This window comes from Chinchilla lanigera, unplaced genomic scaffold, assembly GCF_000276665.1.
Source record: "Chinchilla lanigera isolate Chin_1 unplaced genomic scaffold, ChiLan1.0 scaffold00008, whole genome shotgun sequence".
NCBI classification, from domain to species: domain Eukaryota; kingdom Metazoa; phylum Chordata; class Mammalia; order Rodentia; family Chinchillidae; genus Chinchilla; species Chinchilla lanigera.
The window spans coordinates 35,860,440-35,911,206 of record NW_004955409.1 but is presented as its reverse complement, the minus strand read 5'-3'; the positions used below and the strand labels follow the sequence as shown (position 1 = coordinate 35,911,206).

General features: G+C 49.8%; 5 protein-coding genes across 8 annotated transcripts; 2 read left to right on the top strand and 3 right to left on the bottom strand.

Annotated features, from left to right (window-relative positions):
- Positions 1-347: 347 nt before the first annotated feature.
- Nynrin (NYN domain and retroviral integrase containing) lies at positions 348-21,049 on the top strand (the record flags this gene model as incomplete). The annotated part of the gene is given in 8 exon segments (XM_005377001.2): positions 348-633; positions 9,695-10,353; positions 10,479-12,080; positions 12,827-12,957; positions 13,101-13,197; positions 14,766-14,867; positions 15,072-15,173; positions 16,418-21,049. Coding segments are annotated over 8 exon segments (5,742 nt in total). The 3' UTR covers positions 19,269-21,049.
- Positions 21,050-28,721: 7,672 nt separating this feature from the next.
- Cbln3 (cerebellin 3 precursor) lies at positions 28,722-30,870 on the bottom strand. The gene is made up of 3 exons (XM_005376997.2): positions 29,836-30,870; positions 29,414-29,533; positions 28,722-29,136 (listed from the first exon to the last, which is right to left on the bottom strand). The coding sequence occupies exons 1-3, from the start codon at positions 30,133-30,135 to the stop codon at positions 28,939-28,941; spliced, it is 618 nt and encodes a 205-aa protein (XP_005377054.1). The 5' UTR covers positions 30,136-30,870; the 3' UTR covers positions 28,722-28,938.
- Positions 30,871-30,973: 103 nt separating this feature from the next.
- On the top strand, positions 30,974-39,993 carry Khnyn (KH and NYN domain containing). Of its 3 annotated transcripts, none has more exons than XM_005376999.2 (8): positions 30,976-31,105; positions 31,642-31,859; positions 32,355-33,478; positions 33,630-33,760; positions 33,854-33,950; positions 36,739-36,846; positions 37,051-37,152; positions 37,652-39,993. In XM_005376999.2, the coding sequence occupies exons 2-8, from the start codon at positions 31,659-31,661 to the stop codon at positions 37,899-37,901; spliced, it is 2,013 nt and encodes a 670-aa protein (XP_005377056.1). In that variant the 5' UTR covers positions 30,976-31,105; positions 31,642-31,658; the 3' UTR covers positions 37,902-39,993. The 3 variants fall into 3 exon arrangements, 2 of the variants coding, with proteins under 2 accessions (XP_005377056.1, XP_005377055.1); XM_005376998.2 differs by having other exon boundaries at positions 30,976-31,109; XR_001232667.1 differs by lacking the exon at positions 37,652-39,993 and having other exon boundaries at positions 30,974-31,109; positions 36,739-36,920; positions 37,051-37,137.
- A 366-nt stretch (positions 39,994-40,359) lies between these two features.
- Sdr39u1 (short chain dehydrogenase/reductase family 39U, member 1) lies at positions 40,360-43,263 on the bottom strand. 2 transcript variants are annotated; one of them, XM_005377000.1, is made up of 6 exons: positions 43,222-43,263; positions 42,837-42,943; positions 42,667-42,749; positions 42,205-42,326; positions 41,394-41,537; positions 40,360-41,109 (listed from the first exon to the last, which is right to left on the bottom strand). In XM_005377000.1, the coding sequence occupies exons 1-6, from the start codon at positions 43,235-43,237 to the stop codon at positions 40,697-40,699; spliced, it is 885 nt and encodes a 294-aa protein (XP_005377057.1). In that variant the 5' UTR covers positions 43,238-43,263; the 3' UTR covers positions 40,360-40,696. The 2 variants fall into 2 exon arrangements, with proteins under 2 accessions (XP_005377057.1, XP_013365845.1); XM_013510391.1 differs by lacking the exons at positions 42,837-42,943; positions 43,222-43,263 and adding an exon at positions 42,963-42,981.
- Positions 43,264-48,778: 5,515 nt separating this feature from the next.
- On the bottom strand, positions 48,779-50,072 carry LOC102024769 (KAT8 regulatory NSL complex subunit 2-like). Its single transcript, XM_013510262.1, is given in 3 exon segments — positions 48,779-49,011; positions 49,104-49,175; positions 49,178-50,072. Coding segments are annotated over 3 exon segments (1,200 nt in total).
- Between the last annotated feature and the right edge of the window lie 695 nt (positions 50,073-50,767).

Genomic DNA, 50,767 nt, shown 5'->3' with positions numbered 1-50,767 from the left:
CGCCGGGCCCTCCGCTCCGGCCCCGAGCCGCTCCGCCGCTCCTCCCGGCGGGGAGGCCACGGCCGCGGCTCCTGGCGTTCTCAGGGGCTCGGGACGCCTCCGCTCCACTGTCCTCAAGATGACCGAAGCCCTGCCATCTTCACGTCGGATCCCGAAGGCTTGTCTCGGGGGTGTCTTTCCGCTGGGGTGGGGGCAGCATGTGCAGAAAAGCCCCGACTTGCGACCTGAGCCGCACAGCTCCACTTGCCGACGGCATCGCGGGCGGTTCTCCGGTATTCGCTACGGTCCGTGCTCCACCCAGCGGCCACTGCCTGAACTTCAGCCTCCGGCCCCGCCCGGGCCCGTGTCGGGGCTCAGCGCCGCGGCGCGGGGCGCCTCGCGCGCGGGGACCCCGGGGTCGCCGAGTTTCCCTCTCCGGGGGCGGGCGGGGCAGCCATGCTCCTGTCGCGGGGTGAACCCCCGGCGCTGGAATGGTTCATGGTGCAGACGAAATCGAAGCCTCGGGTGCAGCGGCAGCGCCTACAAGTGCAACGCGTCTTCAGGGTCAAGCTGAACGCCTTTCAGAGCCGTCCCGACACCCCCTACTTCTGGCTGCAGCTCGAGGGGCCCCGGGAGAACACGAGCAAAGCCAAGGTAAACAGCGCCCCCACCCCTTCCATTTTGTTCTCCTCTCCTTTCTCCTCGGGCCGCAGAGGTTCCCAGATGTGCCCGACCTGGATTCGGCAGTTTGGCTTGCAGGTACTGGGACGTCCTGTCGCTCCTCCGGATCTGCAGCCCGGGCTCCTTCTCGGCCGGCGCTTTCTCTCCGGTGGCTCGTTTCTTTTCTGCCCCTCCCCTCTCTGGCATGTCACTTGTGTCTCTCCAGTGCGCTGAGAGAGCCTGCACGGTCTGTTTCCCCACAGGCTTTCCCTGGCCAGGCCCCAGTGTTCACTGCTCTCCTTTTCCATCTGGGGAGCGGTTTAAAGGTCCTGCGTTTCTGTGGCCTCTGAGGTACATCTCTTTGTTCTCCCCCAAGCCTCCGGAAGGCTTGCATCCTTCTGCCTCCTTACATCCTGGACTACCTTACTGAGTGCTAGGACTGGAGACACTCCTAGAGCAACGGTGACATTTTACAGATGAGACATGGAGGGACCTGCCTGAGAACTCGAGTCGGATAGGCATGGGGCCGTGGGGTTGGATCTGAACCAGGCAGCGCTCTGGGCCAGGTGTGGCTGCTCTGGAAGACCCAGCTCTTGGGGATGAGAGATAATCCAGGAGGAAGATGGTCTGTTTTCTGATGAAATGCTGTGCTACTGTGTGGGGCTGGACATTGAATGAGCCAGGTCGCAGCTTGTCTCTCTTGTCTGTCACAAGCTTATCCTGAACTTGGGCCTCTCAGTCCCACCCCCTCTCGGCCAAGGTCGCCCTCTTTGCTCAAATTCCCCTATCTTATCTCTGGGTCGTAGGCATGTACAGGCTCTGTCTGCCCCAGACTGGTTTCCCCAGACACACAGAGAGAGAGACAGACAGACAGAACACACACACACACACACACACACACACACACACACACACACACCCCTTCTGCTAACAGCACCCCTATCCTAATTGGTCAAAGCCCTGGATGGGGGAGGCCCAGAACACAGCCAGCAGGAGGGCAATCATGCTGGGAAGTGCCTCCCTCAGCCCCTTGGAGGCTGTTCATCAGTTTTTCTAATTCTGACCCTGTGTGGGATGGGGGGATGGAGGGTGTAGGAGGTGGAGGTGGAGGGGGTGGGGGTGGGGGGTTGTGCTATAAGAGTAACAAACTTCAGAATCTGGGTTAACAAGAGTCGCCTTTTGGGTTCTCAGTCATTTTGTTACTATGAAAAATCACACTCACTCTAGTATGGAGCAACACTTTCTGGCATGCCCTGCCGCCCTGCTGCCTGCTGGAATGCTGGGTGGGCTTCTCCAGACCTGCCAGCTCCAGCTCCCACTGTTGCTTCCCTTAGGGCTCCTGGAGCCATGGATCCTCACACACTGTAGGCTTCCCACTTGGAGTACTGCAAAATGAACACAGGGGCTCCCTTACTTCCCTTTCCCAGCCCCTACTCCCTTGGGGAGAGACCCTGGTATTACTGAAGTGTGAAGGGATTCTGGGTAACTCCTTCCCTTATCACAGAGATGAACAGAAAAAAAAAATTTGAGGGCAGGAGAACAGGGAAAGTGGGAGGGATAAGGCTTTGTCCCAGATCTGGGATTGATGTGCTGCCACCAAAATATGGCCCAGATAGAGGTGTGTGGTGGTGGAGTGAAGCTGGGATTTTCTACATTGTAATACCCCCCATCGCAGGGGCTTGAACCCAGGGGGTGCTGAGCCACATCCCCAGCCTTCTTTATTTTGAAACAGGATCCCGCTAAATTGCCCAGGCTAGTTTTGAACATTCGATCGTCTTTCCTCAGCCTTCTGAGTTGCTGAGATTACAGGCATGTGCTGCCATGCTCAATGACCTGGGTCAAATAATTTGCCCTCCCCTTGAGCCATTTTCCTTATTTATAAAACAGTACAATAATACTCGTTTCAGAGAGGGGGGGGGAGGTTATGAGAGTCAGCTGAAATAGTGCATACTTAAGTACTTTTGCAAAATGTGGAATAAATGCCAGATACTATTATTAACTAGCTGTATAACTGAACAAGTTCTTTCTCCTCTCTGAGTCTTACTGTCCTTGTTTGTAAAGTGACAGGTTTGGATTAAATGCTATGTGAACATTTCCCCCAAGCATAAAGATGTTTTGTGGTTCCTGCTTGGAGGTGGTGTGGCTGACCCCAGTTGTAGCTGTTGAGGCGTAGAATCTTGCGTTTTGTACACAGGCTCACTGGTAGACTGTAGGGTTTGTGGGGTGGCTTGTTTGGGTGGAGGAGTCAAGAAGGATGCAGGCTCACCTGATAAGCACCTGGGTGTGTATTTATACCCTATGCACTTGGCTTTCCAGGAAAATCTCTACAAAAGTCAAACACCTTTAAATTGTTTTGTAGTGGTGGGATTTAGAAAAGGTGAAAGACATTGCTGTACATCACATTCCTAAGGAGCAAAAACACACTGGGGAGGTGTGACTTCCCTGAGGTGAAATTAGCAAGCCGAGAGGGGAGATTTAATAATGACTGGAGCAGCCCAGGGACCAGCCCTGCTTGTCCCTCTGCCCTGGCTGGCAGTGATGTGAGGACGTGAGGATGCAGTGGGTGGCAGAAAGGGGAGGGGACTCGTTGCCTTCTTTTCTTTCTGGAGGGAATGGAAGGAGGTGATGGGGACCCCAAGACAGAAGCAGTAGAAGAGGTGACTTCTGGGTACTGGGTTCTGAGGGGAGGCTGAGGCTAGCTGACTTTGGCTTGGCTGTCAGGTGGAAGCTGAAGTCCCTGCTCCACAGTAACTAGGAGTGGAACCGTGGGAGTTGGTTGTGGTCAGGCGACCCCTGGACTCGGCTCCTGCTGACCCATTGTTAAGACTTCAGGAACTTTTTAAGCCAGTGAAATGCTGTTTACAGCCAAAGTGGGGTTATTTATACCACCAAAATTTGCAAATACTGCAAGTGGGGGATATCTCCCCACTCTGTGCTGATTGGGAAACATTTACCGGCATACCCAGTAGTGCTGTGAACACCTAGTTCCTCTTTTTTTTTAAAATTTATGTTTTCTTTTTTCAGCTAATATACATTTAAAAAGCCCAATACTTAAAAAAAAAATTTGCTAACGTAATGGCTCCCTGCCCTGTCCTTTTCAACTCCCTTTTTAGTGCTCTTCCCCATGGATTGTTTACTCTGGCATCTTTTGATCAATTTTGGATGTTATCTTTTTTTATTTCCTATTGCATGTGAGGATTTAGCTCCCTTACACTGCCATTACTTTTTTCTTCCCCAAATCTTTATTTAGTAGTTGTCTAGTAATGCCTGTGCTCATATCATGCATTGATGTTCACAAAGTAGACTATGATTTTACTTTTTTGTTTATTTTTTTATTTCAGTGAGGTTAAGAATGTCTTATTCTTCAATTTGCTTGTTTTTCTTTGTACCCTTTGCTAATTCTTACACCTCCTAGTAGCCTCTCAGTACAGTTTTCTGCAGGTCCATATGCTAGTTAGTTTTCTATCACTGTGACAAAATACCTGAGATGAACAACTTATAAAGGGGAAAGGTTTATTTTGGCTCATGGCTTCAGAGATCAGTCCATAGTTGCTTGGTCTTACTTTGGGCCTGTGATGGCGTGGTATATCCTGGTGGAAGCACATGGTGGAGGAGGCTTCTTCATTTCATGGGAACTGGGAAGCAAAGAGAGAGAAAGGAAGGGGCCAGGGCCCAAATATGCCTTCAAGGCCATGTGATCTCACTTCCTTCCAATAGGCCTTACCTCCCAAACATTCCACCACCTCCCATAGTATCAAGCTGAGAACCAGACCTATAACACCCGGGCCTTGGAGGCCCTTCCAGATCCAACTGTAGCAGTTAGTCTGTCCTTTCAAGGTGTTCTTTAGGTTCTAAATTTTTTTCTTGTAGACATCTTCCTTTCTGAGACTTTGGCGTGCTGGCCTCCTTGGCATGCCTTTGCCTTTCTTCTTGCTTAAATTCTTTGTTTCCTGGACTGTTCATCTTTCTCTTTCTTTGGTTGATGGGGTTGCCTCCATCAGTAGTTTTGTCAAGTTAAAAAGATAATACATAGCCAGGTATGGGGTACATACCTGTAGTCCCAGCACTGTGAGACTGAGGCAGGAGCATCTTACGTTTAAACTCAGCCGGGGCAACTTAGTAAGACTCAGTCTCAAAAAAAAAAAAAAGTCAAATATGTTGAAAGTGGCCATCAGCATGCCTTTTGTCACTGACTGCACTCTTTGTTTTTTCTCTTTTTGTGGCACTGGAGATTAAACCTAGGGCCTTTCCACTGAGTTATAGCCCCAACTCTTCTTATTTTTTGTTTTGAAAGAGTCTCACCAGGTCCCTAGCTTCTCCAGGCGGCTCAAACTTGTGATCCATCTGCCTCAGCCTCTCAAAGTGCTGGGAGAGTCTAATTGCCTTCTGTGGTGACAGCTGTCATCCTAAAACAGTGCCTCGCATGTAGTCAGTGGTCAGTAATGATTTTCTGAATAGATGAATAAATTTGGATATTTATCTTTATTGTCATTCTGGGGATTGTCTTTGCTTCTTTCTTGTATTAGCTCTCCTCTCTTGGTTTTCTTCCTTGATTTGCTAGGAAATTGCTCTGCAGTGATGCTGTTGTTTAAAGGTCCCTTCCAAAACTCACGTAAAAATGGAATTGCCATTGTGACAGTATTAAGAACTGGGACCTTTGCGAGGCGATTAGGTCATAAAAACTCTGTGCCGATAAACAGGTTCCTACTGTCCGTAGAGAAGAGGATCAGTTACTACGAGATGGGTGTAAGTTTGCCTCCGTCTTGCCCTTTTGTATGTCAGGCTCACCCCTGTGCCCTTCTGCTATGTTAGAACACAGCACAGGGGCCCTGGCCAGATGCCAGTGCCATGTTCTTGGACTTCCCAGCCTCCACCACGGTGAGCCAAACGGATTTCTGTCCACTCTAAATTGCCTGGTGTGTAATATTCTGTTATGGCAGTAGAAAATGGATTAGGAAAAATGGCTTCCTAAGGAAGGTTTTATGTGGTAGGAAAAAATAGGTTGCATATCTGTATGTCTGGGTTGCATATCTGAGGGCCATGTGATTGACAATTGGCTGTACTGAATTATAAATGGAAATTATTTTCCTTGGGAAATGTGAAGGCATTACTCCATTGATGCCAGGAGCTGATCAGACCCCTGGGTACTTGTGGGGGTTGCGGGGGGGGGGTGGGGAATGGCAGGGAATAAAGACAAAAGACAATATTCAAGGTGCAAGAGGACCAGGAGGAACCTGCCTCTCATGGGCAGGCACAGCAATCTCTGTGGTTAACCTACTTTTATTAGCAAGGGAGAAGCAGAGGGAGTGGGAGGGGTAGTGTACTTTTTATGGAACAGCAACTGCAGTAAATGGGGAGCAGTTTAATGGAAAACAAGTCCTTCTCTGCATCAATATGCATACATTCTTTAGATTGTCCGCAGCAGATGTTATCTTGCCTCAGGAATGCTGTGGTCCTGAGCCTTCTCTGTGCAGCCAGGAAGCACGTGGCCTTCTACATGCTTCTCTGTTCCTAAAGCAGGTTACACTGGCCTCGGCCCCGTGGTGGTCACATTGCCTGGTCTTCAACACACTGACATCTTGCCTTTGAGAGGTGTGAAGCTATTTTGGTCTCTGGTCCTTTGTCTGAGATGTTTTTCTGCTTGAAAGTCTTTAGTTTCCTTCAGTATTCTGAGGTCTCCCAGGGAGACTCCTTTATGGGAGACTCTGTTTTGTCATTTGCTTTAATACTCAGTGGGTCCTTCTGTCTGGGCTTCATGGTCCTCAGAGCTAGGAAATTTTGGAGGAGCTACTTTGTTAATGGTTCTTCCCCGTGCCTTCCTCATCTCCTGTTCAGACACCGAGTTTTCTAGAGGTCCTCTACTTTCCTTATTTTTTCTCTCCTGCTTCCCAACTCTGACTCTACTTTCTAGGATTTTTTCAGCTTTGTTTTCCAAACTTTTCTTGGATCTTTCATTTCTGCTATATTCGTAATGTCTTAAGAGTCACTTGTGTTCTCTGCTTTTAAAAGCAGCATCCTATTGTGTGGTAGGTACTACATGCTTTACATTCACTGTAAAGGAGTAATGATAATGAACTTCTTGAAGTTTTCTCCTCCCTACCTAGTTTCTCTTCTTTCATTTTTTTTCCCTGTAAGTTTCAGCCTCTGTGTTTTACATTAGAAGTTTCCCTCATATGCCTGTGCGTAATTAGTGGTGAAGGACAAAAAGCTGATTGGGAGTTGGAGCTATGGATGAGGCTTGTTGATTTTGAATTTGGTTGTACAGAGATTTGGGACCATTTTCTGTTAAGCAACCTCTTTCATGATCATTGGGCCTTTGCTCTTGGGCTGGCCAGGTTTTCCAGAATGTACCCCTCTGGAGGGTCAGGGCCTGACTGTTACATCTCTGAATGACAAGAATGAGTTTCTCTGCATTCAGCTTCCACTGTGCACAAAATCATTTGGCCTCCTCCTTTCGTATGGTACCTACCCACACCTTCACGTACTGTATGCTGGTTAACCTCTCATCCTAAGGCCTTGTTTTCTACTTAGAGAACAAACTTCTAGCAGATGGGGAGAGACTTGCCCAGCCTGTGTTGGCGGCATGGGGTGGGGGCAGTAGCTGGGTTTCCGGATCTATCTGCTCATCCTAGAACGTGGCTTTGTTTCTTGTTTCCTCCCAATTCCAGAGTTCTTGGTGTGGTCATTTTCTGAGCTGGAATGTACATTGAGGTGGCTTTGGAAAGAAGACCATGAATAATAACTGACTTATGAGAAAGTTGAATCCTAAGTCGGTTATTAAGTAATAAAGTAGCTTGTCAAGTATAAAGCAGTATCATAACATTTAATGTTTTTTAACTTATAAGTGGATGAACGATCTGTGGAACATTAAACAGTGTATTTTTACAAGTGCATTGCTTTTTTTCTGTGCTTTTAAAATTCATCTGTATTATTTATCTATCCAGTTACTCCTACCTTTTCTCTGCTTTTTCTTCTTTTGTGAGAAAAAGGGCGGTGAGCTCTAGATAGTACAATTGTTCCAGATATTTCTGGGTTGTAAATGTCTGTTATTTCCTCATCTCTTTTCCCTTTTCATGATAGATACATCATGGTTAAAACCCTAGACCTTGGGGTCAGAGTTCTGAGTACCCCAGCCTACCTATGCTATCTTGGACATGTAGCCTTTCTTTGTCATCTAAAATGGGGATGGTGGTAATTTCCTTGTACAGATGAGAGAAGAGTAAGTGTGATAACATGTATAAAGTGCCTGGTGCTTGATAAGTGATAAATGTTATTTCAGATTTATTATTTTGAAAATTATATCAGTTTCTGTATTTTTGCAATTAAAAATGTTGAATAGTTGATGGAACAATAAATATTCTAAGCTCTTTTTAAAAAGAGAAAGAGCTAGGTATGGTGGTTTACATTTGTAATCTCAGTACTTGGGGAGGCTGAGGCAGGAGGACTGCAGCAAGTTCAAGGCCAGTCTGTCTATGTAGTGAGTTCAAACCTAGCCTGAACTACAGATCCTGTCTCAAAAACCAAAATCCAAAAAAAGCAAAACAAGAGAAACCACCAATTTTCTTCCCCAACACACGTCTTCATTTTTATATACTGTTTTCATGTTGTTGGGATGTGGGGTACATGGGGTGGGGACGTTTCTTCAGGTGAGTGTTTTCTGCACCTGGTCAGATTTACCCTTGCAAAACCCTTGCAAAGCTGAGGTTCAGGTGGCAGGAGCTGGCTTAGGATGGCCATCCGATTTTGTGCTGTTTTGGACTGGTTGACAAGAGGTTACACTTGTGTATATTTCAGGTCCTTTGGGGAGAAGATAAACCTCCCCAAGCTAAGTCCATGGCCTAAGTTGAGTGGAAGAGGCCTGCATAATCCTGAGCGGTGAGGGTGCCTGGGTACTGAGCAGAGGTGTGGTGAGATCTTCAGGATGGCTCTTGGAGGTCTAAAATAGAGCATTGGTTCCCTAGTGGAACTGTGAGGAGAGGGATGGTTGTCATAGACACTAGGAGGTGGAGGGACACAAGGGCAGGTGCAGTCTGCATGGGCCGGTGGGTGAAGAGGGAGTGCTCCTGTTCCCTTGGAGACTCTGGGGCTATGCTCAGCTAGAGAGTGAAGGAGCCCAACCTCTCCCAGGAAAGTTGCTTATTCAGGGAGCCAGAGGCCTTTTTATGGTTAGATCTTGGGTGTTTCTGTGAGGTGTTTTCCTGGACACAAGCCTAGCACCTTATCTCCTCCTCTGTCTATTCTGGGCAACAGAGTTACCATAGTTACAGGTTATGCTAGAGAATTTGTGGAGGAGATTAAGGCAGAATCGCACAGGATTACCAGGTAGTCACTGTGCAGTCAGCCAGAGGAGTTGAAAGGTGTCTGGTTTTAGGGTCAGACAGATGTGGGCTGTGACTCTGGCCCACTCACCCTCAGCCTGTGTGTGCCCTTGGGCAAGCTACACAGCCCTTCTGAGCTGCAAAACAGAAACAAGCTGTGTCGGGGACCACCCTAAACACTTCTTAGGTTTTAGCTTGCTGCAGCTTTCAGTAGCCTAATGAGGCAGGAGCCATTATTATCTCCATTTTACAGATAGGGAAACCCCCAGAGGAGCTGAGGAGAAATAATTTGCCCCAAGGGTAGGCTGCCCAAGTTCCTTCTCCTGAAGAGTGCTCAATCGTGTGCGGCTCCTGTCCCTCCAGCTGTTGCACAGTTTCTGAATCTCAAAGCAGGACTGAGCCCGCAAGTGTCCAGTTTAACTTGCCATTTTATATGTGAAGAGACAGAGGCCCTGAGAAGATTTCCCACAATCCTAATAATGTTGGCCAGGCTGGAACTAAAATTAGGTCTCCTTGACTTCAAGCTTGGTTTTTTCCCCTCCTCTTCCTCAGACTTCTGTCAACATTCCCCGGAAAGAAATGAGTGCATAAGGGACAGGATCAGGAGTGGGTGGCTGCCCTGGGAGAGTGAACAGGGGAGGCGCATGCTGAGTAAGGGCTGGGAGGGTGGGGTGCGGGACAGAGCCAGTGGCACTTTATGACAGATTGTCTTCCTTTGACTCTTCCTGTGTGCTCAGGAGTATCTCAAGGGCCTGTGCAGCCCAGAGCTGTGGAAGGAGGTCCGCTACCCGCCGATGCTACATTGTGCCTTCCTCGGCGCCCAGGGCCTCTTTTTGGATTGCCTCTGCTGGAGTACCCTGGCCTATCTGGTGCCTGGTCCTCCTGGCTCTCTGATGGTAGGCGGGCTCACCGAGTCTTTCACCATGACCCAGAACTGGCTGGAGGAGTTAGTGGCACGGCTGCGCTGGGGCCCTGCCCCTCTGCTGACCCCCCGGGGAATCTGGGAGGCTGAGGTGTCCCGGGCCTTTGGGGCCCTGGTGTGGATCCGTAGTGACCAGTACGCAGGGGACCTGTTGCAGTTACCCCCAGCCGTTCAGGAGCTGCTGCTGAGCCTGGTGCGGGATGCTGCAGGCAAGGAGGACATCATTGAGTGGCTCAGCCACTTCGGCATCTCCAACACCCGCTCTGGCCCAGAGGTCCTGATCAGCCCTCCCCAGCAGCAAAAGGAAGACTCGGCTGTTGTGTCCATGGGAGGGAGTCCTGGGTCCATCCTTGAGATGGGGACCCTCCAGATTGGAGGCCCAGAAAATCCAAAGAGAGTAAGCAGCCTGAGAGCCACCAAGTCCCTGATCCCAGTCCAGAACACTCAGCAGAAGACAGCAAACCAGCTGGTACGGTAAGTTGTGGACAATGAGTCTGGCTTCTCTGACCCCTACCCCTGCCCCTCTACCCCAAGGAAATGATAGTAGTTTGGGAAAAATGGGCCTTCCTGCCTTTTCAACAAACTTGGGCTTCCTCTAGGGTTGGTGACAACAACCAAGGTGGTACGAACAGTGTTCAAGAGGAAGGGCTGATACAAGCCACCAGCAGCCAGGACTCTGTGAACCGCATGCCAGCCTTGTTGCATCAAAAGCAGGTCCACAAGGTAGAAGAGAAATTCCTCTTCCAGCCTTCGGTATCAGCTCTGGGTATGTGTCCGTCCTGGAAGGGCTGGGCCCCGGGGCCAGCCTTTGGGCCCTTGCGGCCAGGGACTATTGCTGCAGCCTTTTGGAGGATCAATGAACTGCATTCTCTGCACCTGGCCTGGCTTTTGTCTCAGGCGTGCTTCAGTCTCCCATTCTGGCAGAGGCCACTGGGCCCCATTCAGCTGAAGCTGCCAGGGCAGAGTGCTTTGCCCTTAAATCTAGAATGGAAGCAAAAGGAGCTGTCTCCTTTGCCTTGTGCAGAAGGCCCAGCTTGTAGACCAGATGGGGAACTGGGAGGAGAGACAAGTCTACAGAATTGCCCAAGACCAGAGACACCCCCAAAAGTCGTGAGTTTATTGGTGGTCCCGGGAGGCTCCGGTGCAAAGGACAAGGTTAGCCCAGGACTTCCACGTATAGGCCTACCTTTGGCCTCAACAGCCCAAGCTGGAGATAAGCGAGGGAACCAAGGGGGCATGCGGCCGGATTATGAGTGGCTAGAAAAAGGGCCCTCTCCAGCGCCACCCACAGAACAGGAGGCACCTACAGCTCAAGGAAGGCCCATGGCTCAAGAGGGGCTGACAGCCCAGTCAGCACCTGAAGTTCGGACAGTGCCTGAAACTCTCAAAGTGCCCATGGCTGCAGCAGTGCCCAAGGCTGAAAACCCACCCATAACTCAAAGGCAGCCTGCAGCTCCCAAAGTGCCTACATCCCAAATGATGCTGGCAATGAGCACAGAGCCTGCAGCAACCCAAGTGCCTGCTGCCACAAAGCCTGCTGCCCAGGTAGTGTCCACAGCTCGAAAAGCCACAGTGGATCAACCAGCATCAGCATCAGCAGCTCAAGAGACGTCTGCAACTCCAAAAACTGTCATGGCTCAGAAGATGCCCGCAGCCACAACATCGCCTGCAAATCCCCAAATACTCCAAGCTCACGCTGGGCCTGTGACTAAAATGGGATGTGCAGCTCCTAAAATATCTGCAGCCCCCAAAGAATCTGCAGCTCCTAAAACGTCTGCAGTGCCCAAAGCACCTGGAGCTTCTAAAGCCTCCAGACCTCCCAAAACATCTGCAGCCCAGAAGGTACCCCCAGGTGAAGGGCCGACCTTGGATGTAGCCAGACTTCTGAGTGAGGTTCAGCCTTTGTCAAGAGGTGATGGCTCCTTACCAAAGGGCCAGGGGGAGCCTGGAAGGCAGGGTGCCCAGCCCAGCAGCACCTTGGCCCTCAGCAATCAGCACCAGTTCCGGGTGGAGGGACTCCTGGGGGATTGGAAGGGGGGCCCAAGGCAGTCACCTCGCCACCCACAGGCAAATAGCACGGTGACCAGCTTCCAGAGGTACCACGAGGCCCTGAACACACCCTTTGAGCTGAACTTGTCAGGAGAACCTGGGAACCAGGAATTGCGCAGAGTGGTCATCGATGGCAGCAGCGTGGCCATGGTGTGAGTAGCCACGGGCTTGGGCTGGGCTGGGGATGCTAGGAGCTGGGGCGGGCAATTCATGGGCAGTGAAGTGTGGGATCCCATCTCGACCCGCATAAAAGGCATAGGGTTCAAATGGGGAAAGGATGGAAGGGAAATGGCACATTGAGTGGCCACACTGTGCTAAACAGTATGCACCAAATTGACCCAGCAGCCCTGGGATGAAAGGTGTCTGTTCTTCCTCTTGCAGACAAGCAAGGAGGTGAGGAATCTCACCTAACATCCCTGAGTCAGCCTTTGGGTTCAGGTCTGTTCACTGCCAAGGCCCATGCTCCTCCCAGGCTGGCTTCTAGACATACAGCCCAAACATCATGGCCCACTAAGATTTACTCTGAAGCCATGCCAGCCCCTAGCTATTGCCCTTCTTGCGCAGTGCTTACTGCTGTAGAGGTCTTAGCATGAATGCATGCTAGGCTGCTTCATTTGCCGTGTAGCAGTGTAGTTACTCATGCTGAGCACATTCTCAGCACACAGGAGGCAGGCAGAGAATTTTTGTTTGCTGTAAGCTCTTGAGTACAGGGCCTCTCTCTTTCTCGTGTCCTCAGTGCGCACGTGCATGTGTGTGCGCACACACACACACAGGCAGTGTCTGGAATTTCTGTGTATCCAGTCGCTGCTCACAGAATGTTTGAGGACGGAGGGCAGGGAGAAGGGCGTTGTGGTGTCTGGTGCTGATGCTGCTGTCTCACTCCCCCCGCACCCCCCAGGCATGGCCTCCAGCATTTCTTCTCCTGCCGAGGCATTGCCATGGCGGTGCAGTATTTCTGGAACCGGGGACACCGAGAGGTCACTGTGTTTGTACCCACCTGGCAGCTGAAGAAGAACCGAAGGGTGAGAGGTGAGATGTGCTCTGTCCGCCCTGCCCCCCTGGCATCACCGTGGTTTCCTGTGCCTTTCTGCTCTGCCTCCCACCATTTCACTGTGGCCTTTCCCATTTAGTCCTTCCTCTGACCGTTTTTGTCTTCTGCGTTTTACCCTCAGAGAGCCACTTTCTGACGAAGCTCCACTCGCTCAAGATGCTTTCGATTACCCCCTCCCAGCTGGAGAACGGCAAGAAGATTGCCACTTATGATTATAGGTGCGCCGCTCCCCAGGCCTCTCCGTAGGGCTCAGGTTGGCCTTGGATGAGGTATGTGGCAGGCGTGGTCCTGCCACATCTTCTCTGCAGAATTGGTGGCGAATGTGTCAGGGGGATCATTCCTAGAGGATGGGGTGAGGCACAAGTGAGGAGGGGCTTGAGGTTGGCTCTACCCAAGCCCAGGGGTTGCTCCTAACTTGGGGACTCTGGTGTTCCATTTCCCGGGGTTAACTGGCTTTCTTCATCATGGACTATGTGGTCCAACACCCGCCACTCTGAATCAGACAAGCCCAGATAACTTAACTCCTCATGTTCTCAGTGAGCAGCAGAGGTACTATAGGCTTTTGGGTACCAGTTTGGGATGAAGTTCAAGGGACTGCTTCAGCCTTTTCCTTCTCCAAGGCCTGGTACAGGAGGAGGTGTGTGTGTAGAAAATGCCTTAGGCGAGGCTCTGGAAATGGAGTTAGGCTGGCTGCATCTGCTCGAATCCAGAATGCCTCTGTGTCTGTTACTCTTAGGCACCCACTCTTCAGTGAGGCTGTAGGATGAACTTTCCCAGGGAAACCTGTGTCCCTGCCTCTGTTGAAATGAAAAGGCCCTGTCAGAGTGACTAGTTCTGGGCTGGACATGATGTGGGGCAGACAGAGGTCTTGGCTTCACTAGGTACCTCCCGTGCTGGGCAGGGAAAAGTTCCGTTTCCCCACTGCTCTTCCAAAGATGTAACATCTGTGTAGCTCTCTGGCTCAGGAAAGGCTGGGCAGGGCTTTGCAGGATCCTTCCTTCCCCAGCCAGTCGGTGGGTTAAGATCTTTGAGAGTTTGGACCTGGGTTTGAGGGAGGGTGTCTTTTCTACAGAAGGTCCCTCTGCTGGGTGCTTGTGGGATAGCATGCTTGGGGTAGCCAGAATGATGATCTTCAGAAATGCTAAGAAGTAGGTAGCCTTTGTGAGTTCAGTTCCTGGTACCGGAGAAAAAACAAAAAAAAAAAAAAAAAAAAAAGAAGTAGGTAGCCTTTGCTTGCTTTCTTGGTCACAGCACTCCTTAGAGGAGAGGTGATCCTTGGAAAAAGGATGTTTAAAGTTCAGGTTTGTGTTTTTATATATGTATTACTTCTTGGCACGCATACGAATGTTGTGCATTGGTGAGGAACATGGGGATATTAGTGCATATGCTGTGTAGCAGGCATTGAGCTAGACGCGTAAACGCCTTGTGTCATTCAGCTTAATTCTTACAGCAGTGTCAGGTAGGGACGTCATCTCCATTTTACAAAAGCAGGACATACGCATGTGTGAAGTGGGTGGGTGTCTGTGACTGTGTGTGTTTGTGTATGTAATGGGGTGTGTGTCTGCATGTACAGCTGAGGTGTGTGCATCCTCCTAGGGAGCTGCTGGGGGACCCGGATGGCTGCGGAGGAGGAGGTGTGCTGCGGACCCCGAGTCCCTGGCTGTGCAGGGGGCAGTGTTTTTGTCTGGCACACCTCCCTGTGAAGCTGCAAGTTCATTTTCTCAGGGGACCCAGAAAGTGATGGGGCTGGTTCCTGGGTCATTAGTGACTCCTCTTCTCCCTTCAGGTTCATGGTAAAGCTGGCAGAGGAGACAGACGGCATCATTGTTACCAACGAGCAGATTCACACCCTGATGAATAATTCTAAGAAACTCACGGTCAAAGATCGGTGAGACAGCTGCCTAGGGGCAGGAGCCACTCTGTCTTTTGATGTCAGGAAGCCCCTGGCAGAGCAGATGATGGGGCAGGGAGAGGGGTGCTGGAGTAGGGCTTACCAGCACCTTCCGGGAGGTGGAAGGTCAGCCAGGCAGTAGTAGGGCATGGGAAAGTCAGGGCTCATCTAAGACCAGGCCCCCTTCTCTTCTGGGTCCAGCCTGCTGCCCTTCACGTTTGCGGGGAATCTCTTCATGGTACCAGATGACCCCCTGGGCCGTGATGGCCCCACCTTGGATGAGTTTCTGAAGAAGCCAAACAGGTAAAATATGAGGCCCTCCCGAGAGTAACCAGAAACTTCCCTTTAGTGCTAGCCAGTACTGCCTGCTGCTTAATCGTGAACAGAACAGAGTGACTTGACTTTGTCATGTACTACACTTCTGTCGTCTGTTGGTGCATCAACCACTTGTAGTATGGATTTTAACATTTCCCACATGCTTTGATGCTGTATGTGTCCTTCCATAACTGGCATTTGTTGACCTTTTTGGGGGGCGGTGGGTACTGGGAATTGAACTCAGGACCTCGTGCTTGCCAGGCAAGTGCTGCGCCGGCCCTCAGAAGTGGCATTTGTGTTCCGTGTTTTACTATTTTTTGTTTCAGATGTATGCTATGCTACTTCATATAGTACATGTTCGTGGCCATGCAGTATTCTGTTACATGAATACCCACATAACAGGCTTATTATCTGTTTTCTAGTTAAGGCCCTTTTGACTTTTTGTTTTGTTTGTTTTTGTTTTTATTTTTTGAGACCAGGTCTCACTGTGTAGTTCAGGCTGGCCTTGAACTCCTGCTTCAGCCTCCCAAATGCTGAGGTTACAGGCCTGTGCCCCCACGTGTGGGTATTTCTATTTGATGATATTGGTGCCAATGCAGTACGGAACTTCAGTTAGATGTAAGTGATCACTGTCATTTATGGATGGGGAATCTGAAACTCAAGGGACCTTTCCAAGGTCGCTTTGCTGGTATTAGCAAAACAGGTTTGCAGTCACTCTGATTCTCTGGCCTCCATCCCCTCCAAACACTTTGCTGCCCACCTTTCAGTACCCTGGGCCCAGCAGCAGGCCTTGGTTGGTGCGCTCTGAGCAGGGTGCTGCTTCCCAGGCCTGACCCTCAGTCCCACTTCTCCGGCTTGGAAACAGGGCTGAGGCTGTGCACTGGGCTCTCTTCTCGTGTTGCTCTCCCCATGGCTGTGTGTCCTGGGGTTATGTTGTAAGCTGCCAGTCATCTCTCATCAAACCACTGGCTTAAGACTAGGTTAAATGCATCCTGCTCAGTGCAGCTTTGCTTTTACGCTGAAGTTCCGGCAGATGCAGAGCTAGAGCAAGAATCCGCAGGTTAGGGCCTGTGGGAGCCCTTGCCTAGAGACAGGAGCCTGGCCCTCAGCCCAGCCTTGGAGACACCCTGGAATGGGGCAGGGTGCTGTGGGGTATCCACAGGTGTATCTTTTCCCTTGGATGACCTGGAGGGGTGGGGTTGTCCCCTCTCCCTCTTCCACCTGTTTTGTAGGTTGGACACAGACGTTGGCAACTTCCTGAAGGTATGGAAGACCCTTCCACCCAGCTCAGCCAGCATCTCTGAACTGAATGGTGATCCTGACCCCAGGCCCTTGGAGCGCCCACAGGATGTGGAAGAAGTCAGGGAGGAGAAGGAGGAAAAGCAAAATGAAGAGTGCAGAGAGGGGCAGGAAACGCCACAGTGGGCCGAGGAGGACGACCTGGACTCTTCCCTAGCATCAGTGTTCGGGGTTGAGTGCCCCTCCCTTTCTGAGGAAATCCTGCAGTGCCTGAGCCTCCACGACCCCCCTGACGGGGCCCTGGACATTGACCTCCTGCCAGGGGTGGCCTCTCCCTACCTGGGCATCCCCTGGGATGGGAAGGCTCCCTGCCAGCAGGTTCTTGCGCAGCTGGCCCAGCTCACCACCCCCAGCAACTTCACCGTGCTTTCCTTCTTTGTGGGGTTCATGGACTCCCACCGGGATGTCATCCCTGACTATGAAGGCCTCATGGGCCCTCTGCACAGCCTCCTCAAGCAGAAGCCAGACTGGCAGTGGGACCAGGAGCATGAGAAGGCCTTCCTGTCCCTGAAGCGAGCCCTGGTGTCCGCCCTCTGTCTGACGGCCCCCAATTCCCAGCTGCCCTTCCGCCTGCAGGTGACAGTGAGCCAGGTGGCACTGACAGCCATCCTCTACCAGGAGCACTCAGGGAGGAAGCATCCCATCGCCTATACCTCGAAGCCCCTACTCCCGGATGAGGACAGTGAGGGCCCCCAGTCAGGCGGGGACAGCCCCTACGCTGTGGCCTGGGCCCTCAAGCATTTTTCCCGCTGCATCGGAGATGCTCCAGTGGTCCTGGACCTTTCCTATGCTTCCCGGACCGCTGTGGCTCCTGAGGCACCGGAGGGCCGCCGGGTTTCCAAAGCGTGGTTGATCCGATGGTCCCTTTTGGTACAGGACAGAGGCAAGAGAACCCTGGAACTGGCCCTTCTCCAGGGCCTGCTGAGGGAAAACCGACTGCTGACACCTGCTTCCTCGATGCCTCGTTTCTTCCAGGTTCTGCCTCCCTTTTCTGACCTGTCCACTTTTGTCTGCATCCACATGTCGGGCTACTGCTTTTACCGTGAGGATGAGTGGTGCGCTGGTTTTGGCCTCTATGTCCTGTCTCCCACCAGTGCCCCTGTCTCCCTCTCCTTCTCCTGCTCCCCTCACACCCCGACCTATGCTCACCTGGCAGCCGTGGCCTGTGGCCTGGAGCGGTTTGGCCAGTCTCACCTCCCTGTGGTCTTCCTCACACACTGCAACTGGATCTTCAGCCTCCTCTGGGAGCTCTTGCCCCTCTGGAGGGCCCGGGGCTTCCTGTCCTCAGATGGGGCTCCACTACCTCACCCCGGCCTGCTCTCCTACATTATATCCCTCACCTCTGGCCTTCCATCCCTTCCGTTCATCTACAGAACCTCCTACCGGGGCTCTCTGTTCGCTGTGACAGTGGATAACCTGGCCAAGCAGGGTGCCCAAGGGGGTGGGCAGTGGTGGAATTTGCCAAAAGATGTGCCAGTCCCCGTCGTGACTCCCCATGCCACGGGCAAGAGGCCCAACTTGCTGGCATTGCAGCTGAGTGACAGCACCCTGGCGGATATCATTGCCAAGCTTCGTGCGGGGCAGAAGTTGCCTGGCTCCTCCCCCTTCAGTTCTGCCTTTAACTCACTCAGCCTTGATAAGGAGAGTGGGCTGCTTATGTTCAAGGGAGATAAAAAGCCCAAGGTCTGGGTAGTCCCGAGGCAACTCCGGAGGGATTTGATTTTCTCTGTGCACGACATCCCCATGGGAGCCCACCAGCGGCCAGAGGAGACCTACAAGAAATTGCGGGTGCTGGGATGGTGGCCTGGGATGCAGGAGCATGTGAAAGATTACTGCAGGAGCTGTCTGTTCTGCATCCCCCGGAATCTCACAGGCAGTGAGTTAAAGGTCATCGAGTCCCCATGGCCCCTCAGATCGACTGCCCCCTGGTCGAACCTGCAGATAGAGGTGGTGGGTCCGGTCACCACAAGCGAGGAGGGCCACAGGCATGTGCTCATCGTGGCTGACCCCAACACCCGGTGGGTGGAGGCATTCCCACTGAAGCCCTACACGCACATGGCCGTGGCCCAGGTGCTGCTTCAGCATGTGTTTGCACGCTGGGGTGTTCCAATGAGGTTGGAGGCGGCCCAGGGCCCCCAGTTTGCCCGGCATGTCCTGGTGAGCTGTGGGTTGGCCCTGGGAGCACAGGTGACCTGCCTGAGTAGGGACTTGCAGTTCCCCTGCCTAGTGAGCTCAGAGGCCTACTGGGAATTCAAGAGGGCCCTAAAGGAGTTCATCTTCCTGCATGGCAAGAAGTGGGCATCCTCCCTGCCCCTGTTGCACCTGGCCTTCAGGGCCTCCTCCACAGTGGCCACGCCGTTCCGGGTTCTGACAGGAGGGGAAGGGAGGCTGACTGAGCCCCTGTGGTGGGAGATGAGCAGTGCAAACATTGAAGGGCTCAAGATGGATGTCTTCCTGCTGCAGCTGATTAGGGAGCTGCTGGAGCTCCACTGGAAGGTGGCTGAAAAAGGCGCTGAGAAGGCCGACAACAGGCGCTTCAAGCAGGAGAGCCAGGAGAAGGAGTGGAACGTGGGTGACCAGGTCCTTTTGCTGTCCCTCCCCAGGAATGGCAGCAGTGCCAAATGGGTGGGTCCCTTCTATATCGGGGACCGGCTGAGTTTCTCTTTCTACAGGGTGTGGGGCTTCCCAACCCCAGAGAAGCTGGGGTGCATCTATCCCAGCAGTTTGATGAAGGCCTTCGCCAAGAGTGGTACGCCCCTGTCCTTTAAGGACTTGGAGCAATGAGCTGGAGCGGTGGGGGAGCCCCCTGTCCAGGAAGTCCTGGGTTTCTGCTGCTAGTCCTCCACCTGTCCCCTGCAGTGCTCTTGGCCCTTTGGGGCCCTCTGTTGTGCCTTGTGTAGAGAAGTTGCTTCCTAAAGCTTTGCTGAGTTGCCTTGAACTAGGGACCAGTGTCCCCATGAAAGTAGCCCCACTTTGGGGTATCTGGAGAATTTGCCACAGGCTGTCAAGTGTGTGCCTCTGGTGATTTTACACTGGGGAGTAGAAGCTCTCCTTACTAAAGTAGGCCAGGCTCAGAATCTTTCCCCAGGTATCTTCTTCCCCCTTCACACACATGTAGGTGTGTGGTGTTTTGTGCCCCCCATCTTATTCCTGGCTGTCTTAACCATGAAATAGTGACACTCGGGACTCACAATTGGAACCATAGTCCTCTCCCAAACAGGAACCTTGAATGTGGGTTACACTCCCTTCAACCTGTGCCCCTGGGGAACCTCTGCCCTTGGAGTTGTCACTGACACAAACCCACATGAGCAGTGGGAAGGAAGCCAGCTCCTTCGCCTCACAGCCAGCTTTCTTAGGCTGAGCTTGGGCTCCCCTGCTGTCCAGGAAGGGCTGGCAGTCCTCCTGGGCCTCGAGGGCAGTAGCTCAGAGGGGAGGATGGCCAGCCTCAAGCCAGCCACTTCTTAGCACAGGAAAGACAGGGTGGGATAAGTTGGTCTACCTCACTTGACTCCAGCTGATGGAGATGACACCTGACCCCTATTTTGATGGTGTCAGCTGCATAGGGATTAAGGATCTTGATGCCAAGTGTGGCATCTCTACTGGAAGAGCTGCTTCTACTAGACCAAGGAGCCTTGGCCTCTGTTTTAAGGCTTCAGAAATGAGCAGTCTGGCATATAGCCAGGTACAGGTATTTCTTTTCTTCCCAATCCTGCCCAACCCCATCCCAAAGCCCACAGCCTTCCTCTTTTTGCTTCCACTGGCCCCTGTATCCTTAGACACTATGTAGTGTGATTGCTTTGTTTGGAGCCCCCTCCAACCCTCTGGTCCTCTGAGCCCCTGGCTCCCTGCAGAGATCACTCTTAGTGAGCTCCCATGGGTGTGTGTGTGTGTGTGTGTGTGTGTGTGTGTGTGTGTGTGTATGCTAACAGTCCTCTGCATTGGGGCTGCTGCTGAACAGCCAGTCTCCAGGTGAGGGTGTGCAATGTGTCCCTGTCTCAGCCTCTGAGTTGTTTCATTTCTTCAGAAGCTGAGCCAGGAGAGACCTTGGCATCAAGCCCAACTTGCTTGTTATACAACAGAGGAAAGAGGCCCAGAGAGAGTGACTTGGTCATAGTCACACAGCTAGTTGGTGGCTGAGTTGGGACCAGGATTAAGCATACTAACTCCTAGTTCACTGTGACAAGGGTTCTGGTCACAGGTTCAAGCGAGAGAATCCTTCAAAATTCTATATCCATACTCTCCGTTACCCATTGTGTCATTTTCCCACTCGTGTAGATGAACTACCTGGATGTTGTCCTTAAACCCATCCTAGTTGTTAATCCTATCCAGGAATGAATGGGTGGCAGTGGAGAAGCTGAAAAGGTTGCCAGTAGGATTTTCAGCACATACTCCTCGTTGTCCCTCGCCTTGCCCCTTCTCTTCCTCCAATTCCTAGTGGCATTTCCAGCCTCACTGTCCCAGCCTTGCGCTGTATGCTTTCTCCCTCTTAGCTACAACTTTGATCCTATGCCTTTTTCTTAAGTGAATTTTGTTTTCATTTTGTCAATAAACGAATTAAACCAGAACCAATATTTGGTACTTTTTAAAGCTTCAGACCCAATTAGGGTGGGGTGGGGGTATCTGTGGGGATGGCTGCTCTTAAGGCCTGGATAGCACCTTGTCAGGATCACTTGGCTCAAGCACAATTCACTTGGTTCATGCACAGATGAGACCAGGTACAGGGAGTGGTATCTTTTAGGGCCTCATAGCTGGTTCATGGCAGTGCTGGGAGGAGAGCCAGGCTCCCTGCTTGGTGCCATTGGAGTTCATGTCTTGGAGTGGGTGGGGAGAATGAAGGGGAGTGGCACCTGGCTGGAGAGAGTACAGTGGCAAGTACTGAACCAGCTCACTTGCACTGGACACTTGACAGACCTCGATTTGGGTATGACTACTCTGAAGCAGTACAGATGTGCCCTGTTTCAAGGCCTGTTTCCCCGTCTGTAAAATGTAGAGCTGCCATTCCTAAATTGTGGGATGGTGCGTGGGTTACATGAAATCTGTGTGAACAAGTTAGCCTGTAGCTTGGGAAAAGAGTAAGCCTTCATAGCATTACATTTTCTGCTCAGGAACTCTTGCTGTTCTCCTTTAGACTCGGAGCTTCTTATCTACCCCTGACCAAGTTTCCTGATGCTTGGAGCTTTTCCCATCTGCCCAGATTTCTGCTCAGCAGTGGGACAGGTGTGGAGTAGCAAGAGGGAGCTGCCTTTTCTGAAGAGCTCACCCGCTGTGCACACCCCTCACTCATCCAGGACTTACAGTGCACCCCCTTTTTGCCAGGCGTGGTCTAGTTCAGGTGGATAATAGGTTACATGATTGACGTGACGTGGGCTCTGCCTTGTTCATGCCCACAATCTGTGAGGAAGAAAGACAGCTGAACAAACACACACAGTGCAGGCTGGTAAGGGAAACAGCTAGGTATAGGAGCCCATGGAGAGCGGCCTGGGGTCTCAGCTCACACGTCATTCAGAGGGCTCTTCCTGGAACACCCTCACTAAGAGAAACATACCTTCTCTTCATACAGATCGAAGAGCAAAGGTTCACAACTCAAATGATGGGCAAGGTGGGTGGGTGATAATTCCTTTATTTTCGTGTTTTTTTTTTTTTTTTAAGACAAAGTCTTTCTATGCAGTCCAGCCTGGCCTTGAACTCACTTTGTACCCCAGGCTGACCTCGAACTCAAAGTGATCCTCCTGCCTCAACCTCCCAAGTGCTGAGATTACAGGCGTGTGCCACCATGCCCGGCTACCCTTTCATTTTCTATTCTAGACATATTCAAGAAGTAATCAGATTTTCACCTACACTGTTTTCTGAGCCTTCTGATGCTGAGATTTTTCTCTTCACTTTTGAACAGTTTACAAGAGCTGGCCAGACATTTATGATTCCTCCTATTTTGGGAGGGTAGTGGTGAATAAATGAGGTTTCTCCACGGTCTAGAACCGTGGACATGAGACTAGTGGCCACTGTTCCTCATTTGCAACCATCACAATTCTGCCTTCTCATGTGGGGCACTGGCAAGGCAGGTAGGCTTTCTATGTCTCCAACAGAGGACTTAGAAAGTAGCCAGCATCCAGATAGTCCCATGACTTACAGCAAACTAAAGATAAAGAAATCCTGTTCTCTATCCTAGTTCCCATGTTACAAGGTAGATAAACATCCTTGTGTTTGTAGGTAGAAATGAACATACTTGGAAGACAGAAATATTGTAACAAGTAAAATACCACTAGAAAGTAAGCATCCTACTTGTTTAAAATTGCCCAAGAATCCCTGGGATACAAGTTTTAACTTTTCATTAATTAACACTGTAACAGCAATTTACATATATTGAGTACTTGCTCTGTGCCAGATACTGGTCTAGGTGCTTTCTATCCCTGTGAGGCAGATAAAATTAATCTCCTTTTTATAGTTGAAGCAAATGAGGCACAGATAGGAGAAGGTGGTGTGCACTGAGGGTTAGGTGCAGCTACTGAGAGGTTGGATCTGAACAGGGCCTCCTATACCCACCATTTTACTTGCTATTCAGATGCCTCTCACACAAGTATATTCATCTTGTTGGTGGAGTTACCCCACCTACCCCTTAATGTATGGCCTCTTCATCTTTGATTAATGGACTGTATAGCATCAGTTACGATTTCTCCATTTCAGTGCAGTCCAGATTAAGATGATTTTCTTCAAATGGTCTTGGTTTACCTTTGTTGTGTCTAAGAATGATTTTCCTGGTCCTGTTAAGTTTTGACTCAAATGACATACTCCCCCCTCCCACCGATCCAAGGGTGCCCTTTTTTAGATTGTCACAATTTTGTAGGTGGTAAAAGTTGAAACAGCAGAAACTGCAGTTACTGGATTGTGAAAGATCTCACAAAACAATTTAAAGAAATACAGATTTCATTCTGAAGCCCACTGGGAGATGGTAAAAGCCTTTAGACAGGGAAGTTCATTCAGGTAGATCACTATGACAACTTCCAAATGGAGAAAGGATTGAAAGTGGGGGGAACTAGAGGCCAAGGGCCAGTTAGGAAGCTTTTATAATAACTTAGCTTAGATATTGGTGGTTTGAGCCAGTGTAGATGGGAAAGCAATGAACAGAACCAATGGATGTGAGTACTGGATATGAAAGAGTGGTGGCTGTGGAGAATGGCTATTTTTTGGTTGGGGTAACAGGAAGGTTGTACTGGTACACAGAAAGAACGAAGGAGGGAGAAAAGCTATAGTGCCCAAAGCATTTAAGTTCAGACTGCAGCATGCTGAGCTTTCAGTAGTGTTTTGGCTTGTGTCTAGGTGTCTCCCTGAAAGCCTCATGTGCTCATAGGTGGGCTTTTTGGAGCAGGCTGGGTGTAGGGCCTATGATACTGGAATTAAGGGTGTGTGGTACTAAATTAGTTCACTGACTGGAATTAGCATAGTTGTGTGGTATCACCCAGAAGTTTGGATGGGATAAAAGGGAAAGGCAGGCTGGGTTTTTGCTGCAGCTTTTGCTGCCTCACTACTTCCTGCCCTCAGCCTGTCATGCCATAAACTGTTTCTCCTCTGCAGTACCCCTCTGCTGTGCTACCCTTCCTTGGTGCCAGCTGACTATGGACAGAAATCTTTACAAACTGTGAGCTGAAATAAATCTTTCCCTCCTTTAAATTTGGGTATCAGGTATTTTGTCTCAGCAATGAAAAAAGTAACTAAGATTTAAAATCCAGTGTATGAGGAAATAAGGGAAACCTGTGCTTAAGAGAAGGGCAGTAGTGGGGAAATGTGAAAAAGAAGCTGGGCTTGGGCAGGGTGTTCCCTGAACAGTCGGGGAAGTTGGGGCAGAGACTCCTCCTAGGAGGGCAGGGTAAGAGGGTCAAATGTTAAGGAGATCATGGGCAGCAGGAGGAGTAGGTGGTGTCTGTGGACTTTAGTGACTGTAAATTGTGAGTGACTGGCTGAGGGCAGCTTAGGTGGAGCACTGGAGGCCAGAGTTTACCAGTGACTAATAGGTGAGCAGTTAGTGACATTTCCGTTAAGACATTTGGTCTAAGTAAGAGGTAAGATGATGATAACTAGCTCCAAGGGCATACTGAAGTGAGGACAAACATATCCATGTCTACAGCTACTGCCACAGCTCTCCTTTTTGCTTTTAGGAGACTTGAACCTTAAACTTTAAGTGCTGAAGGGAAGGAGTGGAGAGAAAAGTAAAAATGGAGAGCATGCTTGAAGGGAATGGGCTCCGTGGCTTGTGGATGAAGATAGCTACCTTGACAGGGGAGCGACTTCAGCTTCTGCTGCACCAGACAGGAAGAAGCAGAGATGAGAAGGAAGGTGAGTGCGTGGGTGATGGAGGAAGGGTTCCTGCCAGGGGTGTCTGTTCTTTACAGTCAAGTAGGAAGTGAGGTACCTACTGCTGGTGGTGGGGCCAGTGCTGCAAAAGGTTGAAGTAGAGAACAGAAGGCTACATGTGGACTCTGGGGAAGATGAGGAAAGAAAGTGGCAAAGGAAACCAGAGAAAAATTGCTTGGGATATGAAGAACTGGTTGTGGCTGGAGGGCTCGGATTTGGACCCACAGTGAGTCTGTCATCAGCGGGACCTCTCTCTGTCATAATCAGCTGCCAGGGCATGGACATAGGGAAGGTGGACAGGTGGATCCTATTTTTAGGATCCTTAAAGTCTGAGCAGCTTTTGGCACCTGGAGAGGAACACACGCCACCACTTGTACTTTATTTATTATTGTTTAATTTATGTATTTCATAAACCTTCTTAAGCAATAACTGTTTAGGCATGTAAATACTATTTAAACAGACTAAAATCTACACATTTTACAAGTCAGATTATTCTAACACTGATTACAAATTTAATCAAATCCTCCTAAACATTTGAGTCGACTCATCAGTCTAATAAGCTTCTCTAAAAGATTCACACATTTCAGTAAATCAAAGATATAATTACAAAGGCCATGCACATCTTAAACTGCACTTAAGCCCATTATAAAAGTGGATGTGTAAACCGAAGAGATGGATACTATTTCACTTGAGAACAATTCTTGAATTTGGCTATCAAATCAATGCTAATGAAAATTTAGATTAATCAATGAATTCTTGTTTTGGACCTGAGAGGTGGAATTTTTTTTTTTTTTTTTCCGGTACTGGGAATTGAACTCACGACCTTGTGCATGCCAGGCAGTCGCTGTGCTCCTGAGCTAAATCCCCAGCCCTGGACTTGAGAAATGATTTGCTTTTTAAGATGATTAAAATGAGTCAATATACACCTGATATATCATAGCCAGTATATATCTGGTATAGGAATTTTCAAGCTGCACATTTTGCATGCATTTAGTGCACTGCACTGCATGCCTTTTCTCTACAAGGTGTCATCTGTAAGTTAAAGACTGTGATACACAGATTTATTAAAGATATCTCTGCCCTAATCCCTAGAACCTGTGAATATTTGTGTTACATGGCAAGAGGGACTTTGCAGATGCAAATTATGGACCTTAAAATGGGGAGATTATTCTGGATGTTGGGGCGGGCCCAATTTAACCATGTGACTCCTTAAACTCAGAGAACTTTCTCCACTTAAGTCAGAGGGATGTGGCAGAAAGGTAGACCTGAGGGACTCAAAATTTGAGAGGGACAGACTGCAACTGGTGCTTGGAAAGTAGAGGCGTCCAAGAATCTCAGTACTGCAGCAGTAAAGAACTGAATTCCAAATGAATTTGGAAGTGGATTCTTCCACCCTAGGAATGAAGGCAGCCTTGTCTACACCTTGCTTTTGACTTTGTAAAACCTTGAGCAGAGAATCCAGTCAGGCTCTGTAAGACTTCTGATCTGAAACTGACATCATAAAAAGGTGGTGCTTTAAGCCACTGAATTTGCTGTAATTTGTTACACAGCAACAGAAACCTAAGACAGCAACTTTTATTAACAAACTAATTACATTTAAAAAAAACCTTTAGTCATCTTCCCTAATATTCATTCTTTCTTGCTTACTTAATTTTAGCTTACTCTCAGCTGGACATGGCTGCAGGAATAAGGACTGTATTTCTTGTCCTATCTCCCTGGGTTGGTGTGGCCAAGTGTGACTAATGCTAGCCAATGAGATATAATCAGGAACATTGGGTGTACCTTTCAGAAAGCTTCGATAAAGCAAGCTTTCTTCCTTTCTTTCTCCTTGAAGATGTTAGGCTGATGTAATGGCTGGAGATCAAGAAGCCATTTGGGGTCATGAAATGGCATCTCAAAGATGATAGAACAGCAAGGAGACTTGGCTTTGATAATCCTAAAACTGCCACTCATCCTTGAACTCTTTATTTGCAGATTCTTTCACATGAGACAAAAATAATCTATTTTGTTTAAGCTACTGCTCCTGGCTACAGAAAAGTTACATGTATGATGTGGTAGTGGTGGTGTGTGTGTATTGCTGGTGCTTTAACTACGAGCCTCATGCATGGCAGGCAGTGCTGGGCAAGTGCTCTCCCCCGAGCTACACTCCCTGCTCTATTTTTAAAACCATAAATTTACACTGGTATTTCCAATTTAACTTGAACATTATTATTTTTATTTGACTGTAATATGTAACTTCACATATGTTTTCTTTACAGTATACCATACCTGCTTGTATCTGTAGCCCTTGGTTCAAGCTGCATCTGCTCTCTCTAGTGAGCCTCTGGTGTCTCATCCACTACTATTATCAGTTACTGTATTGATTGATGCATCCATACTTGACCAGTGGGACAGTGGACTAGGAGAGAGAATGTATGATATTGGCAGGTGAGCAGTTGAAGAGAGGAATCATAAAATTCCAGGTACTAAGAAGCTTAAGAAGGAGAACGTGACAGCACAGATCAGGAGAGAGGAGCCAGGTGTTGGGGACAGGCTGGAACAGGTTCAGGGAGGTGACTCAGTGAGACAGCTTGGTGAAGAAGCTGCAGTCAGAGTGTGAAGTGACTGAAATCCAGACATCAAAGGCGGAGCAGTTCCAGGAGGTGGCCAAGCAAAGGACACACGTATTCCATGGACCCTGTGTGACCTTCTAGCCCCACCTCCAGCTTTGTACACCAGCTCTCAGTTCTACTTGCAGCCAGAGTAAACACCCCCCACCCCAGCCAAGTCTCGGGAGGAAGGTGAGGGCAGAGTCCGTCTGGGATCTGGCACAAATGGACAGCCAACATCCTCCCTGATGGTATACACAAGAGTTTATCAAAATATACAGTGAATGCTTAAATTTAAAAGTATTATTGCAGTAAATCATGTGTATCCTATTGTCCTCCCTACGTTCTGAAGCAGTTCTGAAAGTCCGCGTTGATGGCTCTTTAGGAAATGTGATCAAAAGTACGGTGAAGGCTGCTATCTAGTGCTAGCCAAAGGGAAGGCAGGCTCATAAACTCACTGTAGTATGTTCTCATCCACCGTATTTATTGAATCTGGCTCTAGGCAACTTTAGCTCTTCTCAGAGTTAAAAAAATGACCATGAAAAATACATGTTTTGAATCAATTATTCAGGACATCAAAGTAGCCATGACAGTGCAACTAAAGCTATTCACCAAAGGATGCCCAGAACTGCTTCAGAAAGTGGCAAGAATGATGGGCTGTGTTTGAAGTTTGTGTGTGTGTGTGGTATTGTAAGGGAGACTAATAACAGTGTCTTTTACTGTAATAATTAAAAATGTTTATCATATTTTATGATCATACCTCACATGTAGAATATGCACCAGGTTCAGGCTAAGCATATGCCCCCTTCCTGCCTCACCAGCCGCAGGCTCTGGACTACTCTGTAGCCCTCCCCACACTTCTGCTTGAGGCTGAGCCTCCTGCCCCAACCATACGGTGGTGTGGGCTGAGATCCATAATGCTGGCGCTCCTCACAGGAAGGACCTGCAGGGTACTCTGAGGCTGATCCATCTGGGCCCCTGTGGGAGCCTGTCCACCTGTCCCCAAATAGCACTGAGCAGGAAGCTGTGGGGGGGAGCAGGAGAAGCAGAGAATGCAAAGCAATGCTGTGGGTCTCCCTCCCTGCTCAACCTTGCCCTGGGCCTAGGGCTGCAGCACAGAGATGCAGTGGGCGGCTGGAAGGGGACCTGTGCATGGGAGTAGGATGAGGAGGGCCAGGTCAAGGGATGCCTCTTTTCTTCTTCTCTTCTCTTCCCTTCTCTTCCCTTCTCTTCCCTTCTCTTCCCTTCTCTTCCCTTCTCTTCCCTTCTCTTCCCTTCTCTTCTCTTCTCTTCTCTTCTTTCTCTTCTCTTCTTTCTCCGTCTCCTCTCTTCTCTCTTCTCTTTTCTCTCTTCTCTCTTCTCTCTTGTTTTTGAGCTTGGCACAGGATTTCATGCAAGAAGGTGGGATACAGGCAACCTGCGGAGGTCTGTCTTGCCCCAGGGATGCTGTCTTGGGGGTGGGGAGGGTAGGTAGAGCAGTAGTTGGGGTGGACTTCTGGCTTTGAAAGGCCTTTGGGCCCTCAGAGTGGGAAGATGAGGAAGCCAGAGAAGCTCGAGTATTTCCAGCCACCCAGAAGATTCCCCCGACGCAGGCGCAGGGACACTCGGTCCCCAGGGTCCAGGGGAAGCAGCACAGAGCTGGTGGCTGCCTCCCGGGTCACATCAGGGTCATTGGCAAAGGCTGAGATGACAGGCCATGTGTTCAACATCAGGCTTACCTAGGGAGGGGAGCCCGGTTAGCACCCATTCACCATTAGGACCCTCACTTTCCCAGGGGCTTCCTCTTGGGAATCTGGGATGTAATGGACTCTCTTGGTGGGTTGAGGGGTGGCCAGGGTTTGGCTCTGCACATCCTCCACTCAGCTAGGCAGGGCCTTCCTCCCTTGCTCCTGGCCCCCAGGACACAGGTCAGTGGATGCACTGCCCAGGGCTCAGCTGGGCTCTGCTGATGCTCCCTCCCTTCCCTCGGGAGCTGGGGCCCGGCATTTTCATCACCTGGACGGTCTGTCGGTTGTACACCTTCACCACATGGAACCGGAAGCTGTAGACTCCTCGGACAGGGGCTACGAAGGAGCCTGAGGCCCGGTCAAAGCCACCACCCTCGTTCACCAGGACCTAGGGGAAGCAGAACCTGCTTGTGGGGCTGAGGGATGCCTGTAGCTCATCAGGGTAGCACTGGGCTTGGGGCAGGGGAAAAGTAAGGAAACGGAGGTGAACAGGAGTGTAGTATTCAAAAGATAAGGTGAGAAAGGGCAAGGTGTGTGTGTGTGTGTGTGTGCGCGTGTGCGCGCGCACCTTAAGGAAGAGAAATGATAAGTGGCCATCTTAGGGGAAAATGTTGGAGGGACAGCAAAGCGGGCTTGGATGGTGAATTCCAGGTCCCTAACTGGTCCCCTGAAGTGGAGCAGGGTGGTTACCTGGTCAAAGTAGATGGCCCCACCAGTGCCGTTGCCGGTCTCCCCTGCTGGCTCGTGGTGGTGGCTCCGGACGGCCGCAAATGCCACTCTTCCTGGGGGTGCTTCTCCCAGAGCTGCGCCCCCCGGGCCCCCTGCAGCAGCTCGGCCAGGCTCACAGACCACCAGGCATTCGCCCTCCAGCAGGACAGGCTCTGATCCCTCCTGGGCCCACCCAACCCTCACAGCTAGAAGCACCAGGGCCAAGGGCACGCCCAGGCTGTGTAGGAGACTTGGTAGCCCGGGTCGGTTTGCTCCCAACATGGCTGAGAGGCCCGCCACCCACAGGTACCCCTGCCTTCTGCCCTTTTCTGCTACTTCTGGTTCCCACTCTGCCCCCGGTTCTCACCACCCTTCACCCGGCTCCACTGCTCTGTCTCTGCGTCTCACTGGCACCTGGCCTCTGCACCTCCCTCTCCATACCTGAGTCCCGGCCCTGCCTCCCACTCAGCTACTCCCGCTGTCACTGCAGTCCCCTCCTCCTTGGCAGAGCATGAAGTGACAACAGTTGGGCTCTGGGAGAGAGAAACAGGATGAGGACTGGGTCGGAGCGCTCATCCAGAGCTGCGGGGACAGCAGAGCTCCAGGGCAGACCTTCTGCAGAGACAGTGCTGGAGCCCGTCCTGGCGCCACAGGGAACTGTGCATGGTGCGGTGTGTGTGTATTCACCCCGCAGCCCCTTCCTTCCTTCACACTGCTCTCGCTTCAGACTCCCTTACATCAACAGCTCTTCCCTGAGACAGCTCTCCATTTGTTGATAGAAAGGGGTGCCCTTGTGTTCCCCACAGTTGTTTTGGGGGAAAGTGCTCGGGCCAAGAGGGTCATTAACCTGTGACCCTGGGGCCAGTCCTTTTTCTCTCTTTGGTTTCCCACACTCTCATAGGAAGAGGTCAACGTTCAACAAGCGGCCCCTCCTTCCCGAGAAAAGACTGCGCAGAGCACCCAGAACTGCGGCCCCGGGACCAGCGCCCAGGGGCTCCAGGCGGGGGCGGGGCGGGGGGAGGGTGCAGCCGGGAGGCAGCCGAGCCCGGCGCAGGCCTTGCGGGGAGGAGCGGCGCTGACTCCGCCCCAGGCCAGGAAGTGACTCAAAACACAGTTTGAGATGTAAAGAGAGGTCCCCGTTGGGCGAGGATCCCGGAAAGGCCCGCCCAGATTCGGGCCCCTGCGCGTGTCCCCCGGGCCGGGGGCGCGGGCGAAGTTGGGCCCCGGGCCTCCTGCGGAGCCGGCAGCCCAGGCGGGTAGGCGCGCCCGTCCCCGCGCGGGGAGCGGGAGGCTGCGGTGGGCAGTGCGGCCCTGGCTGAGGCCTTGATCGGCTGTGGGCGGGACAGTCCCGGACCCTGGCCGGACTGGGGCGCCGGGGGTGCGCGGGAGGGGGGGCAGGGGCGTGGCTCTTGACTCGGTTGGGCAGACGGGCCCCGTTGGGCGGTTCACACCCTTGTGAGGATGCGTCTTGGAGAGGCCGTCTTGGACCCGAAGGTTGCGGAGTCCCCAGAGGAGAGGCCCTGTTCTCACCGGTCCACTCCTTGTAGTTTCCAGCCAGAGCTGGAGACCCCTACCCGTTTTTGCTCCTGGCTGTGGTCGTTTCCCCTACTATGACTTCCTCTTCGTGAGAAGAGGCCCTCGTTCGGATAATCTGACACCTTCCTTACCACCGGGATGGATTCCGATGCTTGTTACCTCCTGCAGTTGTTTACCAGACTGGTAACTAAGTGCGACCTGTTGATTGTTGGTATGGGCCGGGAGACAAGGAGTTGGGTTTTCCCCTTCCAGGGCTGGGGAAAGAAGCCATGCCTACTTTCGGGACTGGCCCCCCGATCCCCGACCGCTTTACGGTGTCTGCGGAAGCAGAGGACAAGGTCCGGGCGGAGCAGGCCCGTTTGGAGCGCGTCTTTCGCGTGGGCGTGTGCGTCCTCCCCAAGGACTGCCCGGAGAACCCGCACATCTGGCTGCAGCTGGACGGCTCCAAGGAGAACGTCAGCAGAGCCAAGGTGAACACTTCTCCCCAGTCCCTCCAGGGAGCCAGGAAGCCCTCCCCCACGGAGGCAGAGTCGGAGGAGGTGCCTGGGAGGATCTCCGATCCCTGGTTATCTCTCTGGCACTGACAACCTCAGTGCCCCTGAGCATTGAGGGACTTCCCCACTCTGTCTGGAGTTTTGGTTTCATTTCTGCTGTGACAGCCTAGGTTCCTTTGGAGATGAATCATTGTGTACTTTTTGGGAGGGCAGAGGTAACTAACGCCAAGAGCAAGTGGCCCTGCCAAGGAATTCACAGGGGGAGTGGGGAGGGGTAGAAGGTGGGAGGGTGGTGTCAAGCAAGGGTCCTAGTTTGACTCTGCCACCTGCCAGTCTTGAGATCCAGAGGTTTAGTTTCCTTATCTGCATTGCCCCAGCTGGATACTCCAGGTATCCTGGAGCTGGGGGCGCGGAGACAATGAACCGGAAGGGGATGGCTTCCAGCAGTTTCTTTTTCTGACCTTCCTCCAGGAATACCTGAAGGGTCTCTGCAGCCCGGAACTGCAGAATGAAATCCACTACCCACCCAGACTGCATTGCATCTTCCTGGGAGCCCAAGGCTTTTTCCTCGACTGCCTGGCGTGGAGCACATCAGCCCACTTGGTTCCTGGGGCCCCCGGTTCACTGAGGATCAGTGGGCTAACAGAGGCCTTTGTCATGGCTCAGAGTCGCATAGAGGAGCTGGTGGAGCGGCTGAGCTGGGACTTAGGGCCAGGGTTGTACTCCACCACTTCTCAGAATGCTGGAGTGCTGAGGGACTTCTCCGCCCTGCTGCAGCCCAGGGAGGATGCCCACACAGAGGCCCTGCTGCAGCTGCCCTTGGCTGTCCAGGAGGAGCTGCTGAGTCTGGTGCAGGAGGCATCCACAGGGCACGGGCCATTGGCACTCTCTTCATTGGAGCAGAGGATCCCAGGCCTGTTGGGTGCTCTGCACCAGGAAGTCAGAGCTCCTCTGAGTGAAGGCGGGGAATCTCTGGGTGCTGGATATGTAGGGCAGGGAGAGTCAAGGGGGGCAAGCGGAGTGAGTCATACTGTGGAGCAGAATAGAGGGAAACAGGGTGGCCCCAGGGAGGTGGATCTGGGGTGGAAGGAGCTGCTTGGGGAAGAGGCCTGGGAGAAAGAAGTAACTTTCAGGTCACAGCCAGCAGGTGGAGGGGTAGGGGAGATGGGGTACCTGAAAGGAATGACCTGCGGGATGGAGGGGGTGCCTCGAGGAAGAGGAGGATTTAGTGTCCAGGGTGAGCCTCCTGGTGCTCAGGGGCCCTGTCAGAGGGCAGCTCAGTCCCGGGGAGCCTCCCTCCTCCAGCGGCTTCATAACGGGGAAGCCTCACCTCCAAGAGTGCCTAGTCCCCCACCTGCACCTGAACCCCCCTGGCCCTGTGGAGACCGGGGAGACCTAGGAGACAGGGGAGACAAGCAGCAGGGTCGAGGTCGAGGATCTTCATGGAAACGAGGCACCCGTGGAGGCAACTTGGTGACTGGCACTCAGCGTTTTCAAGAGGCCCTACAGGATCCTTTTACCCTGTGCCTTGCCAATGTGCCTGGCCAGCCAGACCTCCGCCATATTGTCATCGATGGCAGCAATGTAGCCATGGTGTGAGTACCTGGTGGGGCTCAGAGTCCTGGGGATGAAGGATGAGACAGGTGCCTTTGTCTACCTTGGGGACATGTGCTGAGCGGCTGGCACAGCAGCCAGCCTGCCAGACCCATCCTCTGGGTCTCAAGTGCTGACCGTTTCCCACTGCAGGCATGGCCTCCAGCACTACTTCTCTAGCCGGGGCATTGCCATTGCTGTGCAATACTTCTGGGACCGTGGCCATCGTGACATAACTGTCTTTGTGCCTCAGTGGCGCTTCAGTAAGGATGGCAAGGTTAGAGGTGAGTTGGGTCTGGTTGTCCTTGTCCTAAGATAGACTCTGTTCCTACCTCGAGGACAGTCCTGTTCATGTTTCTTTTTTTTTTTTTTAATAGAGATTCACTTCCTGCAAAAGCTATACTCACTTAGCCTGCTTTCCCTCACTCCCTCACGAGTCATGGATGGCAAGAGGATCTCCTCCTATGATGACAGGTACTTGTTTCTCCCTTGGCCCCAGGTTTGATATTAAAGGAGCCCAGTGGGAGACTGAGGGAGAGAGAGACGCTTCTCACCTGTTGCTCGGTCTCTAACCTTCGGTGGTGGAAAGAGAGTTACTTTTTTAATCTGCCCTTAGGACTCCTTTGTCCTTCATCAAACTAAACTACAATGTATATATAGTCCCTTACTATTTAGAAAATACTGGCTTAATGGAAAAGTGGGAAAGCTGGTGACATGAATGGCTGACAGGTGCCTTCTTACAATCTAAATTTTCAAACATGTAGAGAAATTGCTGCAACATTATGGAAAAACCATAGTAAAATTCAAAGTAAGTAAAATGAAGAAACACAATCTATGAATCATAGGACTGTATGGAACATGGTTTATTTGAAAGATCACTGGATTTAGAACTGGAAGATGTCAATTTGAGCCTCAAATTATACTACTTTTGAGATTGTATGTAGGCCCATCTCCTAGTGAATTAACCCTAAGGCCCTCCTTTATTGATTTGCCCTCTTTGTGACTAACAGAAGAAGATAAAGTGTATGCTTGCCTCATACAAGGTGGTACATGAGAGTCCAGTGGTGTTGCCTCTTCACTTTGCATAGACCTAGTTAAGTGCTGCATGAAAACCTTACCTCTATTTTAGGTATATGGAGATAGAGGGTAAGAATAGTTAGCTACCTTGACAAAGAAAGCATAGACCTCACAGCTGCCAGATGGTTAAAAAAAAAAAAAAAAGGCATACTTTGGCCACAGTGTGCATGCAAGGTGTAGGAAATGTGCAGATTTTAAAGCTAATTAATCAATTAAAAATTTTATAATTACAATTCTTTATTCTTTAAGATGCTATTCAGGTTTTTCTTTCTTTCTTTCTTTTTTTTATTAAGAAGATATGAGTGTTTCTTTTTTTTTTTTTGTACCGGTAATCGAACTCAGGACCTTGCATTTGCCAGGCAGGTGCTTATGCTACTGAACTATATCCGCGGCCCTTACTATTCAGGTTTTTAAAAATTAGTTTTTAAACCATAGTGATAATATATCTTGTCTTCTCAAATACTTGACCGGTACCTCTTATAAGTAAATGGTATTCCACAAAAAGACAGTTCAATTTCTCCCAGTGCTACTTTGTTTTATGTCTAGATCTCACATTTTCCCTCAAGGTATGGAAACTTCTTTCCTTACCAGCAGAATTGAAACAATTGAAACTGAAGACTGAGACAGTTTCAATGATTTTTTTTTTTTTTTTTTCTTTTTTTTGTCTTTTTGAGGCAGGGTCTTGCTATGCAGTTCAGGCTGGCTTTGAGCTCACTTTGTAGTTCAGGATGGTCTCGAACTTGTGATGATCCTCCTGCCTCACCCTCCTGAGTGCTGGGATTACAGGTGTGTGCCGCCACGCCCGGCTAGTTTTAATGAATTTTAAAGAACGTGTCTGTGCAGTTGTGTAGAGGCAGGTGTGCAGATAACAAGATAAATTGGAAATTTTGCCTCGTAACAGTGATTAAGCACAGTGGAACACAGTGCAGGTTTACTGAGTGAACACTGTGGAACATACAGCATAATACAGTAGCAGTGAGACATGCTTAACTGGAACATGTTGTCTATATTCCATGTGTATACCTTATACATTTGTATGTTATCCCCTTAATTTGTTTCCCAGATGGAAACTGGAACCAGACATTTCTCACACCTAAGCCTGATCTCTAGCTCCCTTGATACCAGTGTCTCCCAAATACCACCTGCACATTTACTACTAGGTGCATGGTCTTCAGATGGAAAACAGAACAAGATCTGATTCTTGACTTCAAAGAGCCAAAAGAAACTATAAATCAAATACTACAGGAACTCAGAGGGAAGGGATCCCTCCTGTGACTTGGGTTTTGTGAATGGTTGGTTGAGAAGGGTGTGGGAAGGGCTGGGTCTCTTGGTTTCTAAAGCACTTAGAAGACCACTACTTAACTACTGCATGCATCCTTTCCTGTGGAATTAGAATTACCAAAGTAAAGGGTAGGCATGTATTTTTAAAAAGTACCCCTGGTGATTCTGTTCATCACCAAGTTTTGGGAACCAGTTTCTAGATGGAATAGTTTGAGAAACCTGAAGATAGCACAGGACATGTTTACAGAGTAGGATGTAATTTGATCATTGATTTTGGCTGGAGTTGAGTGTACATTAGGGAATACAGGGAAAGAAGGCTGTAAGGGTGGCTTGGAGCCAGATTCTAGAGGGCTGTAGCTGCCAGGTTGGGCATATGGACTTTACTTGGTAGGTGAATGGCAAATGTGGAGGAACTCTGTGTAGGGGAAGAGTGTGCTTTTTTGCTGGAGGTTGGGAGGGACTGCAGAGTGGCGAATGGTTAGAGGAGGGTGAATTCTTAAGAGGCAATGCAATAAGCAATTGTAATATCTGAATCACTCTGGTGGTAATTATGGGACTGGCAGGGAAGGAGCAGAGTGGAAGGCTTTTCACTCAGATACTGAATCTGAGTGGCAGGGTAGAGCAGAAGATGGAGTCAAGAGTTAGATCTTTTGCCCCTCAGGAATGAGGCACAAGTGTTGGGTGGAGGATTGTGAGCTGGTGAGATGCTACTGGAAGGCCACTTTGGATTCATCTGTCTTCTCTACTCCATGGCACTTGTATCCAGTTAGTCACCTGTAGCTGGGTCAAGGTGATGTGGAAGGCCACATCTCCATCATTAGAAGCAGGTCGCAGGATTCAGTAGCATTCTTTGCGGGTGGGGCTTTGGAGAAATGCAGAATGGTTGCTGTGGCTTTTGAGACAGGTTCATGTTGAAGTTGGCTGAAGAGACCAGTGGGATCATTGTCTCCAATGACCAGTTCCGGGACCTGGCGGAGGAGTCTGACAAGTGGATGGCAATCATCAGAGAGCGGTGAGGGAGCTCTCCCTTGAGAATAGGGCACGGATTCAGACCTTTCTCTAAAACCAGCTCTTCTCTGCCACTGGGTGAGAACTCTGGGAAGGGGCTTTAAGGTGCTTCAGGGGATGGTAGCCAGTAGCTTCTGGTGGCGTTGGTCTCAGCCTTCTAGGAGGTGAGCAAGGGCCCCTCCGTGACACTTTTTCTTTCCTTATCTAGCCTGCTGCCCTTCACCTTTGTGGGAAACCTCTTCATGGTCCCTGATGACCCACTCGGTCGAAATGGGCCCACTCTGGATGAGTTCCTGAAAAAGCCAGCCAGGTAATGCTCACTGTGCAGGAAACTCCTAGCCCTCCTCCCCTCTCTGCAGGCCTAGAGACCTAGTGGGAGTGTGACTTCAGTTTGGGCCAGCTTAAAGCTGCTGTAGTTTTGGGTGCATTGGACTTGGTCTTTAAAAATCTTCCCAGGGAAACCTGACGCAAACTTCTTGATTGGAATAAAAACTCCTGTTTCTTGTCTGTCCTAATCAGTGTGTTTGATGGAATTATTTGGAAGATGGTTGCTTGTACTCAGCCCGCCCTCTGCTGGATCACTAAGAGATTAATTTAGGACTCCGCATTTTAATAGCGGCAGGGTTCTCCAGACTCCAAGTGCCAGTCTCTTCAGAAGTGGGTCGACACTGCCGCTCTGTGGCCAGATTTGGCAACTTCAGGATTGTGCCCGAGTCAGGACAGGGGAGGGGCAACCATGAGAGGAGGCCCACTGAGGTCTATTTCCCTCCAGCATGTTCTTGAGCTCTTTCTGTTCTGCTTTGTCCCAGGAAACAGGTGTCTTCTAAGGCCCAGCATCCTTCCAAGGGCTTTGCAGGACATGGTAATCAGCAGCAGGGGAAGGAGGAAGAAAAAGGCAGCGGTGGCATTCGGAAGACCCGGGAGACAGAGCGGCTCCGGCGCCAGCTGTTGGAGGTGTTTTGGGGTCAGGATCACAAGGTGGATTTCATCCTGCAGCGGGAACCATACTGCAGGGACATTAACCAACTGTCTGAGGCCCTGCTGAGTCTCAACTTTTGAGGCTTACCTGCCTGTGTGACTGCTGCCCTGCTAGCTCCAGGCTCCCCCAGCCCAGCCCCTTCTGTGAGAGTCCGTGTGCTGCTGACTCTGGCAGAGTCACTCTGAGTTGGTTCTTTAGGCCAGGGAAGGACCCAGAAGAGCTTTCCAGTGAAGCGAAAGTTTTTGTCCGGTCAGTTTGAGGACACAAAGTGACCTAATCTCAAGTCAGAGCCCAACCAGCTCGCAAGAGGTTCTGCTCCTCCTTCACTTCCCAGTCTTGCCTCCCAATCTTGCTTTCTCTAGGGAAGGGGGCTGCTAGAAAAGGTAAGTCATGGAGACTGGGACCCTTGGCTGAGTCAGGGTGGAGGCAAGGGTAACCCAGGGCTGGCAAAAAATCCGAGCCTGTCCTCCCTCTGGCTGCTGCTCTGACTGGAGGACAGGCTGAAATTGCAGGCCGGGCTGTTTCCTGGGAGTGTCAGAAAGAATGCTGGGCTCTTGAGGGCCTGTAGTGTTAGGTAGGCTGAGTTGCAGCGAGCTGAGGAAGAAGGTGGAGGGTGACTGGCTTCCAGGCTCGGCTATGCCTGTCTGTGGCTTTGAGCTGCTTAGCCTTTATTTCTGTCTATAAATCAAGAGTGAAAGTCCCTGTCAGAGGGAGAAGTGGGAACATGGAGGAGAGCTTGGGGGAAAGGTGCTTGGACCAAGTCTCAGGTGACTGCCTGTGGCTGCACAGGCTAACCAAAATTTTGCTCTCAGACAGACGTGGGTCATTCATGTTCAGGTTTCAAGCCATAGATTTTAACACTGTCTTCAGAATGACATGCCAAATAATGGCTGCATGCCTTTTGGGCAACTCTCAGTACCACATTTATAAAATAGTAAAGTTAGGGATGACTGCATTATCAAAAATACTCTCAGGGTTCCTATAAATGGCAGCTCTCTTGTTGCATCAAGTATTTGTTTACAGATTAACAGATGTGTCAGGATGTCCCTGGTTTGGTCCTCTTGCTGAAGTATTGGGAATATTCACCAAATCCATGAAGCCATGCTCTACAATGGTGTTAATATGATCTGAGCTAACATTATCTTTACAAAGACACAGGTTGTATAAGTTGAGGCACTTCTGCTTTGTATGTGTGTACGTGTGCGCACGGGCATGCATGTACATGAAGATGGATTATAGAGGTATTATCTGGATGGAACCAGTTACCTGGAAAATGAAAACTGGAGTCAGAGTTGGAAGGTACCTGATTGGCCACCACACTAATTCCACTAACATACATGACATCCTGTCTCAGTGTTGATTCCTACAGGTCATTGCCTTGTATCTGCTTAAATTCCTCCCGTGCTAAGGAATTTACTACCTGCAAGGTAGCACATTGCTTACCGGGACAGTATTCACTGGTAGTCTTTCCTCTAATGTAGCCTAAAAGATGCTTTTCTGTTGCTTTTGAGGCTGGTCGTTCCTCCAGGCACAGAGGCAGTCAACTTCCTAGAGTCCTAGACCAGAGGAGAGGTAGGACAGGTGCCCCTGGGCTTTGCTGTGTTTGGGCCCTGCAGCACATCCCTGATGAAGATTCTTTTTAGGCTCTGACTTCTTCCCTGAACAGCAGGGAATCAAGCATGAGGAGCTGAACACTGAAGGAAGGTCCCCAGGTCCCAATGTCTTTGCCCTTCCACCTGCTGGTGCTTTACATCTCTAGTCGGTTTTGATGCAGGCTGGAGGTATGAGTGGTGGAGACTGGCTGGTCAGGGAGGTGACAGTGACTAAATCCATAGTGCCCTGGGAAGAAAGAGGACTGGAAAATACGGTCCAAATTAGTGGCTGATGAACTACTACTGGTGAAATTGTGGCAGACATCACACTTCATATAGATGAAAAGGGTCCCGGATGAATACCTGGCACTTATATTTTCCTGACAGGGTTGAATTTGTAGCCCATGATTGGTTCCCTGCCCTTTGCACTCTCTATGATGGTGGACGTACAATAGGTCAGAGCTATCATCTGCCTTTTTGTGCTAAGGATCCTGGGAGATGGAAGTGGCTCCAATCAGATGAAAGGCAAATCCTAGGTGTTGGATTTGTTCTGGTACAGCTTGATAAACTGGGACTAACATGTGATTGCATTTTAATTCACTGGCACTTGGTGACATAGACTGAAGGCTGACCTGTACTGGGACCACCTCTCTTCTGGTAGCATTCCTGATGGCATGCACTCTGAACAGATGTGCAGGGTGACTACAGAACTCACTGGAAATGGGTCATCATCTCTCCTGTCTTCTAATCTTTACCCTCATCATAACTTCATGCTCTATCTCTGTGATCAGCCCTTTTGGTAAAGAGGGACCAAGAAGGGAAAGGATGGAGAGCTGCTGCCTATTGTAACTTTAAAAACCCCATGCTGCGAAAAGAGTCATATAGAGCGACAATCCTTGAATAATTTCTAGGAGAATCTAGGCCAAAAAGATGAGCTGAAGCCAGCTAGGTAATTTATCTTTATTGCCAAAATTGCAGAGTACTCTACACAGCACAAAGGAGAACTGGGGCAACAATGGGACACAGAGAAACCAAACTTGGAAATTTTTTTACAGGGACTTGAAGAGGTCAAGGTCCCAGCTTGATGAGATGCAGCCTTGAGACTGGAGAATTTCTCAGTTAAATAAGGTGGGGCAACAGAACAACGGGGAGGAGAAGAAGGGGAGAGGAATCCCGAAGAACTAGATAGTTTCTGATCTCAAGTAGAGCACTACCTGAGGTGGTTCACAGTGTCTAACCAGGGAGCCTGTGGCAGGGGACAGGCCTGCCATGTGCTTCTCTACTTAGGCTACGACTTCCTTCAAGGCGGCCCCCAGCTCTGGGAAGGAATACTGGTAGCCAGTGGCCAATGTCCGCCGGGGGACCACCTTCTGGCCCTCCAGCAGCATGATGGCACGTTCTCGCCCAAAGACAGCTTGTACCACAGTGCTGGGGACAGGGATGACGGCTGGGCGGCCCAGGGCAGCACCCAAGGCTTGGGCAAACTCAGCATTGGTAGTGGTGGAGGCCGGAGCCACCCCGTTGAGGACCCCCTGCACGTGGTTTGCTTCAAGGGCATGGGTCAGGATTCCTGCCAGGTCCCTGATGTGAATCCAGGGAAAGAACTGGTGGCCTGAGCCGATGGGGCCGCCCAGGCCCAGCCGGAAGGGCAGCAGCATATGGCCGATGGCACCACCTCCAGGGCCCAGCACAACTCCTACAACAGGGAGGTGTGCGGTACAAGGAGGGCTCTCACTTGGAAGCTGTCTGAGTGCTCATTCCCCATAGTTGTCCCTTCTATTCTTTCTCCACATGGACTCTGCTTTGTACCAGAGTTGAAGATGGTGGCTCTCCTTGGGACTTCCCACCCTCCCCTCTGCAGGCTGTCCAGAAGCAATAGCATCCTCTCTCTGCAAGCTCAGCTCCCCAGATTCTACTCCCCACTCCCCATCCCAGAGAAGGCATTCCACCCTGTCAGGTACCAAGTTACTTGGTTCTCACCTGAGCGTACCACCACCTGGCGTGTAGCATCTCCAGGAAGCCTGGCTGCAGCTTCCCATCTGGTCACAAGGTTGGAGAAAAAATCAAAATCTCCTCCTGGGCTGTTCTCATCATACTCTGCTGTCAAGCTGGGCTGGTAGTACGCTGTCAGTGGAAGAGCACTTGTCTGCTCTAGTGTCTTGGGGATGTCTCCATGCATATCTCCCCCTTGAGCTGCTCTGTGACCTTACCTATTCCTTTTGTGAACCCCTTTCCTTTGGCTGCAGGCTACACCCAGAGGCTGCTAAAGTGTAGTGGTTAGAAACAGAAACCTGGGTGCCAGGCTGCTTGAGTTTTAATTTCAGCGCTGCCATTTCTTAGCTCTGTGACTTTCTCGGCAAGTTACTTAACTTCTCTGTGTGGAATCTGTGCATCTTTAAAATGGGAATAATAATAGTACCTACCTCATAGGGTTGTTGCGAGGATTAAATGATGTCATATGTATAAAACAGTTTGCGTATTTGCTTGTATGTACAATAGGTAACTAATTATTTGGTCCCAAAGACGACTAACAACAGTCAGGAACTCTGTTCCTAAAGGACTATGGTGCAATAAGCAAGGGACTTGGAAACAGGTAGGCTTTTTCCTGGGACTAGCCCCTCTTTGAGGGCCTCCACTTCTCTGGAAATACAGAGGTCAGGAGAAACACGCACGGGGTGAGGGTCTCCTAGTTACTGTGTCTGGAACAGATCAGCACTCAGGTGTATAAAGCTAAAAGCCCTGAGCGACCTCTCACTACGGCCCGTGAGGTGTAGGTGGTTTGGGGGCATACCTACACCTGTGACTACGACCCAGGCCTGAGGTGGTTGTGGGGCCCTGCTGATGGCTTTTGCCAGCATTTCGGTGGTCTCCAGGCGGCTGCTGAGAACCTCTTTTTGGAAGGCTTCATTCCACCTACAGGAAAAACAGGGAATAAAAGGTCATTACATACATGCACATGTGCCTTTATCCCTGGGGCCTACTCTATGCCAGTTTCTAGTAGAACTCGACACTGCAGAAAGACTATCTACGGCAGAAGGAAAAGCCGTATCTTTCTTGGGCATCCTGTTATTCCTGAAGACTTGAATCAACCGGGTCGGGGAGCAGGTGGGCGCGCGGGTGGGACGAGTAGCCCGGGGTAAAGGTTTAGCTCTCAGTCCCGCAGCTCCGTTATCCACAGCTCACAGGTCCTCATCGGAGTCGGCCGCCCTCCTCCCTCTGCTCTGGGGCTATCCGCTTTAGGGCCCCGGCTGACCTTCGGAGAGGGTTGAGGATGTTCTCTCCGGCCAGGTTGACCACGGCATCGCAGCTCGGCAGCTCCGATTTGGCGAGGTCCTCCTGCAGGAGAAAGCAGTCTCCACCGGTTCCGCCGGCCCCGCCCGCGCCGCCCCCCGCACTGCCCCCCGCCCCCCGAGGACGGCGTACCCACGTGATCCGAGCGGGCCCCGGCCGCCGGGACACCAGCGTCACCTCGTGGCCCCTAGCTTTCAGCAGCCCGGTTAGGGCTGTCCCAATGAAGCCCGTCCCACCACCTGAGCGGAGAATACAAACTCTTTAGACTCGGCGTGAGGAAGCGCTTCGCGTCCCGGCTGTGGGCCCCTCCTCTGGTGCCAGCCCGCCGGACGCGACTTCTCCCCGACTTCTCCTACCCTTCCCGGAGCACAGACGTGACACAAGTCACGGGAATTAGGGGGATTCAGCTTCTTGGCCGAGGCGGTCGACGCCAGTGCCCTTTGGCGAGGACTCCCTCCCTTCAATCCCTGGCTATGCCCGTCCCCGCCCCCTCCTCTTCTTTTCAGCCCTCCCTCACCCACTAGCACCCGCATAGCGATCGGGACCCAACGCGCCTGCGCAAAACTTAAAGCCCCACCTTTTCCATCTCCTCCGGTTACGACCTTCTGCGCATGCGTTTTTGGGGGACGCGCTCTTCTGTGAACCGAAACTGTAGACTCGAGAGTGGGCGTGGCCTTCCCTAGCGACCCGGAAGGGTTTATAAAGATTGGCTGTGACTGTCCTGCGGAGTCGAGGCATAAAGCGGGAGTAGGTGGAGTGGGCCCGCGCGGAAGCAGTTCTTCCAACGAAACACAGCAACAAAACCCTATACCTAAAATTCGAAGCTGTTGAAACCACAGAATTCTGGATGTGCGTTTGGTTTGGTGCGTCCGTAGCACTATGGATATCTTTCTGCTCTCCCTGTTTTATATTCTCTCTGCTCTGGCTTCTTCCTGTAGGCATTTAAACCTTCTGAAATTTCCGTCATCATAAAACAACTCCAGCTGATGTCCTCTTGTTCTTCACTCTCATAGCCAGACTTTTAAGTGTGGCTTCATTTTTCTGCTTCCAAATTCACCCCGTCTGGGTCCTACCTCTATTCCTCATGTCCCCTTTCTGAAAGAATACAGGTTTTCCAGGTGGCACCAAATCTAATACTTAGTTTTCTGTTTTTTTCTTGACCTCTTAGACTCACTGGGAATTTACCAATTCCTTCCTCCCTTTGGAAATACTCGTCTCTTGCCTCAGTGAAAGACGCTGACTTCTAGGCCTTTGTCTTTACTTCTTAGGGTCTCCATTCCTTGCTTTGCGTTGTTTAAATTCTTAAAATGTTGCTGTTCCTCAGAGGTAGGTCCTAGGACTTCTCTTCCTGCTCTGTACTTCTCTTCAGGCTTCTATGTTGTGAATTCAATTACTGTTTTTTACCCCCTCTTCCTTTTTTCCTGTAAACTCTGCAATTCCACACAGTTCAGTGGGGTTCTTTGCCTGGTCAAATTTGGCTCATCTGTTTTAATTCCTTGTAAAGTCCAGTTTTAGTTTATTGAGAACTCAGCCCCTTTGCTATCTGGTCACCTTCGATATCTGATTAGATTCCTTATCCTCCACCATCTTGTCCGGTCATCCTGGCTTGTCTTCAGCAAGAACCCTGTTAGGTTGATTTAACCAGAAACCCTTTTACCTCCTGATACTTCCCCAAAACTATAATGTTAAGCAAAAAGAAAGTCGGCAGATAGGTACTTGCAATATAATGTTTTCATTTAGAGATTAAAAACAAGCAAAGCAATGCTGTTTTACTGCAGGGATAAATAGAGTTATAGTGAAAGTAAAAAGAAATGCGTGGACATGTTGATGTGAAAACAATAACATGTACCCTTTTTTTTTGTTTTTGTTTTTCTCCGGTACCAGGAACCGAACTCACGACCTTGCACTTGCCAGGCAGGCACTTTGCCGCTGAGCTAAATCCCCAGCCCCTAATAACATTTACCCTTAGAGGTAGACTACTTACACGATCACGGAGGAGTACCTCAGAGACTTGAACTTCCGTTTTTTAGGCCAGGTGATAGGTACCTGGGTGTTCATTTTGTTTTTCTTTATATTTTTGTATGTCTGAAATATTTCATAGTCAATAAAAATATGTGGTGGGTTTAAAATTTATAGTCATTTTCAGATGTGCAGAAATATAACTTTGAGCAGGCCGTGGTGGTGCATGCTTGTAATTCCAACACTCAGGAGGCTGAGGCAGGAAATCACCATGAGTTTGAGGGCTGCATAGGGAGTTCAAGGTCAGCCTGAGCTACATAATAAGACCCTGAAATATAACTTTATTTTCCATACTTAAATACGACTTGCTCATAAACATCTCTTCTTGGTACTGGAATACATTTAAACTCACCCAACAAAGATAACTATCACTTCTAGTTTATTTATTTTTTTCTACTGGGAATCAAGCTCTGGGGCTTGCGCTTGCCAGGCAGGCGCTTATGCCGCTGAGCTATATCCCCGGCTCACTTCTAGTTTAAAACATCTCATATTCTCAGTTTTCTCTGAGTAAATTCTTATCCTTGTTCCTGTTCTTTCCTTCTGACTGCTGGACACCTGAGTGTGGTATGTTCTTTGGTCAGTTACTGTCATCTAGTCATCAGTGCCTGCTCAGAAGGCTGTCATCTCTTTTGGCTATGGGGTAGTGCCTGCTGAGATCAGCCAAGGCATAGATGGTCAAGTCAGGTCTATGGGCGTAGCGTTTTGGCCTCTGCTTTTGGTACCCACATTTCTTACCTTGTTGTCCTCTGCGGGAATAGAAATCCTGGTCTTGCTTTTGGGCCAACAGCATAGACTGTCAGGACCTTGATGGGTCTCATCTCAGGCTCCTCCCTCGACTGTGGGTTGTTCCTCATTGTCATTGTCATGGAATTTGCTGTGGTCTAGTACTTGGTTCTATGTTGCTATTAACAAATTATCTAAAAAACAGTGGTTTGAAACAACAGTAATATTTATTTTCCCACACAGTTTCTGTGGGTTGGGAATATGGGAATAACAGCTAGGTGGTTATGGTTCAGAGTCTCTCAAGAAGTCGTGGTCATGATGCCAGCCAAGGCTGCAGTCACCTGAAGACTTGATTGGGGCCAGCCAGAGGATCCTTTTCAGGAAGGTTTGCTTACATGCTATTGGCAGAAAACCTCTTTCCTTGCTGGTTGTTTCTTGCCATGTAGACTTCTGAATATGGTTACTTCAGTATCCTTATGACATGGCAGCTGACTGCCCAGAGTGACCCAAGACAGTGAGAATGAGGGGTAAGCCTCAAAGCCTTGAACAACTGACCCGGTCTCCACAGTTACGTACAGTACTTTTACCACAGTCCATTTATTAGAAGTGCGTCAGTAAGTCTGAGGGTAGGGGAATTTGGCTCCCGCTTTTGAAGGCAGGAATGTCAACTTGTGGGCACTTTAAAAAACCATCACAAGATCTATGTAGCAATTAAAGCTTCTCTGAGAGGCATCCAGTCTCTCAGCTATGCCTTGAAATTGTGGCACAATCTTTGTTCTTTTTCAGATGCCCTCTCAACTCCTCCATTTTTTTGGCCTTTCTGTTTACCTTCCTCGCCAAACTCCTTCTCAGAGAACCCAGGTAGCACTGATAATCTAGTTTTGTCCCTCTAATTCTCTTTACTATCAACCTGTAGTTTTAATATCAACCTGTACAGTGGGCAACTGCTGTAATATTGTACTGTTTTTCTTTCCTGTTTGCTGACTTAGGGAATTAATTTTATGCTCGTTTTTTCTCAGTATTTTCTCAATAAAACCTTGCTCTTGCATGTGAATCTCTACTTTCTAGACCACTATCTAGATAGGGAAAGAGGAGTTGACTTTGCTGGTAAAAGCTGAGATTTGTCTTATTTATTCCCTTACACTGCAGAGAGAAAAGGAAGTACTGGGAAGGGAAGATGTACTCAGTAGTACAGCAGACCTTACTGACTTCATTCATAGTTGTATGAAATGCTCATATAATGTCATGAGGAATCCACATCTTTCTTATTCTCAGCTTTTTTTTGGTAAATTGGCTTCATTTTCAGAAAGATTTCTCCCTTTAGAGGGAGGATGGATTCTTTGCTTTTATTTCCAGCACAGTGACTATGTCCCTTAATCCCAGCAAAATCTCAGAATTGACTGTTGTGGACTGGTTTGGGGCACATACCATCTGTGAACCAACCACTGTGGCAAAGTGAGAGTTCTGAATTTCCAGGCTTAGGTCATGTGTCTACTCCTCGGCTGGAGGGTCTCTACTTACTATTCTCCATTGTGGAAACCCGGATGGATCTCCAAGGGAGAAGGGACTCATCATCAATTCAACCACACACCCTAGTTATTGACAACCCTTTCCTTTCTGTCCTGGCTCTGTCTTCCTGTCAGTGAACTGTGGTGGTGCCAGCTAAGTGGGCAGGCTTCCACTAAATCAGACACCTCTTAGACCATTCATGGGGGTAGAGCTCCATTGGTATCGTTATGGAGGTGAGAGGGGAATCCTTGCAAGAGCTTTATGCTGAATACTTTTAGGGGACAAGGCTATGATCACCGAAACCACTGCTACCTCTTCAAGGAGGCTAATGGGGACAGGCTCTGCCTGAGTGCGTCAGTTTCCTCTCCAAACTCCTCAAAGTCTTTTATCTTCTGGATTCTGGGGATGGGTGGGTCAATTTTTCTCTTCCTGTTTAGTCTAACAACAAGTATTTTGGTTAAACTGTTTGCAGCTTTCACAGTCTCTCTGACACTTTGGCGTTTAAACTTTCAAGTTTGAGCCAGAGAGCAAGATAAGAGAAATTTCTATCAGTGTATCTGGCTGTAGGAGCAAGTGTAGCTTCTTTGCTCTGTGGAAAGGTGAAGATTCCTCCTTAGTCTGCGGCAGTCATAGGACTTTACTCACTGATGTGAGACCCTTTCTACCACAGCTGGTTCCTGAAACAGCAGAGGAACTGAGCACAGTCCCTGCGGCTAGGGGTGGTCAGACATCTCTGTGGAGCAGGTGGAAATCAAGACTCTGGAAGGCCTCCAGGTTGCACCTTTCAGCTTGGCCAGGGCACAGCAGGATGCAGGGTTGCTGCTACCTCTCCCCAGTGCCTCCTTTGTGTGAATTCCCCCTGCTTCATTTTTGTTTGGACAGGTTTCTGTGACTTCTCTCAGACTATGACATCTCCTTGCTGGATGCTGTTTACATTATCATCATTTCATATAGTTTCTGATGAGATTATGGTAGAACCAACCAGCCAAATACTAATTCTGGAAGAAAATGAGAACAGAGGATCCTGGGTTACCCCAATACCTTGCGTCTCCTTTTTATATTTTTATTTTATTTTCTTTTATTATGTGTTAGCAGGATATAATGATCACGTTCATTGTGGGGAGTTAGTGCATCCCCTTCCCCTCCCCTCCTCTTTCTGCATCCCTCACTCAGTCCACTTCCCCCATTTAAATTTTTTTGGTCCCCTTTTACAAAATTTTGTCTCCATGTTTCCTATGATCTGTCTTTTCTTTTGCTCTTTGATTTATACTTTGGGCTTCTAATATGAGAGAAAACACACAATACTTAAGCTTGTGTGTCTGATTTATTTCAGTTAACATTATGGTCTTGAGGTGCCTTCATTTTCCTACAAATGACTTAGGTTTATCCTTCTTTATAGCAGAGTAGTATTCCACTATGTATAAATACCACATTTTCTTTATCCATTTGTCTCAATTACTTTTTTTGTTGCTGAAACAAAATACCCAACAGACAAAGTTAAAGGGGGGAAGCTTTCCTTAGTTCACAGTTTGTAGAGATTTCAGTCCAGAGTCAACAGGCTCCAAGTCAGGGACAACCATTCATAATGATGGAAGACAGCAAAAACAACAAGGAGGAGAGATGGAAAGACAAGACTCTTGCCATCCCTTAAATTGTATGCAGGCTAGCCACCCTATGGTGGGTGTAGCACTCACACCCATAATCCCAGCACTGGATCATGAATCAATCACAAGCTCTAGATTCAGCCTCCTCCCAAAAGCCCACTCCCCATGATTGCATGAGGCTGTGGGGGGCATCTAGACACAGACCATAACGCTATTCAGCTATTCAGTGGACTGCAGCTCCACAGCACTCAAGTACAGATCCATGGGGCCGGCTTCCAGACTGTCTGGCACAGACAGTACCTGCTCTGGTTTATGCATCTGAGGAGGCAACTGGAAATGCAGTGGACAGCAGGGATCCTCAGAAAGGCTTACAGGAACTGCTTTGTTGCAGGGGACCTCTTCAAATCCCTGGCAGCATTTGAGGAGAACTTGATTCGTATCCTGACAAATATACCTAGAGTTTGGGTCCTTCATTTTCAGTCTAGTGCTGTCTCTGTTAACCAGTAAAGAGCTAACTGGTGGCCAAGGGCTGTCGAATTTTCCTGGGTAAGGCAGTGTCTGGTCATTGGAAGAGACTGATCAGAACAGTGAACACCATCCAGAGAGGCCAAGCACTTTGACTGGAATGAGTGATATGGGCCTACTGGGCAGCACCATCTGTAGTCAGCATTCTGCATTCCTTCAGTTGCCTATGTAGTAAAGCTTCCCCTCTATAGTGCTGGTGATATTGCCAGAGACATTTTAATTGCTCTAAGTTTTCTTCTTTGGCTAAAAGTCCCTCTGCGCCAGTCAGGAGACTGCTGCCTAGAGCTTCATGTTCCACTTTGCAGTTATATAGGAACCAGCGCTTCTTCTCCTTGAGCAGATGCTGAAGTCGTTTAAACTGATCAGTGTGCAAAGACTGCAAATGAATTAACTTCTCACGCATAATCAGGGCCACTTCTTCTGCTATGCAGACACCAGCATGTTTTAGGGAATCTTCTTGATCACTGTCTATGCTACCAGCTTCACTATAAGGGTCACCTCTCCATGTCTGATCCACAATAATGGGTTCCCAGTCCCCATCACTCCAGCTGTCTTCATCCAGTATTTGGCAGGCTTCACTACAGACACGTTCTGGAGTCTGAAATCCCAGCTCCATCTTAGCATAGGAACTCAGCTGGCACAACAGTGTTTTACCTATAGGCCCTGGGTTGGTCTTCTTCATTTGAGCATGAAGTGCTAGGGCATTCCTATGGGCATGTTCAGCACAGAAGGACACATCATCTTCCTTCTCTGGCTTTGGGGCGGCACAGGGACATCTTTTTCCATTCTTCATGGATATGTCACTACACTGCTTGAAGGGTGCATTCTTGTTTTTGAGGATATGCTTAATGCAGAACTCCTGTCCTTCCAGGTGAGGCTGAGCGCATGGGTGATGACTGAATGAACACGACAAGGGCTCCTGGCACCTGGGCACTGGTGTGATCCTCCCCAAGTTGGTTGACAAGATGGGAATCCAAATCCTGTTCATACCAAAACCCCTAGTATCTCGCTCCACCGTGCTGCCTTGCCCACATTTTCTTATATCATTCAGCAGTTTTGCAAACTGAGGAGTTTCCTAGGAAGAAAGATGTAGTTGATTCCTCTTCTCTATGGGTCAACCTTGACCAGTTCCATCCATAGGAAGTCTAATCAGAATCGGTATGGCATTTTTGCTGATGCTAGAGGGAAAGTCACTACACCACTGAGGTATCTCACTGAGGACTTGGTTAGAGAAGGAGACGATGAGGAAGAACAAAATGACAGTAGAATAGAAGAGGGTGACCAAAGCAAGAGAGGAGGGAGAAAACCCACAAGTGTTCACAAAATTTAGATTTGTTATAATTAAGAGGCAGCTCTGGGCTCAGGATCCAGTTTGAATCCCTGGGACACCAGGCTGAGGTTGTATCTAGTAGCATGGGTGTGGAATTTAGGGGTTCAGGATACTTGATGTGGATTGTGAGGAAAAAAATGATAACTAGGACATTTTATGGACCATTCATAAGACTCCATATCCGTGGAGATGCCAGAGTATTATTTCTTGGATGAAACGCTAATACGTGGATCAGAGACTTCAATGTTGAGATTTTTTTTTTTAATTTATTTTTATTTATTTTATTTTTTTATTTTAAGGATAAAAGGAGGGAAACATTAACAGACATACAACATTTTACAACATATCACAAG

Bases quoted from the DNA above. Each gene is read 5' to 3' on its own strand.
- Sdr39u1 (XM_005377000.1), bottom strand. The intron at 42,750-42,836 runs GTACGCCGTCCT...TTTCTCCTGCAG, and splicing joins GGCCCGCTCGGATCACGTGG to GAGGACCTCGCCAAATCGGA. The intron at 41,538-42,204 runs GTATGCCCCCAA...TTCCACTGACAG, and splicing joins GGTCGTAGTCACAGGTGTAG to CGTACTACCAGCCCAGCTTG.
- Khnyn (XM_005376999.2), top strand. From the start codon at position 31,659: ATGCCTACTTTCGGGACTGGCCCCCCGATCCCCGACCGCTTTACGGTG. The intron at 33,761-33,853 runs GTGAGTTGGGTC...TTTTTTTAATAG, and splicing joins TAAGGATGGCAAGGTTAGAG to AGATTCACTTCCTGCAAAAG. The intron at 36,847-37,050 runs GTGAGGGAGCTC...TTCCTTATCTAG, and splicing joins ATGGCAATCATCAGAGAGCG to CCTGCTGCCCTTCACCTTTG.
- Cbln3 (XM_005376997.2), bottom strand. From the start codon at position 30,135: ATGTTGGGAGCAAACCGACCCGGGCTACCAAGTCTCCTACACAGCCTG. The intron at 29,534-29,835 runs GTAACCACCCTG...TGCTTCCCCTAG, and splicing joins GGGCCATCTACTTTGACCAG to GTCCTGGTGAACGAGGGTGG. The intron at 29,137-29,413 runs GTGATGAAAATG...TCCCCTCCCTAG, and splicing joins ACAACCGACAGACCGTCCAG to GTAAGCCTGATGTTGAACAC.